This window comes from Caretta caretta, chromosome 1 (assembly GCF_965140235.1).
Source record: "Caretta caretta isolate rCarCar2 chromosome 1, rCarCar1.hap1, whole genome shotgun sequence".
Taxonomy (NCBI): domain Eukaryota; kingdom Metazoa; phylum Chordata; order Testudines; family Cheloniidae; genus Caretta; species Caretta caretta.
This window is the reverse complement of record NC_134206.1, coordinates 350,168,887-350,238,233: the sequence shown is the minus strand read 5'-3', so window position 1 is coordinate 350,238,233 and position 69,347 is coordinate 350,168,887. Positions and strand designations below refer to the sequence as shown.

General features: G+C 58.8%; 1 protein-coding gene across 1 annotated transcript; it reads left to right on the top strand.

The window, feature by feature from the left end:
• The first annotated feature begins 21,231 nt into the window (after nt 1-21,231).
• On the top strand, nt 21,232-61,600 carry LOC142070959 (cadherin-related family member 5-like). Its single transcript, XM_075125017.1, has 15 exons — nt 21,232-21,292; nt 21,838-21,978; nt 22,940-23,154; nt 24,252-24,311; nt 24,835-24,927; nt 25,294-25,380; nt 26,085-26,195; nt 33,541-33,711; nt 34,727-34,817; nt 38,577-38,683; nt 38,797-38,997; nt 40,277-40,408; nt 43,712-43,790; nt 44,453-44,646; nt 59,416-61,600. Exons 2-15 carry the CDS (start codon nt 21,915-21,917, stop codon nt 60,316-60,318), a joined length of 2,508 nt encoding a protein of 835 aa, XP_074981118.1. The 5' UTR covers nt 21,232-21,292; nt 21,838-21,914; the 3' UTR covers nt 60,319-61,600.
• The last annotated feature ends 7,747 nt before the right edge of the window (nt 61,601-69,347 follow it).

The following is a 69,347-nucleotide window of genomic DNA, read 5'->3' as shown; positions in this document are numbered from 1 at the left end:
GAGGGCCAGATGGAGTGGGGGAGAAATCCCCCTCCCCACGATAAACATGGCTAAACCCCACTTGTGGGGGGGGGGAGGGGAAGGCAGCTGGCATTGGCCGCTGTCAGAGCCAGGCCTCCAGGCTCGGGGGGCCCTGTGGCCATATGGCCTCTCCTAGGCCAGCCGAGGAAGCTGCTGACATCCAAAAGGGCCATGGGGATTTCCGAGCTCAGCCGGGGTGGGGAATGTCAGGGTGTGAGCACAGCTGGGTGGGAGTCCTGCCATTCCAGCTGGCATCCGGGGGCCGTCTTGCCCAAGCGACATGATCTCCCCCTGCCTGGGGCCATCCCCCACTGCCATAGCCCAGGGCTGTCAGCCCGGTCCCAGTGACGCAGGGCCCAGGGAGGCTGACCTGCCAGTGAGCTCGCTGAGGTGGGCAAGCCATCTGCTACCTCCCTGTAGTGGGGACAATGCCAGCCACTGGCAGGAGAGAGCGTCCCACCTGCCAGCCGCTTTTCCTGGTCACGGGGCAGTTGTGGTCCGGGGTGATGCGGGTGGAGCTGGGCACCAGGACTCCTGGGTTCTTCTCCTAGCTCTCTGCTTGCACTATGCCAGGTGATCTTCCGCATATCACTTAGGCTGGCATTTTCCAACTTGGGGGCTAGGCAGCTAAATTAGGGGGCTGATTTCCGGAGGCGCTTAACGTCTCTGTGCCTCAGTTTCCCCGTCGATCACCAACTAACCGGGCTGCAGTGGTGCCCAGAATTGGGACCTCAGGGCGTTGGGTGTTGCACAAACATCAAACAGGAGATGGACCAGTTCTTTTGTTCCTGTCCCTTCCCGGGCCGGCCTCCTCCGTGCCTCACCCCTCGCACTGGCGTTTGCACCTGTGCAATGGGAGCTTGAAACACCTCCAGATCACCAGGGCGGCACCGTGCTGGTGCAAATGACTGCATTTGGCCACCTCGCTGACGCTGGAGCCCGGCTCTCCTGCGCCGTGATGCTGCGTCACAAAGGGTACAGGAGGGTTTGGTTCCTTCCCAGATCAGCTGGCTCCTCGGAAAATGGGCCAGTGGAGTTAGGGTTGGATTGTGAACTCTTTGGAGTGGGGACTGGCTTTTTGTTCTGGGTTTGTACAGCTCCTGGCACCGCAAGGGCCTGGTCCAGTTTCTGGGGGGTGAGCAGGGCAGGGCAATTTTGAGAGATCCACCCGTGTGGTCCCCTCCTTTCTTCTGGCCGTCAGAGGTTTTGTCTCGCCCCGAGCATGGGGCTGCGTCTGACCATCTTGGCTAACGGCCGTTGATGGACCTGTCCTGTTATCTAATTCTGTTCTGAACCCATCACAACATCCCCTGGCAATGAGTTCCACAGGTTAGCTCTGCGTAGTGCAAACAAGTATTTCCTCTAGTTCGTATTCAACCTGCGGCCTGTGAATTTCCTGGGATGAGCCCAGGTTTTTGTATGGGGTGGGGGGAAGGAAACTAACACGACTTCGTGATGCAAAGAATAATAATCGAGCTGGGCACTATTCAAATGTGAGGCCCTGGAGAGTTTACAGTTCAGGGGATCATAAGACCTTTGAGCTGGTTTCTTGTCGAGCCACTGGCCTGGGTTTGAGTCAAGGCGGCTCTCGTCACAGGCCTGTGATGAGCGGAGAAGAATCTTCCTGATTCTTGGCTCCACGGCAGGAAACAGGGTCATGGGCGTTAGAGGTGGCCAGCAGGGCAGCCGGGCGGGCGTTATATGGCTGCTGCTTTGGAGGTGGGCCAGGTGGGTGAGGGGGGCCTGGGGCAGACCAGCCTCTGGGAGCTGGCCTCTGTGTCAGGAGCCCGGCGGGAGCGGAGCAGAGAAGACACGGAGCATGCTAGGAAAGGTGCCCAGGAGAGGGTGACCCCAGGTAGATGTCGGTTGTGATCTCGTGCACCCAGTGGTTCTGCTCTGGGGGCCTCAGATCCCCAGGCACCAAATCGGGCCAGTCCCTCCCCTGGGCACAGTGCCCGGCTCTGGCACCGGCAGCTGCCATGCTAAAGCAGGGGGTTCCCTAGGGACTGGCCTTGCAGGGACTGGGCCTGGCTAGCTGGCCGGGAAGCCCTAGTGCCCACTGGGCACTGTATGAGCCAATGCTAAGTGAGCGGCCATGGCAGAGCTGCCAGGGTGTTCTGTCCTGGGGCCGGAGGGCGGCTCCTGGGCTGTCAGGCCCGTGGCCCGTCCCCTCTTGCACAAGGACCCGGGGGCATTGTGTGTTGGTCCGTGGATGGGGTGCGGCTCAGGGGCATCGGCCGGGGATCCAAGCGAGCCCTTCACTGCAGACCCCGGTGCCCCATTCCACCCGCTACCCACAGCCACCGTGGGGCAGGCTGCCATCAGCTCCTGTGCCCCCTGCCAGGTGCCAGGCGCTTGTCTGGGTGAGAGGGGGAGCTGCTGCGTGGGACAGCTGCCCCCAGGCCCCATCTGCTTGCCCAGCCCAGCACCAGTGCTGAATGTGTCCGGGGGGGGAGGGAAGGGGGGCGCATTCCCCTCAGCCAGCCCTGAGACAGGCTGCTGGAGTGGGTGCTGCGTCCCCTGCTCGTAGCTCATACACATGGAGGATAATGGTCTACTACTGCGGCCACTTTCTGGAGCTCCTCCTGTGGTAGCAGCCAGTGCTGAAGGGCCCCAGCTCAAAGCCTGTTGACAACTCCTGCCATTTGGTTCCCCTCTTCACCAGGCTGGCTCCGCATGGGGTGGGGAGGGCGGAGTGGAGCCAAGGTGAATGGGAAGGACCCCTCTCTGCCAGCCCAGCCAGCTGGGTCCCTCCCTTCTCCCTCCTGATTGACTTTTGGCCCTGCTGCTGAGTCAGTGGCCATTCCCCGGGTGCAGCCCCCCCCCCCGCCCGGGGTGCAGTCAGAAGTGGGGGTTGAGGGAGTGAGGTGCCCATGCTCAGCAGTGGCTCATCCTTAGCATGTCCCCAGCACCGTCTGGGCCTGGCCCGTAGAGACCCTACATGCCAGAGGGCACTTGGCCCCCTCAGGGACGCTCAGTCCCTCGCAGGATTGGGCCCTGCCTCTGTCCAGGCTTCCAACCCCCAAACTGCCCTGGGATCTCCCACGCAGCCCCATGCCCTCTGGAGGTCACCCTGGCACCGGGGCTGATCCCCCTCGCAGGGTATCAAAGCCCGTACAAGGGTAACTGAATACACTCAAGCGCCTCACCCAGTGCCCTCGGCCCGAGTGATGCCCTGGGCCGCTCCTGGCAGGGCGTGTGGGGTGAGACCCCAGGCCTGGCCCCCCTGGCTGGGCCCAGCGGGTTCCCTAGCAGACAGCTCTCGAGCAGAGCATCCAGCACTCCTACTTCCCCACCTGCCGCTTTCGGTCCCCGGGAAGTGGGAGCTGGGGGGACAGGATTGAAAGCCCCGGCACCAAGCTTCTGGGGCCCTTGGGGAGCAGCGGAGGGGCTGAGCCATCAGGCCAGGGTTATAGTCTGCATCAGCACACAGAACTGGTCTCCCCTGGCCAGCCACAGCCCATGCCTGGCTTGTGAGCCCAGCCCTGGTGCCCAGGCTGACACACGGAGCAGCCAGCTACATACATGGGTGGAGAAAGGAGACCTAGGAGAGGCCCCTGATCCAAGCAAACCACTTGGGAGAGACTAATGTGGCCCAAGGAGGGCCCTGAGCCAGGTGGGGGCAGGAGAAGAGGGGTGGATTCTGATGCCACTCTTGAGTCAACAGTGTAACACTTGCAAAAAAAAGTGAACATCATTCTGGGATGTATTAGCAGGAGTGTTGTAAGCAAGACCCGAGCAGTAATTCTTCCCCTCTACTCTGCGCTGATTAGGCCTTAACTGGAGTATTGTGTCCAATTCTGGGTGCCACATTTCAGGAAGGATGTGGACAAATTGGAGAAAGTCCAGAGAAGAGCAACCAAAACGATTAAAGGCCTAGAAAACATGACATCTGAGGGGAGATTGAAAAAACTGGGTTTGTTTAGTCTGGAGAAGAGCAGACTGAGAGGGGACAAGAGAACAGTTTTCAAGTACATAAAAGGTTGTTACCAGGAGGAGGGAGAAAAATTGTTCTTAATCTCTGAGGACAGGACAAGAAGCAATGGGCTTAAATTGCAGCCAGGGAGGTTTAGGTTGGACATTGGGAAAAACTTCCTGACTGTCAGGGGGATTAAGCACTGGGATAAATTGCCTAGAGAGTATTGGAGATTTTTAAGAGCAGGTTGGACAAACACCTGTCAGGGACGGTCTAGATAATACTTAGTTCTGCCCTGGGTGCAGGGGACTGGACTAGATGACCTCTCGTGGTCCCTGCCAGTCCTGTGACTGTATGAAGTACAGAATGGGGGATAACTAGCTTGGCAGCAGGGCTGCTGAGCAGGATCTGGGAGTTGTGGTGGATCAACGGAAATCAGCAATGTGATGCTGTTGCCCAAAAAGCATATGCAATGTTAAGGCTGCACAAACAGAGGCAGAGCATGCCGGTCATGGGAGGTGAAAGTACCGCTCCTCAGCTGGAGGACTGGGTCCGGTTTGGTCACCAATGGGTAGAAAGGATGCAGAGAAACTGGAAAGGACTGACAGGTGGGCGGCAGAGACGATGAAAGGGATGGAATGCAAAGGCAGAAGGAACTGGCTATGTTTGTTTGGAAAAGAGGAGACTCGGGGGGGGGGGGGGGGGGGGCATGGCAGTGGCCTTGAAAGGCTGCCACAAAAAAGACGGAGGAAAGTTGTTCCCTCTTGCCGCAGAGGGCAGGACAAGGGGCGATGGGTGCAACTGCAGCCCGGCAGATTTAGCCGACATCTCAGGAAACCCTTCCCAACGGTGAGAACAGTAGGACACTGGGACAGACACCTCGGGAGGGTGTGGAAGCTCCTTCACGGGATGTTTTCGAGAGGAGGCTGAGCAGCCATCTGTCTGGGACGGTTTAGACCCAACAAATCCTGTGTCCTGGCAGGGGGGTCAAACTAGATGCCCCGTGCGATCCCTCCGAACCCTCTGGTTCTAGGAGTCTATGCAATGGGGCGACGCGGCCGGTGTGAGTGGGGTGGGGCCATGCCACGCTGCCCTTGCAAGCCACTGGCCTCTCCGGGGCTTTGTGTGAGGGATCCTGACCAGTACCTTCCATCTTGCCTTTTCCCCCAGCTGAGCCTGGCAGCCTGGCGGCAGGGGGCAGCAATGGGGCTGGCGCCAGGGTGAGTGGACCCATATTCAGCTGAGCCTCAGGACTCCCCTGGGCTTGGGGAGGGGCCTGGCACAGACCCCCGGGTGATGGGATCCTCACTGGGGGGATCTGGGGCTGGAGGGCAGGGTCGGGGCTCCGTTCTCCCCCCCCACACCTCCCATCCTAGCCCTTGTCCTCGCAGCTGGGGCTCCTTGAGCCTCACCAGGCCAGAGGGGGCGCTGTTGAGTGACACGAGGGTCTCAGCCCAGCCCCGGAGGGCAGGAAGGGTCTGACCTGACAATAACCCCAAGGCCGGCGGGCTGGTCCGCAGGGGGATTCCAGCCCCTGGGCAGTGAGCCAGGGCAGGCATTGACCCTAGGACACCCATATGGGAGCATGGGGTGGGTTTGGGGTTCGAAAGCCGCTCTCCAGGGTGGCACAGCCATGTCGCTGCTTGGACCCGCCCCACCTCTGGTTTGTAGGACAGAGCCCTAGGGGAAGATGGCCAAGCAGTGCGTGCTGAAGTGGGGCTGGGGGGGCACGCCGTGATGGGTCACAGCCTAGCTGGATCCTTGGGGGGCTGGCAAGCTGGGCATGGCCCGGCTCCTGGGGCTCCGTGGCAGGGGGGATCTTCGGCCAGTTCCCAGGGGAGTTAGAAGCGAGCCGCAGGGAGGGAGCGCCCCCCCCGAGGCTCAGGGTTGGGGCACGGGTGTGACGCTGCTCCAGGCTTTCCCAGCAGAGTCCGTGTGCTTCCCTGCAGATCTCACAGGCCAGGCATGAAGCCTGGGAGAGTGGGTCTCCGGGGGTCTGGGACAGCGGCTGAACGGACGGAGCAGGCAGCCTGGGAAATCCATGTTGTAGATGATGCCGGTTGCTCTGTTCATTCAGCCGCTCTCCCTGATCCCTCCTGCTCGCTAATCTCTCTAGGTCCCATCTGGGCCATTTCCTACTTCCCTGACATCTACAGCTCCGAGAGATTTGAGAGACGGGCACTGGCGGGTGGGGGGGGCTTTGAAGGAAGCGGGTCCAGCACCCCTGGTACTGGCCAGTTCTGAGGGTGGGGCAGCACTGATAAAGTGCCAGGCTGTCCATAGAGAGGGGGCATGGGAGCATGGGGGCGGGGGGCAGTGGGGACCTGAAGGGAGGGAACGAAGGACTCTAGTCCCAGGCTTCTCGTCCCAGTCCCCAGGTGCCGGGAGCTCGTCTCTCTCTCTCTCCCACCATGGACTTGCTGCATGCATACAGCGAGAGCACAGTGAGGATGTCCCCCCACACTCCCCATGTGGTTTCACCTCCCCAGCGCCAACCCAGTGGAGCCGGGCCCTTGGAAAGCGTCCCCCGGTGCTGGCATTTGGGATGCTGGCGGATTGATTCTGCCAGGTTTCTGTTTGGAATGCGTTCGGTTCCCAGCCTGAGACGAGAGCTCGGCACAAGAGCGGCCTGGCCTTCTGCAGTGTGGGGGGTGGGGTCTGCTGTCTGCTGGGACACGGTTAACCCGCAGAACTCACTGCCACATGATTTTATGGAGGCAAGACGTGACAAAGAGACTTAGACACAGACCTGAACTGGGAGAGCACCCGCCATTAAAGCCTGTGGAATACAGGTGACAAAGGCCATCAATCGTCATGCTCCAGGGCACGACTGCTTTGCAGCGGGGGGTCAGGAAGAACTCCCCACCCCTGAGGAATCACAGGGACTCGGGGAGCTGTCACGCCTTCATCTGCTGCAATCAGTGCTGGCCACCGCTGGGGACAGTGTAACAACCCCAACCCTGGGGTCGTCAGTGGGCCTTGAGTCGTTTAGCTCCACCACGCAGGCCTCGCTACTTCCTTAGCTGGCAGCAGCAGCAGGCTGTTATCCTCTGTGCGGACCAGCCACCAGAGGGGGGTGTGACTACGCTAGGCAGCTGTGGAACAACGGGATGCTGGTCTAGATGGCCCCCTGGTCTTTGCCACGGCGGCAAATTCACGTGTCTCTGCCAAGCTGCAGAGCTGGAAGTGGGGTTGGTTGATCCGTGTTCGCCTGCCCTGTGCTGACGATCCTGCTGTTGCAGGCAGCGCTGATGGAGGGGAGAGCGCCCCCTACTGAGCCCCTGCCCTGCTCCCGGCAGCACAGCGCCCCCTAGTGCCACTCTAGGGCATTGGGGTCAGCACCGACCTAGAGGGGAGAGCGCCCCTTACTGAGTCCCCACCCCGCTTCCTGCAGCACAGCGCCCCCTAGGGCATTGGGGTCAGCACTGACTGAGAGGGGAGAGGGCCCCCATTGAGTCCATCACCCCACACCCTGCAGCCCAGCGCCCCCTAGTGCCAGTCTGGGACACTGAGGGCAGCACTGACTGGGGGAATGGCAGGGGTCGCCATACTACATTGCGCAGCCCCCGGCTCTGGCTCGGAGGTCTTCAGGCTCTGGACTAGCCAGGCCCATCCTGGCTTCGCCTGTCCCTGAGAGCTCTGACAAGCCGACAGCTCAGGGTGGGGTGCCGGCCGGCCAAGCACGCCGGAGCTCTGCGTTTAACAGCGTCCTGCCGTACCTATGCATCAGCCCCTCCGCGAATCCAGCCAGCCAAACACCCACACCGGGCCGGCTCCAGGGGGCAACGATCAGGGAATCGGCCAGGGCGACCCCACAGCCAGCGTGTCCGAGAGACCCGGTGCCCCCTGAAGGCAGACGCTTCCCAAGGCGCATGAAGCGCTCCCTGAAAGCAGGGCTGGAGGAGGCGGGGTCGGGAGGGACGTTGGGGGCACGGATTGGAGCGACGGCCTGTGTAATTCCTAGCCTCCTTCTCTCCGAGAGAGGGTTTTATCCCGCGCTCATCACCGCAGTATCTGAGCGTTTTGCAACGCGGCTCCGTCCCAGGTCGGTGGGTCTCTCAGCTGCGGCCCAGAGGGAGACTTGCGTGAAGTGGCTTGTTTTGGTAGGGTTGTTGTTGGTAAATACACCTGTTGCTGGGTTGTTATATTAGAGAAGGCTGGTCAAAGGAATGCACCTGGCACTTGGAGCAGGAGTGGTGGAAGCACCCTAAAAGTGTGGGGAGGGGCCCCACAGGTGTCTGAACCGTGACCCCCCCCGCTGCACCGCCCCCCTAAACCCCCACCCTTCCACCACCTCTTCCCCCAAGTCCCGCCCCGCACTCAATCCTCTCTGCTTCCTCCCCCCATCGCTCGCCCTTATGGATGGTAAAAAGCAGAGGGGCCATGGCCCCTTGGTCCCCCCCTCTTCTGGCGCCCTTGACTTGGAGCAGAAAGTAGTGACATTTGTGGCTGTCCCTATTTCCCGGGGGAGTTCATGCCAGTCTCAGACCACCTTCAGAGAAGATTCTGTCTCCTGCACAGACTAGCTTTGCTCCTATTGTTGAAAGTTCACTGGGTCATAGGAGTGAAGATTTCCACCACAGTTATATGGAGTGCTTTGAAGATAAAGATCAAGGCCTTGAAATTAATGTGTATATTCTATGGGAAGCCAGGGTGGGGAGTGGAAGATAGGTGAGCACATCACACCTAGGTGTGAGTTCCTGAGGCGATGAATGGCAGAATTCTGTACTGGTTGGACCTTCCAAAGCGCTGAAGTGTTCGTGCCCGGGTAAATCGCATTGCTGTCGTCCAGCGGAGAGGTGGCGAAGGCAGGAATAACTGAGGCCAGGTCTTCATCTTCCAGAATGGGACAGAGTCTCCCAGCCAAGCGGAGAGAGCAGAAAGCATTCCTTGCGACCATTGCGATGGGAGAGCTCAGCATCAGCGAGGAATCCAAGAGTCCTTCTAGACTAGGAATGGAACTGACCAATTGTGGATGTGAACCTTCAGTCGAAGGAGACTTCACCGTGGCCGCAAATTCCTCCAAAGACTTTCCCTGTCCACCAGCATCACCTCTGTTGTGCTCGGGTTCAGCTTCAGCTGGCTGCTCTTCATCCCAGAGCTGATCTCATCCAAGCACTGGGCCGTCCTGGCGGAGGGTGGTGTGGTGGGATGCGGTCAAGCATAGGCAGAGCTGTGTGTCTTTGGCATGCTGCAGGCACTTGAGTCCATGTCGTCTGGCCCGTTCACCCGGTGGTTGCATGTAGATGTTGAAAAGGGCCGGAGAGAGAGAATGGACCCTGGTGGAGCCCCACAAGCGAGGGGGCTGGGGGGGAGGGGCAGTTTCCCATCACTGTTCCTTTGGGGCGTCCCTCCCGGAAGGACTCAAACCATTTCAGCGCCTTCCCCTGGACCCTGCCACCTCTCGGGTGAACCAGCGGAAGCTCCTGGAACGCTGCAGAGAGGCCCAGGGGGCTGAGAACGGATGGTTGCCCCTCTCCCCACTGACCGGAGGAGCTCAGCCAGCAGGGCTAGGAAACCAGTTCCAGTTCCGTGTCTGGGCCCGAAGCCAGGTGGTGCCGGGTCCCGCCTGCTGGCTGCAGTTAGAGGAGCCTGGAGCTGGCCTTTGGCTGGCTTCTCTCTGAGCTTGCCCAGGAACGGGAGGTCTGACGCCGGGAGAGCTGGCCAGGCCTGACGTGCCCAGGGTGGGTTTCTCCAGCGTGGGTCGCCCCAGTGCATGCGTGAAGGACGGAGGGCGGATTCCCTCCCTGAACGAGGAGCTCGCTGGTTCGCTCAGGGATGGTGCCGGGTGTCCCTCTATTCCCATCCCCAAGTACTGTCCCCTGTAACCTTCCCAAACGATGGGGTTCCCAGCCTTTCTCCAGGGGAGAGGATCCGCCAGCCCCAGAGCCGGAGCTGTGCCCCCCCAGTCCTCCTCTGACCCGGTGCAGCCCGGTTGCCCCTCCCCAGCCCTAGAGCCAGGCAGCGAGCGCAGTTACATTTAAACCCTAACCGAAAGCCAGCGGCAGCAGGGCAGAGAAGGGGCTAATACGAGCTCTCAGTGTGGCCGCTGTGGGAGGTGGCAGTGTGGGGTGTGACTCCTCCACGCCCAGCCTGGGGACATCTCGCCTGGAACGCAGCCAAATCCTGGGGGCGGGGCTCAGGCCGAGCTCCCCCGGGTCTCAGCAGCTGCCCTTGGACCAGGGATAAGGACGGCGTTGCCGCTGGGTGATGAGCATGTCATAAATGGGGAGGGAGAGAAAGTACCGAGCAGAGCCGCCGGGGCAGCACCAGGCATAGGGACCTACAAGGGAAATTCAGATGTTGTAGGGACCAGCGGGGGTAACACAGTAGAGGGCGCTGTGCCGCAGGGAGCAGGGCAGGGGGCTCAGCAGGAGGCGCTCTCCCCTGGCAGTCAGTGCTGGCCCCAATGCCCTAGTGAAGCACTAGGGGGCGCTGTGCCGCAGAGAGCAGGGTGAGGTGCTCAATGGGGCGCTCTCCCCTGGCAGCCAGTGCTGCCCCAAATGTGGTGCTAGGATGTTGGGATTTTTTTCCGAATTAGGCATAAACTCAAGGACGGGCCCAGTCCTGGGATGACTGATCTCATTATGTTAATTTGCAAGTTGGGTTGTTAGTCTCCCTGCTCTGGCCACGTTCCAGCCTGGGCAATTCCATTGCACCTTCCCAAATCCCCTGGAGGCTTCAAGCTGGATGTTGCGGTCGTCTTCTCTCCCCGTCTGCCACTGCTCTGTAGTTGGCATGCACCGGCTTTCGTTCATGTGCGATTATCTCGCCTCCTTTCAGTAAAATGGCTTTCTACTGGCTGACCACAAAGGGGGTTCCCCCTCTGTGATGGCTCAGGGGTCTGCATGTTTGTATGCAGCCATGGTTGCTGCTCTCTTTTAAACAGCTGCCACGTTCCACTGCAGAGGTGGCTGCTTTCCAGTGGTGGGTGAAGTGACTCTTGAATAGGATCTAAAATTGGCACAACTGAATTTCAGTAGGTGGCGCCACAGAGCAGAAGGTGGGAGGTTGGCGGGTTATGCTGTGTTTGTTTCATGTAGTCATGGGAACTGAAAGTGATTTGGGCCCGAGTTCCCTCTCTCTGGGCCAGATCCTCAGCTGCTGTAAATGGGTGGAGTCAGTTTGTAGATTTGAGGCATCACTAAACCAGGCAGCGTTTTCTCTGCCCCTGAGCTAGAGTACAAGGTGGAGTCGCTGTGACTTGACATCTGACTCGAGCTTGAGAGCTTCAGCCGCCCGGCTAGAGGTTACAGGCAGGCTGCGGCAGTGGGTGGGTGAGGGTCTGTGGTCTACCATGTACAGGAGCTCAGATGGGATGAGCCGGTCCCTTCTGGTCTTAGTCTGGGACCGAAAGAGCATGCACTGGGAAAGGGGACTGGCCAGAGGCCAGAGCGAGTGTGCAGAGGGTCTAAAGCAGCTGGGGTTTGGGACTGGAGAAATGCAAGAAGCTGGGACTGGGATAACGTGGGCTGGGTTGAGTCCCACTGAGCCTGCAGGACCAGAGACCAGCCCCTTTGAGACTCGGGCTGGAGTTACTTGCTGGAGCCGCCCACATGCCAGCCAGATCCAGGAGCTGGGGTGCCCCAGGCAGTATTCCCCCGGGAATTGAAATTAGGGGGGTGTTTGAATGTACAGGAGGGTGAGGGCTGAGGGGTGAGACCGTAAGGGTAAAGGGGGGCTGTATGGCACCATAGGAAAAACTGAAAAATATTTCACGGCCATTTGATTAAATTTAACTTGTGTTTTAAAATCACCACACAAATTAGAGTTGGCTACTCCGGCCTTCTTTGAAGCACGACATCTACATCCCTCTTGGTTCCTTGTTGTAATTTTGCACAACTGCTAATGAACTTCTCGAATGCAATGCGTTCATCGTTGGTGGCTTCTCGTGTGTCCGGTACTTCCAGCCCTTCCACTGATATGCTCATTAGTACATTCACATGATCTGGCAGAAGGCGACTTCTTTCAGAGCACAAAATTCTAGTCAATGAGGCAAAAGAACGCTCAGCTGTAGCTGTTGGGAGTAGCAAGAGATGAATTCCTACTTCTTTCATCCCAGGAAACAGAGCACAAAGATCGTGTCGAGCCTCTAGTGATGACAACAAAAAGTTTAAGTCCAATCTTCTTCCTTCATCATATGACATTCCACTCTGTGTTCAAGTTTTCTATTCTGTCTAATCTGCCCCATTGCTCGTAGCACCTCACTCCACTCAACTGCCGGTGCTTTAGAAGACAGGCATCTGTAAAAGCTATGCAGAGATTGAGTAGATTCCAGCAGTTGCTGTTGTAGATTTGTAAGAATCAAGTCGTGTACTTTTTCAGTGAGCTTAACACATACTTCTGGTCCTCTTCACTTAAGGGGTCGATATAAATGCCTTCATTAGTCAACTTCTGGACTGAAGTCTTTGCTTCTTCCAGTGCGTTTTCAATGGGTAGCTCTCTGATTGATCCAGATGTAGCTTCTATTGCTGGCCAGAGATCGACTACTGTTGTAGCAGATGCCTGGATAGCGTTGTTTGATGACCCAAGTGGTTTCCACAGTAGACTTACAAGAGAGAGAATCTTCTCTGCAAAAGCAGTTCCACCAGCCTCACGACTTAGATCCGTCCCATCTTGGTAGATACTTTCCAAAGCCAGTAATAAGAGTGGCAGGAATTTTCAAACTGCCATGGATCGCTCATAGAAAGCCAGAGGGCTTTCCTAGCTTGGACTAATTTGAACTTCAATCCCAGCATATCTTCTGTTTTTTCCAAGACATACAGGGTTTTTTAAAAAAAAAAAAAAGGAGGACTTGTGGCACCTTAGAGACTAACCAATTTATTTGAGCATGAGCTTTCGTGAGCTACAGCTCACTTAGAATCATAGAATATCAGGGTTGGAAGGGACCCCAGAAGGTCATCTAGTCCAACCCCCTGCTCAAAGCAGGACCAATCCCCAATTAAATCATCCCAGCCAGGGCTTTGTCAAGCCTGACCTTAAAAACTTCTAAGGAAGGAGATTCTACCACCTCCCTAGGTAACGCATTCCAGCGTTTCACCACCCTCCTAGTGAAAAAGTTTTTCCTAATATCCAACCTAAACCTCCCCCACTGCAACTTGAGACCATTACTCCTTGTCCTGTCCTCTTCTACCACTGAGAATAGTCTAGAACCATCCTTTCTGGAACCACCTCTCAGGTAGTTGAAAGTAGCTATCAAATCCCCCCTCATTCTTCTCTTCTGCAGACTAAACAATCCCAGTTCCCTCAGCCTCTCCTCAGAAGTCACGTGTTCCAGACCCCTAATCATTTTTGTTGCCCTTCGCTGGACTCTCTCCAATTTATCCACATCCTTCTTGTAGTGTGGGGCCCAAAACTGGACACAGTACTCCAGATGAGGCCTCACCAATGTCGAATAGAGGGGAACGATCACGTCCCTCGATCTGCTCGCTATGCCCCTACTTATACATCCCAAAATGCCATTGGCCTTCTTGGCAACAAGGGCACACTGCTGACTCATATCCATCTTCTCGTCCACTGTCACCCCTAGGTCCTTTTCCGCAGAACTGCTGCCTAGCCATTCGGTCCCTAGTCTGTAGCTGTGCATTGGGTTCTTCCGTCCTAAGTGCAGGACCCTGCAATTATCCTTATTGAACCTCATCAGATTTCTTTTGGCCCAATCCTCCAATTTGTCTAGGTCCCTCTGTATCCTATCCCTGCCCTCCAGCGTATCTACCACTCCTCCCAGTTTAGTATCATATGCAAATTTGCTGAGAGTGCAATCCACACCATCCTCCAGATCATTTATGAAGATATTGAACAAAACCGGCCCCAGGACCAACCCCTGGGACACTCCACTTGACACTGGCTGCCAACTAGATATGGATGCACTTCATCAGATGCATACTATGGAAAGTGTAGAAGATCTTTTTATATACACACATATATACCTCCTCGCACCCCACGCTCCTGCTGGTAATAGCTTATCTAAAGTGATCACTCTCCTTACAATGTGTATGATAATCAAGTTGGGCCATTTCCAGCACAAATCCAGGTTTTCTCACCTGTATTTGTTTTTTTTAGACTCTTGATGAAAAAAGAGTATAACGAAGACCTTAAATTTATGGCTTTTCTAATGTCTTTTGAAGATCCTGCAGTTCTTACTAGTGCTAGTTGAATAGATCATAGAATCATAGAAGTGTGGGACTGGAAAGGACCTCCAGCCCCCTGCACTCAGGGCAGGACTAAATATTATCTAGACCATCCCTGACAGGTGTTTGTCTAACCTGCTCTTAAAAATCCCTAACGATGGAGATTCCACAACCTCCCTGGGCAATTTATTCCAGTGCTTAACCACTCTGGCAGTCAGGAAGTTTTTCTTAATGTGTCCAACCTAAACCGCCCTGGCTGCAATTTAAGTTCATTGCTTCCTGTCCTGTCCTCAGAGGTTCACAAGAGCAATTTTTCTTCCTCCTTCTTGTAACAACTTTATGTACTTGAAGACTGTTATGTCCCCTCTGAGTTTTCTCTTCTCCAGACTAAACAAACCCTCACAGGTCATGTGTCGTAGGCCTTGAATAATTTTTGTTGCTCTTCTCTGGACTCTCGCCAATCTGTCCACATCCTTCCTGAAATGTGGCACCCAGAGCTGGACACAATACTCCAGTTGAGGCCTATCCAGCGCAGAGTAGAGCAGAAGAATTACTTCTTGTGTCTTGCTTACAACACTCCTGCGAATACATCCCAGAATTATATTTTCTTTTTTTGTAACACTGTTACACTGTTGACTCATATTTCACTTGTGATCCACTATGACCCCCCAGATTCCTTTCCACGGTACTCCTTCCTAGGCTCTCATTTCCTAGTTTGTATGTGTGCAACTGATTGTTCCTTCCTAAGTGGAGTACTTTGCATTTGTCCTTATTTAATTTCGTCCTATTTACTTCAGGCCATTTCTCCAGTTTGCCCAGATCATTTTGAATTTTAATCCTATCCTCCAAAGCACTTGCAACCCCTCCCAGCTTGGTGTCGTCCGCAGACATTATAAGTCTACTCTCTATGCCAGTATCTAAATCATTGATGAAGATATTGAACAGAAACGGACCCAGAACAGACCCCTGAAGGACCCCACTCTATATGTCCTTCCAGGTTCACTGTGAATCACTGATAACTACTCTCTGGGAACAGTTTTCCAACCAATTCTGTACCCATCTTATAGTAGCTCCATCTAGGTTGTATTTCCCTCGTTTGTTTATGAGAAGGTCATGCGAGACAGTATCAAAAGCCTTTCTAAAGTCAAGATATACCACATCTACCGCTTCTCCCCTATCCACAAGACTTGTTCCCCTGTTAAAGAAAACTATCAGGTTGGTTTGACACGATTTTTTCTTGGCAAATCCATGTTGTTACTTATCACCTTATTATCTTCTAGGTGTTTGCAAATTAATTGCTTAATTCTTTGCTCCATTATCTTTCTGGGTACTAAAGTTAAGATGGCCTCTGCGGTGCGTACAGGAGTGATTAGGGTTACACTTTCCACTGCATGTATCCGATGAAGTGGGTTTTAGCCCACGAAAGCTTATGCTCAAATAAATTTGTTAGTCTCTAAGGTGCCACAAGTCCTCCTGTTCGTTTTGCGGATACAGACTAACACGGCTGATACTCTGAAACTTTTCTCTGAGAAAGCTTGTGCTCCACCATGTCTTCCAGAGACGTTTGCAGCTCCATGAAATGCACAAGCAGCCATTGGTATGGGGTCCAATTTACAAGCATTTAACTCTTCTAAGATGCAGGTTGTCACAGATGCAGCCAACGTGTCTTCCATAACCTGCACATCTAGAAATGCATCTACTGGCCTATCACTGACATCAAGATAACGTACGCAGTGACTCTAGACTGTTCTCAATGGTATCAGATGACAGAACGAGGAGTAATGGTCTCAAGCTGCAGTGGGGGAGGTTTAGATTGGATATTAGGAAAAACTTTTTCACTAAGAGGGTGGTGAAACACTGGAATGCGTTACCTAGGGAGGTGGTAGAATCTCCTTCCTTAGAGGTTTTTAAGGTCAGGCTTGACAAAGCCCTGGCTGGGATGATTTAACTGGGAATTGGTCCTGCTTCGAGCAGGGGGTTGGACTAGATGACCTTCTGGGGTCCCTTCCAACCCTTATATTCTATGATTCTAATGCTTGACGCCCATTTGCATGGGTGCATTCGTCAGCCATGTATGCAATTTTTTGAATGTGGTGAGAGAGTTCTTCACTTTTTCAACTGCTGAGTCGTTCACTGTTGCTCTGCACGCTTCTACCAGTCAGTGGCTTGCAGAAAGATAGTGAGGATTTGTCGGTCTGGTTTGGAACCAGTGCCAACTTCAGGGTTAACAAGTGACAATGCATGTAACATTGACCTCCAGCTCGTAGTGCGTGATATCTCTTGCTTAAATAGAAAGTCTGATGTGACGGCCATGTTTGTTCGCATGAACTGTGTTGGTTCTCCAGCATTCTTAACAGCCTCATTAAGTACGTCTAAAACGGGCTTTGACAGTGACTGGCTTACAGGGCATTCTGCATGTCTACCCAGTCCAGAGGCCTGGTGTTTTGCAGCCTCTTCACACAGTTTGTCCGCATTGGCTTTGCTGATCAGTCTAGCAAACCAAGCTCCTCCACTTTTACCAGCGGGAAGTTTTCCTTCTTCCTAAGCTTTTTGGCCAGAGATGTACCAGGAGCTATCTTTTGTGACGTCCATAAATGGGAAAAGTTTGACCGACAAACACTGCGAACTGCCTTTAGGTTGTGGAGACCCTGTTTCGTCAGTAGGTCACTGTATTTGTGCGTTGGGCAGTTTGGGTGTAAATACACCATTTGAACTTTCAGATGAGGGGTTGGTATATTCTTGGTTCTTGGTTGGAGGGGTGAGGGTGGAGTTCAAGGGGGGGTGCAGGGAAATCGCTGGTCCCAGGGGAGATCCCTGGCCTGGGCCTTTCCAGTCACTAACCAACGGGGAGAGGCTGTTTGCTTACCTGTGCACATGGTCCGCAGCGTAGGAGATGGGCCCAGGCTGGCGGCAGCTGAGCCAGGCTGGGCAGGGGCGTTGGGATGGGTGTCTCTTCTGGCACGGGGCAGGGGCGAGAGGTTGGCCAGGCCTGGGGGAGCGGAGAGACTGCTGGTCTGAGCATGAGGGACGGCATGTGCGAGCCAGCAGCTGGGGGGTGATTGAGGAGCCTCTCTCCTTCCCCTCACAACACAGCGCCGGCCCCGTCACCCCCAGCCTCCCGCTGCTGAGGCTGCGTGTGTGATAACCCTGGACTGAGCTGAGGGAGGAACTCCGTTAGCTGGCAGCGGCAGTGAGCTCTTATCCTCCCATGGCCCAGCCGCTAGGGGAGGAGATGGTGCACCCGGGCCTACTGCAGGTTCCACGTGAAGGCTGCTAGTGCGGCAGGGGCAGCAGGAGGTGCTGGAGCTAGCAGCATCAGCCTGAGCAGTTCTTGCCCTTTTGCCCCCTCTCCCACATCCTGCAGGGAGCGGCTTCCCCTGCGGGGCGAAGGCCACAGCCTGGCAGCGATGCCCCCTGCAGCGTGGTAGCCAGGTCTGAGGGCAGGGAACGGCATGGAGCAGATTCCCGGGCTGCCAGGGACCCAGCAGGCCTGGCCAAGCGGCTGGCAGGGACGTGCAGTGTGTCAGCAGCAGCCAGGCTGGGGGCCACAGGCCTGCCCTCCCCCTCCGCCCCCGCACGTGGCTCGCTAATCGCGGCTCCGCTCGGCCAGCACCTCGGCTTCAGCCGCCTCGCAAAGCACAGGATGATCCCAATTAGAAAGCGCCCAGGGCACAGGGCCAATTGGATCATTCAATTGGCTGAACGGTCTCACACCTCGATTTAGAGTGGAGAGACATTGTCTGCCGGGCACGGGAAGGTTCCCGCAGGTGCTTGCAGGGGGGCGGGTTCCTGTGGGGGTAGGTTCCCACAGGGGTAGGTTCCTGTCCGGGGGAAGGGCAGGTACCTGTGGGAGTAGGTTTCCATCCTTCTGGGGGTAGGTTCCACAGGGGGTAGGTTCCCACAGGGGTAGGTTCCCATGGGGGCAGGTTCTCACAGGCAGGTTCCTAGGGGGCATGTTCCTGCTGGTTCCCAGGGGGCAGGTTCCATTGGGGGCGGGTTCCCAAGGGGGCAGGTTCTTGGGGGGGGTGGTGGTACCCTTGGGGGTAGGTTCCCACAGGTGCAGGTTCCCACAGGGGCAGGTTCGCACGGGCGCTTCCAGGTTTCAGGTTCCCACGGGGGCAGGTTCCAGGGGGGCAGGTTCCTGTGGGGGCACGGAGCATGTTCCCGCAGGCTTTTCTATGGGGGCAGGTTCCCACGGGGTCAGGTTCCCAGAGGCAGGTTCTCCTGGACGCTTCATGGGGGGCAGATTCACGGGGTCAGGCGTGGGCCTTTCCAGGGGGCAAGTTCCCAGGGGGCAGGTTCCCAGGGGGCAGCTCCCATGGGTTCCACTGCCTCTACTCTGGCAGGAGAGGAAAGGATTGTTCCTGAGCTGCCCCAGTGCACCCAGGTGCCAGGCACAGCACTGTGGCCATTGAAGCTGGAGGGCCCACGGCGGGGAGAGAGCCATGCCGCTGCCTGAAGCACCGACCTGCATTCATACAAATATAAGAACGGCCAGACTGGGCCAGACCAAAGGTCCATCCAGCCCAGTGTCCTGTCTGCCGACAGTGGCCAATGCCAGGTGCCCCAGAGGGAATGAACAGAACAGGGAATCAGCAAGTGATTCATCTCCCATCACCCATTCCCAGCTTCTGGCAAACAGAGGCGAGGGACACCATCCCTGCTCATCCTGGCTAATAGCCATCAATGGACCTACCCTCCATGAATTTATCCAGTTCTTTTTTTAACCCTGTTATAGTCTTGGCCTTCACAACATCCTCTGGCAAGGAGTTCCACAGGTTGACTGAGTTGTGTGAAGTAATACTTCCTTTTGTTTGTTTTAAACCTGCTGTCTATTAATTTCATTTGGTGACCCCTGGTTCTTGTGTTATGAAAAGGAGTAAATAACACTCCCTTATTTACTTTCTCCACACCAGTCATGATTTTATAGCCCTCACTCATATCGCCCCTTAGTCGTCTCTTTTTCTAGCTGAAAAGTCCCAGTCTTATTAATCTCTCTTCATACGGAAGCTGTTTCAGACCCCTAATCATTTTTGTTGCCCTTCTCTGCACCTTTTCCAATTCCAATCGATCTTTTCTGCGATGGGGCGACCACATCTGCACGCAGGATTCAAGATGTGGGCGAACCATGGATTTATAGAGAGGCAACATGATATTTTCTTTCTTATTCCCTATCCCTTTCTTAATGATTCCCAACACTGTGTTCGCTTTTTTGACAGCTGCTGCCCATTGAGTGGATGTTTTCAGAGAACTAGCCACAGTGACTCCAAGATCTTTCTGGAGTGGTAACAGCTAATTTAGACTGCATCATTTTGCATGTATAGTTGGGATTATATTTTCCAATGTGCATTTCTTTGCATCAACATTGACTTTCCTCTGCCATTTTGTTGCCCGGTCACCCACATTTTTTGAGATCTCTTTGTAGCTAGCTTTGGACTTAACTATCTTGAGCAGTTTAGTATCATCTGCAAACTTTGCCACCTCACTGTTTACCCCTTTTTCCAGATCATTTAAGAATGTGTTGAACAGTTCCTGGCTCTGCCGATGGCTCACTGGGTGACCTCAGGCAAGTCATTTCCCCTCACTCTGCCTCAGTTTCCCCAGCTGGGCTAATCACACAGGTCTGGGCAGGGCCTGCAGCCCTCTGGGATGGGTGTGGCTGGGGTGAGTCCCGGGGCTAAGATACAGGTGCAAGGTGGCTGCAGTCTGAACAGTCACTTGGAAGATCGTGGCACGTCAAAGTGCCCCCGCCGTCCTTTTCCTGCTGCTGGGGCTGGACCCCAGGACCTAGATTCAAGCCCCTCTCCCTTGAGCTGCAGAAGCGAGGTCACTAGCCGAGACAAGGTAGCAGGCTGTTACCCGACATGCCCACCTGTACCCGCCAGGCCCCTGTGGGGTGCATGGCCCCCCAGCATGGACAAGGGGAACTTAGTGGGTGAGGGTCAGCCTGGGGTAAGCGGGTGCAGATCTCCCCCTCCCCCTGCTCTGCATGTGGCCTTGTGTGTTCAAACAGACCCGCTGCAGGGGAGTGTGGCTGGTGGCGGGTGCAGGGAGGGGCAGGTGTGGGCAGGTGATCAGGGGCTAGGAGATGGGCATTCCCCAGATGAAGGGGGGGCTAAGAGCCACCAGGGCTCTGGGGTGCGGGGGGGTGAGGACTGGTGAGTGTGGCCGGTGCCATTGCTCTGACACACATGTGTGTGTAGCTGGCAGGGGCACAAGCCGCAGGCATAAGGGACAGGTGGTGGGCCAGGTACTGGGAGGGGCGACCCGGCGTTCCTGGCACACTCCGGCGTGGCCCTGTCTGAGACGGTGACAGGAAAACCCTGAAGGGGGGGAATAAATACACCCACCCCAGCCTGGCACATGAAGGACCTTTGGGTCCAGCAGTGCCCGCAGAGGCTGCTGTGGGTGCCAGGGGCTGGCAGAGTGAGTAGGACTCTCACTGCTCCTGGAAGACCACCAGGGCCAGCCCTGCCCCCAGCCACTTGGCTGCCTGAGAATAGCACCACGGGTGGATCCAGGTGCTGCTTGCAAGGGAGTGGAGCCCCTTGATCCCTGTCCATCTGCAGGAGCCAGGAGCAGGTGGGGCTGGCTCTGGGCATGGGGGGTCCGTGAGCCCCAGTCATTGTTTGGTGGTGAGCAGAGAGGTGGGGGGTGCAGGTGGGACCACGCTAGGCTGGGATCGTGTCAGTTCTCCTGAGCGCGGCAGGCTGGGGTGTGATTGGTCCTTTGCTGGATGGCCACTAAGTGAAACAAGCCCCGTGTCGGGTGACGCACTAGGGGTCACGCCACTCCCGAGTCCGCACTGACCCCAGCGCCCCAGCGTGGCTGCGGGGGGCGCTCTGCTGAAGGGAGGTGCCCTCTTTCCACTGCACCATACCCCCGGCCATGGGCATTCCTGGGTATAAAGATCTGGGACATTTTTTTAGCAAGAGTTGGGGGGAAGCCCCAGTGTCCTGTCCAGATGCCAACCCAGCTAATTAAATTCCACCTAAATAAAATCCTGGTGGCTTAAACTGGGGCTGGTTCCTGGCACAAAGAGATTGAAGTGGTGCTGTCCACTGCCAGGCAGCTGCTTCTCCCTCTCCAGAGGTGGCTGCATGGCTGTGGTGGGGGAACTGACTTTATCCCAATGTGACAATGAATATGTCTCTGCATTTCTCTAGCCCCTTCCCGTGCAGGATCTCAAAACGCTGAGACATAAGACTCGCAAAGCTCCTGCCAGGTGGGTCAGTAGCGCTATCCCCATGTATACAGGTGGGGAAACTGAGGCACAGTGAGGGGGAAGGGGCTTGCTCAAGTGAGTCAGTGGCAGAGACAGGAATAGAGCCCGGGGGCTCGGACTCCCAGTCCTGCGTGGAGCTAGATGTGTGATGTGCTTGTGTGGACGTGTTCACCCTGTGACCCAGCTGGTGGACCCACAGCGTCTGTCTGTGTCCGGCAGCCTCAGCGCAGAATCTCCCTGCAGCGGCATCCCGGCCTGCCTGTGCCATGCAGGTGCCCCGGCTAACAGTCCAGGGGGGTGAGCTGGGTGCTGGGGCCGGGAGTTTGAATCTGCCTGGACACCAGTTAGCTGGCATAGGGTACAGCAGGGGAACTTACACGGGCAGAGTAGCTGGTTCCTGAACAGGGTTTGAAGTACGTTAGCTGGTACCCAGGGGAGGGGGGCAGCTCGGGTCGGAGGGATCACTGGAGCGTCAGCCAGGCCTGGGCCTGTGGGGCTGGGGATGTCCACATACTGATGGGGTCTCTTGTCTTTTACCCCTCCAGGGGACTGGCCCCCAGCCGCCTCCCCGCCCCAGCTCTGTGTGTCAGGACAGAGCGCCTGGGCACTGGGGCGGTGAACTATGCCTCCGCCCACCTGTGGAGTTCTCCTCCTGGCCATCAGCATGTCCTTCCACCTCACCACAGGTAGGCTGGCCTTTGGGGCAGGGCTGAGATGCCAGGAGAGGGGCCCCCCGCCAACCACCCTCTCCGGGATAAGCCATGCTGTATTGCCAGCGGGGGCACAGCTGCCAGGCCAGGCTCCGCCCCGGGACATGAGCGGGTCGTGCCAACAATCGGCCCCCCGATCTGCTGCCAAGGATTCCACAGCTTTCTACAACGCCCTCCTTTTTGCTCTCCCGCACACGGGCAACTCGCTCGTACCCGGCATGTGCCACCTCCCCGTGTCCCTCGCCTCCTCTCGGGTGCCTGCCAGGGCATGGCGAGGGAGGCAGCTAATGGAGAGAAGTCCCTGTTCCCTAGGGAGGGAGGGGCACTGGCCCCCGAAAAGGGGACTCGGCCAGAGTGTGGTACCATTTGGCCAGAGACGGGTGGCACACCAGCATGGGGCTGAGTCCTGGCCAGAGAAGGCAAGGAGCTCCCTGCTGCCTTCCAGTGAGTCTGGCCCGCACCAGCCAAGCCGGGCTGCTGGACGCGCTGGCTGGCGCGATGTGGATTGGCACCATATGGACGTCCTGGGGGCTCGGGGACCGGCTGAAGGCCGATTGCTCTTTGCTGGGGACCCTGGCAGCTCCGCACCACAGATATCAGGTGGGCTGCAGACCCCTCCCTGAGGCCTGACCCCTCTGCCCTCGCCCAGGCCTAGGGACCCAAGTGGCTGGAATTTGCCATCAGAACCAGCCGGTCCCTGCAGAGGGCGATTCGGGCCCGCAAAGCCCGTGGCACAAGGAGTCCGTCCCACTTCCCCTGCAGGCTGCCCCATCCTCCATGGACCCCCACGCCCTTCCCTGCATTAACGCCCGCCCCACCGCCGGGCAGGGAGCTGCAGCCCCTTCCCCACGGCCAGGAGCTGGGCCGGCCCCCTCCCGCCCCTTTGCCAGGCTGGGCTGGGCACCGCAGGCTCTGACCCGCTCTCCCCCACGCCCAGCTGTGGCCGACCAGTGCAGCGGGGGCAGCAACATCTTCACGGAGCTGCAGGAGAACAGCCCCCACGGCACCTTTGTGGCCAACCTGACGGTCTTCGGGGAGCCCGAGAGCGGCAGCCTCCAGCTGGGACTCCGTGGCACCGACGCCGGGTGGTTCTACCTGGAGGGGAAAACCGTGCGGCTGAGCGTCTCGCCAGGGGCGTCGCTGGACAGAGAGGTGGGGGGGCGCTGCTGCTGCTGGTGACTCTTCTCCCATAGCTGCCCCCTCCAGGGGAGACCCCCCAACCCCCTGCAGGATCCTCCCGGTGGCATCTGCTCCTCCTGGGAGGGCTAGCCCCGGGGAGGGTACTGCCAATCCAGCGGGGCTCAGCGTGGCCGCATGCCCTTTCGGCTCCTCTGGTGGAGCCGCTGGTACCACCAGCCCCCGGGGGTGCCCGTCCAGAGGGGGGCACCACGTTGGGCTGCCAGCTGCTGAACCCCAGGGATTGCCTGAGCCCAGGTGCCACAGGGCCCCTTGCCCTCGCTGAAGATGGCTCTCGGCTAGCGCTCCCCCTCCGATGGTGCGACCGCCCCCCGCCTGCCCCGTGGGGTGGCGAGAGCTGTGCCGAGCTGGCTTGTGACAGCACCCCCAACACCAAAGTGGTCACCCCTCCTGGCCTGGGGAGCCCCAGCCCCAATGCTCCTGCCACCATGGCCCTGGCAAGATGCCCTCAGGCTGATCCTCCTCCAAGGCATGTCTCTGTTTGGCCTGGGCCCTGCCAGGCAGGATGGCTGCTGGGGCAGTGCCCAGGAGCTCAAAGGGCTCCTGGGGGGCACAGAGACAACCAGCCGCTGGGCTGGCCCCCTGGGCACTGGCCTCGCCCCGGGGACTCCGGGTTCATGCCCCAGCTCAGGAACATATCGGGGGGGAGGGGGCCCTGCAGCATGCCTGGGAATGGGAACATAACAGCTCCACTTCAGGAATGGGGCAGAGCTGGGGTGGCACCATCCCCGCCAGGGTGTCCCGCGGCCTGTCCCTGGGCTGCCTGTGCCCGGGGCGTCCACCGCCTGGGCCTGGAGTGGTGATGCCCCCACCCGACTGTCCCTCCGCCTGTGCCTAGACCAGCTGACGGGCTCGGCCCCAGCTGCCCCAGACGGCTGGCTCGTGCCCTCTGGGCCTGTGCGGAGCTGTGGCTGGTGCCGGGGACTTGTGGGTGCCCCCGGCTCGGCAGGGCGGTGAGCAGCCTCCGGCCGTGGGGGGGGCAGGGTGTGCGGGGTGGGCGGGGGCAGCTGGCGCATGGTTTCTAAGGTCCCTGCACCTCCTGTGTCTTGCAGGCCCTGGAGTCCCCTGTCCTGATGGTGGCCCTCACCTGCTCAGAGGACGGCTTCTCTCCGGTACGGACTCCCCCCAGCGGGGGCGGGGGGCAGCCAAGGGGACAGGGCACTAGCCTGGGACTCGGGAGACCCGGCTTCACGTCCCCGCTCTACAGCAGACACCATAGGGTGGCCCCTGGGCAAGTCACTCAGCCTGGCTGTGCCTCAGTTCCCATCTGCCCTGCCTGCCAGGCATGTGTGAGGCTCACGGGTTATGGGAACGGGGTCAGATCGACAGGCCAACGCTGCTGCCAGTGGGCTCCTCCAGCCCAGCCTCTGCCAGCAGGGGGCGCTGTGCGGAGTGGGGCAAGAGCTCTGGCTGTGGGGGGAGCTCCCGGCTGCTCCAGTCCCAGCCTCTCCCAGCAGGGGGTGCTGTGTGGAGCAGGGCAGGAGCACTGGCTGGGGTTCCCCGATGGCACATACAGGGTTCTGGCTATGGGGCTTTACCCTCTGAGGTGCGTCCGTCTCTCGGCACCTTGGAAGCCATCTGTCCCCTGCGGGGCCTTGGCACCCATCTCCCGGGCCCTGGGCCCTCTCCCCCCAGGTCGAGTACAGGATCATCGTCCAGGTGCTGAATGAGAACGACAACAAACCCCGGTTCCTGGAGGACTCTGTCCTGGCCCAGAACATCAGTGAGGTACAGGGCGGGGGGCCCGGGTGGGATTCCTGCCCGTCCCAGCCTGGGGGAGAGCTGGGCCTCGGGTCCTGCGTTCCCAGGCCAGTCCCTGAGCATTGGGGCCAGGGCAGGGGAGGGATGGAGCCGCTCAGTCTAAGGGCCCAGAGCCAAGGGGGATGGGCTGGTGGGGGCATGGGGAGGAGGGCTGGGCAGGAGGGGAGGAGTGGTCACGAAAGTGGTGACCGGGTGGCATGGACTTGCCTGCAGGGGGTTGGGCAGGTGTGGGGTACAGCCGGGAGGCAGGCTGGCCAAGCCCAGCCCCTCCAGCATGGTGCCCCATTGAGCTGGTGCTCTGGGGCCCCTAACCCAGCGCTGCCCCCTCTGCAGCTGGCAGCGGTGCACTCGGTGGTGTTCGCCACCCGGGCGGAGGACAAGGATGGAGACACCCTCATGTATGTGATTGACAGCACCTCGGTAAGTCCCGCCCCCTCGCCCCGGCACGGGGAAAAGGGGTGTCATGGCAGCCAAGCCGGCGATGAGCGGCGTGCACGGAGATGCAATACCCATTCTTCGGCACTAGGGGGAGCCAGGCAGTGGGGCAGCTCTGGCTTCACAGGGGGCAGCATGGGGCACCTCTACGCACCAGGCAGCCCCTCTGGCCCCCGAAGAAGGGGCAGGCACCTGGCCCTCCTGGCGCGTCCCCAGCAGGGGCTGGATCAGCCAAGCCAGCGCCCTCCCAGGCCAGCACTGGCCCCTTGGGGGACTGCACTGGCCTCCCTGGGCTGATCCAGCTCTGCGCACAGCGGGCACGGACACCGGGACGCTCCCTTCCTGAAGGTCACGCGGTGGCTCTGCCCTCACCCCGTGGCCAGGCCAGAGGAGCTGGGCTGAGCCGGCCTGAGCGGCCCCTGGAGTGGGCGTGGATTATCCAGGGGCGCGAGGACGCCAGACTGGGGGCGTAGGCGGGCAGGGATCAGGGCTGCATGTGTCATGCGGAGGGGGAGGATGTGCAGGGCTGGGGGAAGTGGCGTTCGGGGTGGGCAGGGATCCCTGCATGATCCCGTGTGGCTGTCTGACCTTGTCTGCTGACCAAGAGGCGGGCGGCAGCATGCCAGCCTGACTCAGGGGCTCCGTTCCTCCGGCCGGGCACTCAGTGTCATCCCCGCTTTGCCACCCAGGCCGATGGCAAATACTTCCGGATCGACCTGCCCAACAGTGGGAAGATCGTGCTGGCCAAAGCGCTGGATTTCGAGACCAAGCACCACCTGGAGTTCGTGGTCCACACCGTGGTAAGGGGGTGCCGTGGGGAAGGGTGGGCGGCTCTGGATCCCTGAGGCTTCGCTCTTGCCCATTCCCCCAGGCAGAGGCCCCACTCCCTCTGCCCATGTGGGCTGGCATCATGGCCTGTCATCGTGGTATCTGGGGGCACGTCACATGTTCTCTCCTCTCTCAGAGCCAGAGGGGACCAGCCCAGGGGGCAGCCTGCCAAGGGACTATACCCAGGTGACCCTGGCCAAAGAGGTGGGGTTTGGCCTAGAGATGCGAAGGCCCAGGCTCAACGTTGGCTTTTCCATAGTCAGTGCTGTGGGACTCATCTGTGGAACTCCCTGCTGCAGTGGATTGTTGGGTTGTACTGAGGACTGGGTAAGCCCATGTCCAAAGCATTCTAGATGTACCCCTGAAAGCAGGCCAATCAGCTCTCCTGCTTCAGGGCACCACTGGACTGGCAAGAGGTTCACAAGGAGTTCCCAGCTGCTTCTGACCCTTGCCCCCTGGGCAGAATGCTGCTCAGTCCGTGCTGTTATTAGGGGAGTTTCCCCCTCCTCAAAGCATCGTGCATTGGTTGCTGCTGAAGCCCCGACACCAGGCTCAATGGGCCTTCAGTCTGAGCTGGGGTGCCAGGGAGAGGGGGATACCGGGCTAGATGAGCTGTTGGTTTAGGAACATAGGAATTGCTAGACAGGGTCAGATTGGGGTCTATTGAATCCAGTCTCCTGTCTCGGAGTGGTCAGTAGCAGCTGATCCGGAGGAAGGCGCAGGGACCCTGCAGTGACAGTGAAGGGACAAGATACCCGATGCCCCCTCCGATCCCCCGGTAGTGAGAGGCTGGTTAAGGCCCATCCACAACCATTTAACTCCTCATGGTTACCACTCTGGATGTTCAAATTACCCCTCGAAATGTCTAGTCCCTGTTAATCCTGCTCAGCCATGGGCCTCCATGACCTCTTGTGGTGGTGAGTTCCACAGGCCGACCTGGAGGTGTGTGTCCGTGTGCACGTTGCTTCTATTGCTAGAAAACGTGCCCCTTTCAGTGGGATTGCCCGTCCTCTTGCTCTTGTATTATCATGAGCGGGTCAGTAGCAGCGCCCCATCTCCCTGGTCTGCCCCATTCCTTGTGAACCCCTCCATCCCATCTAAGGTAATGGTGCCAGTCTCTTTGCGCCCTCCTCCTACGACCCCTCTCTGGGCAGCTCTCTCGGGATGGGGCCTCTGCAAATCTCTGTGGGGTGCCAGCCCGCTTTCTCCGTCCCGTCTGGGTCTCCTTCTGTCCCCATTTCCTTCCTCTCTATCTCGGGGTCTTTGGGGTCTTGGCTTGGCTCTAGTCTGCCCCATTTCTTCCTTCTCCAGGCCTTTGCTCCCGAGCTGTTTGGTTCTCCGGCGTTTCTCCCCTTCCTTAAAGGAAAAGGCGCCAAATTCTGGCAAAGATCGGGGCGATGTCCTGGCCACCCCAAACCCTTCCACCTAAACAGGCTCCACATTTCCAGAGGCACCTCAGCCACTGGGCAGATTTCCCTTTCCTCAAAATACAGGTTATCTTCACTTCCCCGCCCCGGCACCATCCATCAGGGTTTCACCCAGTCTCTGCTAAGCGATGAGCGCCCCGCGGCAGGGGCCAGCAGGCCTCCTTTGTCTCCCCCCAGCTCTCATGGGGACTGGGGGCTTTCTTTGAACTGCTTCCCAAAGGTTTTCCCTCACGCGCTGAATTTGGCAAGAGTCCAGTCCATCCGGGGCAGCTCCCTCAGGTGGCCTGTGGCCCCACACTGATCGCAAATCATTGGACGGCCCGTGGGCAGGGTCTCCTTCCTCTCCTGTCTCTCCTGCCGCCTTATAACTGGCGCTTCTCTGCCTTTCCTCCCTGGGCCATGTCCTGTAAATGGCCATGTTGTTGTACCAGGGTCACCAGCCTCCGGGAACTCCTCTGGGAGTTTAACCACTGCTTCCAGGTAGGCACCTCCGCACCTGGGCCCTAGGGACATCGGGGAGGCCCTGCAACAGCTGATCTGTGATCTCCCCAAGTCCTGGGTCCTCTGGCCTCAGCCACCCAGCGGCCCAATCCTGTAACTTTTGTGCCCGGGCCCTTGGTCGCGTCCCCTCCGACCACCTCGCTTCTGGAAACTCCTGCCTGGATCGTTCTGCCGCCAGACCCAGCCTGTCCAAACCGGCTGCAATTAGAGTATCCTCATCCACGGCTTATTCGTTGCTCAGTGCCAGAATAGCAGCTTGAGTTCTCTGGAGAGGTGTGGAGGGCCCAGCCCCTCTTTTCCCAGCCTGCTCCCGAAGCCCCCTCTCAAACGTTCACCCCAAAGCTCCAGGGTCATCCGCTTGGCCCACTTTCCCTGCCCCATGCTCACCTCCCGGTCATCGCTCCCAGGCGGGGGACCTGCTGGCTTCGCCAAGCACTGTTCCTGCGTCTGCAAGGGATGGCTGTAGGTCCCTTGTTGGGCTGCTGGCCTGGTGGAGAGGGCCTGTCTCTCCACGCGTTGAAACTCTTGGAGGCTTTTTTCCGGTAACTCCTTTTGCTGCTCCATCACCCAGCTCGGGCGTCCCTTTACGCTGCTCGGGTCACTGGGCCTCCTTGTTGGCTCCCCTCTCCGGGCCTTTGCCTACACCGGAGTGGGAAATCCCAGCCAAGCCCCCCAGGGTCCCAGCACACTCCCCACCCCGGGCATCTCTGTGCAAGCAGCCCTCACGCGCGCGTCCCGAAGTTCACCACCCTGTGGGCTCTGTAGTGTCTTATGCAGCTGTGAGTCCCAGCACCGTCCGGCTTTTCCCAAGCTTCAGTGCCCCCCCAAAGAGAGAGTGTGGGGAGACCCAAGGCTTCTTTATTGACCTTCCTTCCAGCCCCCCCTTTCGGTCTGCCATTTAACCATCTCCTCGTTAGCTGGCTAACCACCCAGTCCTAATTAATTATCTCCCAATTTGGCCCATGCTTCGGAAGTGCAGAGCAGTGAGCCAACCCTCGGCTATCCCCGCGCGCTCTAAAAGCTACCTAGGCCGCTCTAACACAGTGCTGCTCGACACGGGACACTGAGATCAGTGTGTGGGAAGGTGTGAGACAGAGAGAATAGGGTCTTTGTCTGTGTGCGTGTGTGTGAGAGAGAGAGAGAGAGAGATTGGTACATGTGAGTGTGATAGACCCACAGATCAGTGAGACACACATATACAAATCGGTGTGTGTGTGAGAGAGAGGCATAGAGAAATCAGTGTGAAGTGTGAGTGTGAGAGATGCACAGAGATCAGTGTGTGATGTGTATGGGTGTGAGAAAGAGGCAAGTGTGTGAGTGTGATAAACAAAGAGATCAGCGTGTGACAGAGATCTGTGGGGTTTATGACAGAGATCAGCGTGTAGCAGAGATCTGGGGTGGGTGTGACTGAGATCAGCATGTGATAGAGAGCTGTGGGGTGTGTGACAGATCGATGTGTGACAGAGATTTGGGGGGGGGGGGTGACCGAGATCAGCATGTGACAGAGATCTGTGGGATGTGTGACAGAGATCAGCGTGTGACAGAGATCTGTGGGGTGTGTGACGGAGATCAGCATGTGATGGAGATTTGGGGTGGGCGTGACAGAGATCAGCGTGTGACAGAGATTTGTGGGGTGTGTGACGGAGATCAGCATGTGATGGAGATTTGGAGTGGGTGTGACAGAGATCTGTGGGGTGTGTGACGGAGATCAGCATGTGATGGAGATTTGGGGTGGGTGTGACAGAGATCTGTGGGGTGTGTGATGGAGATCAGCATGTGATGGAGATTTGGGGTGGGTGTGACAGAGATCTGTGGGGTGTGTGACGGAGATCAGCATGTGATGGAGATTTGGGGTGGGTGTGACAGAGATCTGTGGGGTGTGTGACGGAGATCAGCATGTGATGGAGATTTGGGGTGGGCGTGACAGAGATCAGCGTGTGACAGAGATCTGTGGGGTGTGTGACGGAGATCAGCATGTGATGGAGATTTGGGGTGGGTGTGACAGAGATCTGTGGGGTGTGTGACGGAGATCAGCATGTGATGGAGATTTGGGGTGGGTGTGACAGAGATCTGTGGGGTGTGTGACGGAGATCAGCATGTGATGGAGATTTGGGGTGGGCATGACAGAGATCAGCGTGTGACAGAGATCTGTGGAGTGTGTGACCGAGATCCATGTGTGACAGAGATCAGTATGCGAGTGTGAGACACACAGATCAGTGGGTGTGTGGTTTCCATTCCCCATTGTTGCCAGTTTCCCAACTTGCCCTGCCGGGCTCTGTCCCTGCCCGGTTCAAGTTCTCTGTTTCTCCTGCCTCTGTAGCAGATCCTGTGCCTCACTAAGCCAGTCTTCCCCTGGCTAATTGGGAGCGACGTGATCTTGTCAGCTCCCCTTTCAATGCGAATGTCCTAAATCCCCGTTTTTAATTTCCCTAATAGGTCTAAAACTGAGCGGCACCTTGCTGCTGGCCTGCCCCCTTCCAGCGCCACCCCTGCTCCACGCCGCCGGCCCCTTCCATTGATGATGGGTTGGGGAGCAGGCTGGGGTTTTAGGGACTGCCGGCTCCCTTTCCTGGTCCATGCCCTGTGTGTGCCCCTGCCCCTGTGGCTGTGCCCCCCCTCAGAGCATCCCCTGCCTCCGGCACCTCACGCCCTGCTCCGTGCTGGGGATTTCTAGCTGCTCTCCAGATGGTAGGAAACGCAGCAGTGTCTGCTTAGCAGACCAAGCATTAGGCTACCAGAGCTTGCATCCCATCCCTTGGTTAGTTTCATCAGCAGGCCTCGCTTCCACCCATGCAGCCCCCATCGACTTCAGGGCAAGCAGCAAAAGGAAACCCTCATGGGACTGGTGGTTTCTTTTGCTCCTTCACGATGTAGGCTGCGTGGGCCTCCCGCTTGCATTTCACCCTTGCTACACCAGGAGCAGGAAGTCGTGTCTGCCCGGTGTTGGGGGAGGGGATCAGCTCTTTAACAAAGAGAGTTTTTGCCTGACTGTTTGTCGGGCATTTGAGTTAAACAGGTGCTCAAGAGAACAACGTTGTTAAATAGGCTTCATGAAAAAAGGCCTTTCCCTCCATTCATCAGGTGTCTCTTCTGTCCTAACCTGCCAGATCCCCAGTCATCCACAGAGTCTCCCAGGGGCTGGATGCTGCAGTGTAAAAACCCAAGCGGCATGCCCCCCAGCAGAAAGAAACAAAACAAAGGGCATGGGCAGGGAGGCCTCGGGGTGCACCGGGGAAGAACGTGGCCCCCACAGTGCATCAGAAAAGACAGGCAGCTCATGTGAAGGGCCAGTGGCTTATTCCGAGTATGGAGCCCCCAGTGGCCCAGCTAATCCACCAAGCAGCCTGTTAGGGCAGCAGACCTGGTAAAAGGATCGTGAGTTTGGGACAGTCCTGGAAGGCAATAGGCAGTGCCGAGATCCCAGGGTATTTTCCCACCTGTGTCCCCTGCTTGATCCACACTCAGCCCTGTCCTGCCTCTGGATCCATGCAGATGATTTCCCTATGCGCCGCATGAGGGGCAGTGGTGAGCTGGAGCCGGTTCGCACGGGTTCGCTAGAACCAGTTGTTAAATTTAGAAGCCCTTTTAGAACCGGTTGTTCCGCGAGGGAGAACCGCTTCTAAAAGGGCGTCTAAATTTAACTGGCCAAGAGCGGTGCCTTAGGTGCTGACTCCACGGGTGCTCCAGCCCTGGAGCACCCATGGGGAAAATTTGGTGGGTGTAGAGCGCCCACCGGCACCTCCCCGCCCCACCCCCGGCCCCAGCTCAGTTCCGCTCCGCCTCCGGCTCCTCCCCTGAACGCACTGCGTTCAGGGGAGGAGGAGGAGCGGAGGTGAGCTGGGGCCGGGCGCGGGGTGGGGAGCTGCCGGTGGGTGCTCTGCACCCACCAAATTTTCCCCTTGGGTGCTCCAGCCCTGGAGCACCCAGGGAGTCGGCATCTAAGGCTCCACTTTGATGTGATCAGTGGGGGGAGCAGTCACTCCCCCTTCCCCCCCCAGCTACGCTCCTCCGCCCCTAGGAGCCAGAGGGACCTGCCAGATGCTTCCTGGGAGCTGCCCCAGGTAAGCACCTCCGGGACTCCCCACCTCGCCCCCTGGCTGGTCCCTCTGGCTCTTAAGGGTGGGGTGGGCACCCACTATGGTGGCCCACGAGACCCTCCTGCCCGGTTCTGGGGGCAGTCAGGGGACAGGGGAGGGGGGTGGATGGGATAGGGGTCCTGGGGGGAGCGTCAAGGAATGCGGGGGGGTTGGATGGGGCAGGAGTCCCGGGGGTCGGGAGTGGGCAACGACCACCTTGTGGGGTGAGGAGGGAACCCGTTGTTAAGATTTTGGCAGCTCATCACTGATGAGGGGTACAGTGCTGACTGCCCCAGTGTGGACTCGGAGAGGGCTTGGGGGTGACCTGGGGTCCCTGCTGCCTGAGCTACACTGTCTGAGGCTTTGGACAAGACTTCTCCATAGCTGAGCTCTTCGGGCTTTACAAACACCTGGACTTTTGTGGGGGACAGTGCCATGCACCCCACACTGCTTGGGAATCTCCATGTGCCTGCTGCAGGAGAGCAGGCTGGGACAGTTTAATGATGTCCCCAGAGTCGGTGCTGGCCACACCCATGATTTTATGGTGGGTCTTTGAGCGTTCTGGGCATTTCTTAAAGCCCCAGCTCCTGGAGTCCTGTGAAGCCAGGAGCATCACAGGTCCCATGGAACAGAAAAGGGGAGTTTCTACCCCAGATGGTTAAGGATGGGAAACTAGAACACATGACCCCAGAATGCTCGGAAGCCAGAAGGCGAAGAAACGGGCCCGGAATTGATGATTTCTAAAATCTGATTTTGAATGCTCGCGGTCACGGTAACTCCATCTGGGATGGAGAGGCAGCTATGGGCAGGCCAGGATCCCCACATTCAGGCAGCATCAGCAATAACCGTCCTACCAGCATCCCCGTGACTAAGTGGAGCTGGCCATCACTGTTTCTGTTCTTCCCCAGCAGGAGGCACCCTGCTTCCTGACACCAGCCACTCTGGCTGCTGTATCACAGCCCAGCCTCCGCTCGTGTCCATGAGAAGGGACTTTCACTGGGGCAGGGCTATCGATTCTGCCAGTTGTGGATGTGGGCCCGAGGGACAGACAGGCTGACTGGGTAGATGGAGAGATGCTGTGGATGGGCAGACAGACAAATACTAAAGCTAGATCCGGCTGAGGGATGGGTAGAGAGAAGCTGTAGGGGGAGATTCTGGGCTAGGATGGGCCGATGGAGCAGGCAACACCCTGGACTGGGCCAGGTTTTGGCCCCCTGGCAGCCGGGGACCCTATTGATAGCCAGGCAGGTCAGACGGCCCCGGGAGGCAGCTAGACCGGGCTGATTGGCTGTCGTGGTTTGCTCCCCTCCCAGGAGATGAACACCAAGGAGAGGTACAACTCTTCCGCCAGGATCCGCATCAACGTGCTGGATGGGGATGACCAGTACCCCCAGTTCCTGCCGTGCAACTTCCTGTCGCACGATGGTGCCAACGTGTGCATCAGCCCCATCTACACGGCAAACGTCACCGAGCAGGAGGTCAAGGTAGGCACCGGGGGACTGGCCCAGCATGGGGGGTGGGGTGGGGGATGGAGCCTCCGGTGCTGCGGGGCAGAACCTTTCCTACAGCCCCTGCCACCAGGTCTGCTGAGGCCAGCTGTGCCCTTGAGAGCGGGACTAGGACATGCCAGCATCGGAGCAAGGTGGACGGTCCAGGCCATCTCCACGGGGCGTGGGGCATGCTGGGAGGACAGCCATACATGGCCTGGGGGGTGGGGGGGCTGTTTCGCTCCCAGCTCAGGGCACGGCCTCACCTGCTGTCACGGAGTCCCTGGGCGATGCTCTGGAACTGCTCCCCATGAAGCCGGTCAGGACTCTGGGGCAGTCGCCTTTCCGTGAGCAGCCTGTCTGCAGGACACACAGCTCACATGGCTTCCACCTCCCTGGGTCTGACCTCAGAGCATTCAGCCTCCTCTGCCCCTCTGTGCGCTTCTCCCAGCGAGTCCGCTCAGGCGGGGCTCCTGGGGAAGCCAGAGGGTCCTGCCCCCCAACTTCGCAGTCAGACGGGACTCTCAGCCAGCCAGTAAAACAGAAGGTTTATTAGACGACAGGAACATGGTCTAACACAGAGCTTGTAGGTGCAGAGAACAGGACCCCTCAGCTGGGTCCATTTTGGGGGGCAGTGAGCCAGACAACCACGTCTGCCCTTCACTCCACATCCCAGCCAGCCCCAAACTGAAACTCCCTCCAGCCCCTCCTACTCTGGGCTTTGTTCCTTTCCTGGGCCAGGTGGTCACCTGATTCCTTTGTTCTCCAACCCTTCAGCTCTCACCTTGCGGGGGGGGGGGGAAGGGCCCAGGCCATCAGTTGTCAGGAAACAGGGTGTTGGCCATTCTCTGTGTCCAGACCCCTGCACACACCTGCCCTCTAGGGCTCTGCAATGATCATACACCCTTACCCCTTAACTGCATAGGGGAAACTGAGGCACCCCCACAATATTCGGAGGAAACAGTAAGAACAGTCCCACTTCGTCACACCTGCCTTTCTGGGTCTCCTCCAGGTGGGCCCTTTGCACCTCGTCCCCAGCTCGGTCTACGCAGAAGATGGGGACAGGGAGCTGAAGGCAGCCATTACCTACGCCATCCTTGCAGGTATGGGGGTGCTGTGGGGACCCTGGGACGCACACCTGTGCTGCCGGCACCAGAAGCACCCTCAGTGGGGAGCTCCGCGTGGAGAGCTAACGGAGCTCCTCCCTTTGCTGTAGCTATCCCTGAGCTGCACGTAGAGCTTCAGGGTGGGGCGAACCAGCAGAGCACCGTGCCCATGGACAGGGACAGGAAGACACACACGCACAGACATGCACACATGCATGTTCTCTGTGACACATCAGGGCACAATCCAGACAACGAGTAGCTGTGTCACCCCTGCCCTCTAACCTGGGGTGCTCTTTACACCGCTTTGCTGCTGTGGCCTCCAGTCCTGCACTGCTCACGAACAGCCTCCCGCATGCAAATCACTCCCAGCGACGTCTGTGTGTGATCAGCAGCCAGCCACAGCCCGGCTCTTACCAGCCTGGGTTCTCCTGCAGGGTGACCCAACACACCCGCAGTCCTCAGATTTCCCCCAGAAATGTACATCCAGTCCTGCCTGGCCCCCTCCTGGGCAGTCCAAGTTGAAATAAAGTTCGTCATTGAATTAATAAAAATGATATGCATGTGTCCTGTTCCCCCAGACTCTTCAATTCAAACACACTGGATGAGATCAAACAAGTTTATTAGCTACAAAGAGAGATTTTCAGGGAGAACATAAAAACGAGACATGAGGCATAAAATAAGAAATAAGGCATGAGGCATAAAAGCCAGAAATGGTTCCAAGAAAAATAAAGATAAAACACAACTGGAGCCGGACTTAACAAACTCTGTGAAATTCACAGCAAGGTTTTCTCACCGCATGCGTTAGCAGATTACTAGCCAATCTCTTCGGTCAGGACCCCTCCCCCCATCTAACAGTGCTCCCTCTGCCCTTCAGATGACATGGATGTAGTGGGCACAGAGAAAGAGAGGGGTATTCTTGGGGTGTCTCCCCCTTTTTTTTATAGTCCTTCCCCCATTTGAGAAGCTTCTCCAGCTGGGAGCCTGGCGACAGGCTGTCTGGGTGGACAAGATCCCCAAGCTGTTTCTTTGCTAACATGTAGATTTTCTGCGAAAGGAATGGCCCATCAGCCTTGTTTACACCTGCTGAGGCATGAGCTTGCCCTTTGTCTCTAAGGAACTGGTTTGGCCATTCTCCAGATATGGCACATGTGTTAGTAACACCACACAGTGGAACCTTATAACTTCAATGTTGCCACACACATTTTACCGGGACAATAATGATCAGCAACTTATGAGTTTTCAAACGATACCGCACAAGGCATACTTTGTACCAAGCTTATTACAGCTGTGTGCAAGGGGTGAGTTCAGGGGTACAGTCAGACGCACAGTATGTCACAGACATGCACACACAGAGACATGTACTCACATGCCATGTGCACAGGCCTGCATGCACACACACGTGTGCAGATCTGCACAAATGCCCACAAACACGCACACAGCGACTCTGGCAGGAAATTAAACAGCTGGGCAGGAAGGGGCTAAGCGCAGGTGACAGCAGATGGAAACGTGGGGATGGCAGGGACTGTCGGCCATTAACCCCGGCCTGGATCACCCAGCCAGGCTGCACGGCTCTAAGGAGCGGGCTGAGCCTGGCTGGCTCCTTCCCCCCGACCCCCATTGCTGAGTGCATGGAAGCCCCAGTGAAGCCAAACCCTGCAGAATGGAGGCCAGCTAGATTCTCCTCCCTCCCCTTCCCCGGCCACTCCCTGCCTCCCGCAGCTCCTGCCACAATCCCCAGCTTCCCCTCCCCATCTCCCCCGTACTCTGCTCCACGGGCTTCCTGGCTCTGCTGGGCCTAGGCCTCGTTATCGGGGGTGGGAGAGTTGGATAGAGGGGAGGTGGGGGAGGAACATGCCCCAGCCCAACCCAGTCACCCCACTGAAGGAAACTTCCCACACTAGTGCCCCCACCTGTCCCTGCAGATCCCCAGGAAACAGCCTCAGCCTGTTCCTGGGGCTTTTCCAGTCGGCAGCTGGCCAGCTGGCTAAGGGTTAATTCAGCCCATTTGCCTAGGTCACTGTGGCACATGCCACCTGGAAGATTGGCTACTGTTGGGAACCCTCTGTAGCACGTTAAGGGGCAGCCGTTCCCCTGGGCTTCCTGGCTTCAGTGGGGTTGGCCTCATGTGGGGGGCCCCAGATTCTGGGGTAGCCTGGAAATGCCACCTCTCATTGCAGCGGGGCTGTGTGTGGACAGTCAGCACGGCTCCCCATGTGTCATTGGTCCTATCGCGCTAATGGTGAATCGGGATTCTCCTTTAACATAACCAGTAGGGTCCAGGGCTCTTAGGGGCGAGAGGAGCCAAGCGTTGTGCTCACTGTCGCTTTGAGAAGACACCCTCGTGGGGTCCCTGGAGCCTGCATGGCTGTGTCCCCAACGGGTCTCTGGCTCTGGGCAGCACGCCGGGTTCTTCCTCTGTCAGGGCATCGTCCCAGAGCTGGATGCTGAGTTAGTATCTGTGTCATACCAGGATCCCCGAGCACAACAGAAACCTGAGTGCCAGCTTCAACCAGTGGGCAGTGGGTCCTGAAAATGCCCCTGAGTCTTGGTAAGCCGGGGAGGCCAAGATGCTGGCCGATCGGTGCACTAGAGAGGGATGGATGGATAGAGATTCCCAGCATGCACTGCAGCCCACTCTCCACTTCCGCATTCAGCTGCCTTGCTGAGGGTGACACACGGTGGCTCTGGATGGCACCTGTGTCCCATGGCTCTGGGTGGCACCCTGTGGCTCTGGGTGGCACCTGTGTCCTGTGGCTCTGTGTGGCACCCTGTGGCTCTGGGTGGCACCTGTGTCCCATGGCTCTGGGTGGCACCCTGTGGCTCTGGGTGGCACCTGTGTCCTGTAGCTCCTTGTGGCAGCCTGTGGCTCTGCGTGGCACCCTATGGATCTGGATGGCACCTGTGTCCCATGGCTCTGGGTGGCACCCTGTGGCTCTGGGTGGCACCTGTGTCCCATGGCTCTGGGTGGCATCCTGTGGCTCTGGGTGGCACCTGTGTCCTGTGGCTCTGTGTGTCACTCTGTGGCTCTGGGTGGCACCTGTGTCCCGTGGCTCTGGGTGGCACCCTGTGGCTCTGGGTGGCACCTGTGTCCCGTGGCTCTGGGTGGCACCCTGTGGCTCTGGGTGGCACCTGTGTCCTGTAGCTCCTTGTGGCAGCCTGTGGCTCTGCGTGGCACCCTATGGCTCTGGGTGGCACCTGTGTCCCATGGCTCTGGGTGGCACCCTGTGGCTCTGGGTGGCACCTGTGTCCCGTGGCTCTGGGTGGCACCCTGTGGCTCTGGGTGGCACCTGTGTCCCGTGGCTCTGGGTGGCACCCTGTGGCTCTGGGTGGCACCTGTGTCCCGTGGCTCTGCGTGGCACCCTGTGGCTCTGGGTGGCACCTGTGTCCTATAGCTCTGTATGGCAGCCTGTGGCTCTGCGTGGCACCCTGTGGCTCTGGGTGGCACCTGTGTCCTATAGCTCTGTATGGCAGCCTGTGGCTCTGCGTGGCACCCTGTGGCTCTGGGTGGCACCTGTGTCCTATAGCTCTGTATGGCAGCCTGTGGCTCTGCGTGGCACCCTGTGGCTCTGGGTGGCACCTGTGTCCCGTGGCTCTGCGTGGCAGCCTGTGGCTATGGGTTGTATTCATACCCTGTGGCTCTGGGCAGCCCCTGTGGCTCTAGGAAGCCAGGGTGCCCGGTGCACAGCACCCGTCTTGGGAGCATGCCGGGATCCAGAGCTGCCCCCTTCCTCGACCTCGTCTCCTCTCCCCACTCAGGGACAGACCACGGCAGGTTCCACATAGACAATGTGACGGGCGCCATCACCATGCTGCGGCCCGCGGAGAGCCAGAGCCACACACCCACGTTCAGCCTCAGCGTCATGGTAGGTCGGGCTGGGGCCGGGCTCTGGGTTCGGGCGCCCACGGGGGCCTGAACGGGACAGTCTGGTCCTGAGACCTCAGCCTGCCCACCCCACCCACTCTGTGCCCTCTCTAGGCCGCGCAGGTGAACGACGCCAACAAGTACGTGGTGACGGAGGTGCGGGTGAGGGTCCTGGCCGCCAATGTGCACCCGCCTCGCTTCAGCCAGCCCCACTACCAGGCCTTTGTGCGGGAGGAGCCTGGCCTGGCCGCGCTGGTGCTGACGTACAGCGGCCGGGTGCTGACGCTGCAGGCCGCCGACGCCGACTTCCCCGACGTGAGTCACACCAAGGCAGCCGCATCTACCCGCCCTCTCTCTCCTGCCCAGGGCCCGTGCCGCCTGCCCCTCTCCCCTGCCCACCGCCTGTGCCCCCGCCCTGCCCAGGGCCCGTGTCGTCCGCCCCCTCTCCCCTGCCCACAGCCTGTGCCCCCTGCCCCCTCCCCTCCCTGGCCAAAGCCCATGCCCTCTGCCCCCTCCCTGCCCTGCCCATGTCCCCTGACCCCTCCCAACCCTGCCTCTGGCTCTCCCCGCCCTGCCCATGGTCCATGCCCCCTGCCCCCTCTCCCCTGCCCACAGCCTGTGCCCCCTGCCCCTCCCCGCCCTGCCCAGGAACCATGTCCTCTGCCCCCTCCCCGCCCTGGCCAAAGCCTGTGCCCTCTGCCCCTGCCCTGCCCATGTCCCCTGACCGCTCCCCACCCTGCCCATGGCCTGTGCCCCCTGACCCCTGCCCTGCCCATGGCCCGTGCCCTTTGCCCCTTCCCCACGATGCCCAGGTCTGTGCCCTTTGGCTCTCCCCGCCCTGCCCAGGGCCCATGCCCCCTGCCCACTCCCTGCCCTGCCCAGGTCTGTGCCCTCTGCTCACCCCCCCGCCAGGTGGTGATGCCCACTTGGGCACGTGCTCTAAGGGACCACTATCTATGGAGAACACCGGCCAGGCGTCCCCCTGCAGCTGCCTGTGCCTGACTCTTCGGCCAGGGCCCCAGCTGGCGTCCGTCTGCTCCGTGGCAGTCAGTGGCGCTGCTCCACATTTCACAGTCGAGGAGCCGACCCAGTCGGTGGCCCTGGGCGTCCGGCCGGCGGCTGCAGCCTGGTGCTGGCTGGCTGGGCGTGGGCAGCGCTTGGCGAGCAGCCGTTCCGCCGGCATCGTGCAGTGCCGGGAGGGCAGCAGTGCCGGTGCGTCTCTGTCCAGCGTGGGGCTAGGAAGCTCCCGACCCTCCGGGTGCAGGAATCTGGCCTGCTAAACCCGGGGCTCCACAGGGCTGGGGGGCTGTTCCATGGGTGGGAAGGGGGCAGACTCGGCCCCCCCGAGAGAAGGAATGAGGAGAGGTGAGACTGGCCGCATGGCTCCCACTGGGGGATGGGGAGCAGAGTCCGTCTCACGGTCCCGTCCCCCCTCCCGAATCTGGGCCTGCTTGGCCACCCCACCCCTGTGAGATCCCGGTGCTGGGACCTGCTCCCGCAGGGTCCCTGGGGGCACCCCTCGCCCAGCCCTGGGGGCCGCCCATCCGTCCTCCCTCCCGCCGCATTCACCCTGCCATCCCGTGTGCGGCTCCAGGGCTTCAACCCGAAGGTCCAGTACAGCCTGACGCCCCAGTCCAACCACACCCAGCTCTTCCAGATCACGCCGAGCGGGCTCCTCGTGGCCCGAGCCGACCGGCTCCGTGCCCTCCAGCGCTACTTCCTGCAGGTAAGAGCGGAGCCGCCGTGGCCCCAGGCTGCGCCCGCCCTTCCTGGGCACCCGGGAGCCAACAGACCGTCTCAGACGTCTCTGCTTGGGGAAGGGGGGCCATCCTGCCAGCAGATCCCCTACTGCCCCAGCAGCAGGGAGCCCTGGGGCGCGGGGCCTGGAGACTTCTCTGCCTTCTCTGGACACTGACTGGCTCCGGCCAGGGCTGCATCTGCACGGCTCCTCGTGGGTTCCTTGGGGGCCTGCAGGGCCCGCTGGCTCCTTGCTCTGTGAGGCTATAGGCCCCTGCTGCTGAGGTCCTGAGCTGCTCATGACATCGCTGTCCTTGCCACGGCAAGTGGGCGTGACGGCACAAGCGGTACCTGCGGGCAGAGATCTCCGGAGCGAAACCAGGTCCTGGGAGCTCTGCCTGAGGATGGGCTGCAGGACGCATCCCAGGGACCGTTCCCACGTGACGCCCCCCAAGCCCTGTGCTGGCACGCGGCTTTGTGATGGAATCAGAGAATGGCGGGTTGGAAGGGACCTCGAGCAGCCCTGTCCAGCCTCCTGCACTGAGACAGGATCAAGTCAGCCTAGACCAGCCCTGAGAGGTGTTTCTCCAACCTGTTCTTGAAAACCTCAAGTGTCGGGGATTTCACAACCTCCCTTGGAAGCCGATTCCCTACCCTTCCAGTAAGGAAGGTTTTCCTAATATCGAACCTAGATCTCCCTTGCTGCAGATTAAGCCCATTACTGCTTGTTCTGTCTTTAGTGGACATGGAGAACAACTGATCCCCATCCTCTTTCATAGAATCATAGAATATCAGGGTTGGAAGCGACCTCAGGAGGTATCTAGTCCAACCCCCTGCTCAAAGCAGGACCAATCCCCAACTAAATCATCCCAGCCAGGGCTTTGTCAAGCCTGACCTTAAAAACTTCTAAGGAAGGAGATTCTTTATAACGGTCCAACTCCTGGGGGAATTCTGCACCAAAAAGTTTTAAATTGTGTGCCAAAAAGTTTAAAATTCTGCAAAATTCTGCACATTTTATTTGTCAAAATACCACAGTATAATCATGCCAGTTTCAATTATTTTGGTAATTTATTTCAAAATACCTGTCAGCAAGTATGTTTGTAACAATACAGACAACGAAAAAGATTCAGGAAATGTTTTTTTTGACAAAGAGATTCATTACTGGGCATATGAATACAGAACTCAGAGTAATTCTCTTAATCTACAATACAGAACCATATTTACCTGCCCCTGTCAGAAGCAGTGCAAAGGCTTGGGGAAGTCAGGGGTAATGGAGGAGCTGAGGGAAAGGGAAGTAATTGCTGGGAGCCTGGAGGTGAAGCTGAAGGATTGTTGGTTGTGGGTGGGAGAAGTATGGAACTATTGGGAGGGTGGGGGCGGAAGGATTGTTAGGGAGTGGGAAAGCCTCCCCCATGCAGACCCTGGTTGGCCCCAGCCTCTCCCATTCAGTCAGACACATCTGCCCCTGTTCCCATGTGTTCCTGAACCCCCACTCAGCCAACCCCTGTCCCCATGTATCCCTGCACCGCCACTCCCGTACCCCTGATCCCATGTGGCCCTGCACCCCCACTCCCATTCAGCCCCTGGCTCAATGCTATTACCCTATTAGCTCTATGCCCCTGCCCCATTCTGTCCCCCACTAGTCCTTCTGAACCCCAATTTGTGTGATCCCTCCAGCAGCCATGTGTGCCCCATGCTGTCCATCCCTCCCCCATATCCTGTGCCTTCTCACCTCGCTCCCTGGGGAAGGCAGCCTCTCTCCCTCTCTGGCTGGCTGCTCCGGCCCGTGAGCCAGTTGCCTTCTCTTCTGGTGCCACAGCAGCCCCTGGTGGATGAAAGGTATAATTGCAGTGCCTCTCTGGCACAATCTGTTTTCGGGGGGGGGGGGGAACTAAATCTGCGTGGGACATAAATTCTGTGCGTGTGCAGTGGCACAGAATTCCCCCAGGAACAATCATATTGAAAGACTGTTCTCAGGTCTTCTCTCAGTCTGCCGTTCTCAAGATTAACCATGCCCAGCTTTTTTCACCTTTCCTCACAGGTCAGGTTTTTTAAACCTTTTAGCATTTTTGTTGCCCTCCTCTGGACTCTCTTCCATTTGTCCACATCTGTCCTAAAGTGTGGCACCCAGACCTGGACGGGGTACTTAGCTGAGATCTCACCAATGCAGAGGAGAGAGAGACAATCACCTCCTGTGTCTTACATACAACACTCCCGTAACACACCCCAAAATGAATTAGCCTTTTTTTTGCAACTGCGTCACGTTTGGCTCATATTCAGTGTGTGATCCATTGTCACCCCCTGCTCCTTTTCAGCAGTGCTATTACCTAACCAGTTATTCCCGTTTGTAGTTGTGCTTTTGCGTTTCCATCCTAAGTGAAGTACTTTGCACTTGTCTTTATTGAATTTCATCTTGTTGACTTCAGACCAGTTCTCCAATTTGTCAAGCTCATTTTGAATTCTAATCCTGTCCTCCAAAGTGCTTGCAACCCCTCCCAGCTGGGTGTCATCTGCAAATTTTATAAGCATCCTCTTCACTCCATTATCCAAGTCATTAATGAAAATATTGGACCCAGGACAGACCCCTGAAGAATCCCACTAGTTACATCCGCTCATTCTGACAGTCAACCATTGATAAATGCTCTCTGAGTACAATTTTTCAACCAGTTGTGTACCCACCTTATAGTAATTTCATCTAGACCACATTTCCCTAGTGTGCTGATGAGAAAGTCTCAAAGGACAGTGCCAAAAGCCTTACTACAATCAAGATATATCATGTCTACTGCTTCCCCCATCCACACAGGGAGAAGTGGTAGATGTGATAAATTGTCCTCGTTTTATACATGGGGAAACGGAGGGACAAACTGCCCAGGGTTATACAGTGAGTCGGCAGCAGAGGTGAGAACAGAATCCAGGAGTCCCGACTCTCTGTTCACGCCCACTCTAAACACTAGACCCCACTTCCCTCACACCAATGATAATAGAACCCAGGAGTCCTGACTCTCTGCCCCCACCTGCTCTAACCCCACCAGATCCTACTCCCTTCTCAGAAATGGGAACAAACAAGAAGTCCTGGCTCCCAGCCCCCCTGCTCTAACCACTAGACCATGCTGCCTCCTTTGCTGTATAAACCCAAGGTATGATTTACCCTGGAACAGAAGCTTTAAGTCTCCAAGGAGCCCTGTGGAGGCCTCACCTTGTGGACGTGTGGCTGTGAGGGCCTGTTCCCAGGTGCCTGGCTCCTCGAGGCTCTCTCAGCGCCGGCGATACTGAGCACTGCTTCCCTGCCTAGGTCATCGCGCGAGACGAGGAGTCAGGGGAGACCACCAACACGACGGTCAACGTGGAGGTGCTGCGGCCGGGCCAGGCAGGTACGGAGCCGGCAGGACGCCCCGTGGGCTGGGTCTGTCTCCGGGGATGCAGCCAGCTGAGGCCAGGCAGCCGAAGCTCTGGGGATGTGGTCTGGTCCCGGGGCGGCGGGTAGAAGAGGCCAGGGGAGGCGATGCCTCCCCAAACAGCCGGCCGGACGCCTTTGGAGCGCTCTCCAACCCAAGGCCCCGCTCCCACTAGTCCTCTTCCCCCCAAGGCCCTGCCCTCCCTCTGCCTCTCCCCACCCCCGCTCTGCCCACATGGGGGCCCCGCAGGAGAGGGTGGGGCCTGGGGGAGGGGGCAAAGAGGCGCTAGCAGTGGGTGGGGGGAACCTTGGGAGAAAGGGCAAGGCTGGGGGGCCAAGTGGGGCTGGGGGTGGAGCATGGGTGGAGCTTCGGGGGGAGGAGTCTGAGCGGGGGCAGGCCTTGGGGCGGGACCATGGTCCGGATGCGCCCAGCCTCCCCAAATGGAGGAGTCACGCGCCTCCCATGGTCTGGTCCATGGGGACCTGGGTGGCCCCATCAGCACTGACCCATGCATCCCCAGAGGAGATCACCGGGGAGCTTCCTTTGGCATGCACAGCGCGCTTGGGCCGCGTCCAGAGGCTGAGCTCCGCCGGTCACCCAGACGCTCCCTGAACGGGTCCCTGCCCTTCCCCCCACAGCCCCCGTGGACCCTTCCGAAGCCGGGCAGAGCCAGGGCTCGCTGGACGTGGGGATCCTCGCTGGCAGCCTGGGGGCACTGCTCCTGCTCACCGCCGCCATCCTCGTCCTCATCATGCACGCCATGAAGAAGAGGCAGCAGCATCAGCAGGCCCTGGAGAGGGCCTCCCTGGCCATCGAGAAGCACCCCAACGTGGTAAGGCCCCCCGGAGCATGTTCCCTTGCCCCCACCCCTGCTGGCTTTGCAGGCACGGGGGGGGCACTGGGCTGCCAGGCACCCTGGCCCAGCCCCGCTGGGCGCTCTCACCACGGCAGGGGGTAGGTTCAGTTGGGTTGGGCTTCTCCCCGGGATCCCAGGCCGGCGTGTGCCCAGGCTCACCCGGGCTGCCTTGTCCACGTGGACAAGGGGTGTTCCCTGGTGCGGCTGAGGGTGACTTTCGGAAGCCTGCCCCATGGAGAGTGCTCTGTGCGGGAGGAATTCCCCCCCGGGCAGGGGGGGCAGCGCCAGGGCTATTCACCGGCTGACGTATGGAGGGCCCCCCCATGCGGGACTGGAGATAGCCCAGCTGTTCCCAAGTGGGAGATGGTGGGGGGCCTTTCAGTGATGGGCCCTGTCTACTGAAGCCTCTTGGCTGTCCAGGGCACACGTCCGCCAGCCTGATGCCCAGAGTGCCCCATACTTTGTTGCTTACATCAGGGCCCCCCGGATCCAGAGCTACCCTCTGGGAGATCCTGCCCCGGCAGGCTGGGGTGTGTAGGAGGGGCGATCGGTTCAGCAGAGGATGGTCCGTGGCAGCTGGAGAACCCCTGGCCAGCAGGATGGGTGGGGTCCAGCCGCTGTGGTTTCCCCACCCAGGTTTCCTCCTGAGGCCATGGTAGGAGGGTGCAGGGGTAGGCCTGTTGCTCTCCCAAACAGCTCCTCCCCCAGGCTGGGCAGCAGGAGACCCTGGTCCTGGAAGGAGAAAGGGATGTGCCCCTCCCCTAGCTGGGTTCCTGTCTCCTACCCCCAGCGGCTGGGAGTCGGGAGCCGGCTGGAGGAATGCCATGGCGAGCAGGTACCCCGTGTTGGGGGTGCCACGCCCGTGGCCAGTAGCAGCTTGTTGTGTTGTGTGCCCAGCCCAGGGGGGCACCAGGCCCAGTGCTGCGTCTCACCCTCTGCCTCGAGGGGACTGGAGGTGATTAACTGAGCAACGCTCCGGGCAGGGGTCTAACGGTGGGCACCTAAGGCTGAACCCCGGTCTTCGTTACGGGGCAGTTTTAACCCCTTGCTGCAGGAGTCCTGAGCCTGGCGCCCAGGGCCAGGCAGGGACAGGAGAGGGAAGCAGGTGCTGGGTGTCCGTCCCTTGTTTAGGCTCTGTGTTGGACAGACATGCCCCTGGGACCTCCCCGGTACCGCTGAGCACAGGGCAGTGTGAGAAGGGGGACGGGATGGGGGCACTCACAGCTTGTCTACTTGAATACTTCGGGTACGTCGCCATGGCATTGTGAACCCCGGGCTGGGGCACCCGGACTTGTGAACTCCCTGTGTCCAAGCCCATGCTTGAGTTTCCACACTGCAGTGTGAACCTGGGGTAACAACAGCCGCAGCCGGGTCTCACGGCCGTGCCAACGCGTCCACACTGCAGTGTGAACCTGGGGTAACAACAGCCTGTCGCGGAGTGTGGGGGAGTCCAGGCCCTGCACCCCTCTTCCTGGGATCCACTGAGACTCTCAGCCAGCCAGTAAAACAGAAGGTTTATTGGACAACAGGAACACAGTCCACAACAGAGCTTGTGGGTACAACCAGGACCCCTCAATCACGTCCTTCTGGGGGAGCAGGGAGCTTAGACCCCAGCCCTGGGGTTCCCTGTGTTCCTCTCCCCAGCCTCCAAACTGCCAACTAACCCCACCCAGCCGGTTCCCTGCTGCAGCCTCTGTTCACATTCCCGGGCAGAGGTGTTACCTCCCCCTCCCCCTCCTGGCTCAGGTGACAGGCTCTCAGGTCTCCCATCCCCAGGGCACATTCCCAGGTCAACACTCCCCCCTCCCTGCTGAGTCACTTCGTCACATCTCTCCCCCCTTCGAGACTGAACTGAGCGGGGTCACTGTGACCAGTGACCTGGGGAAGTTCGGGGCCCCCTCTCCGGGACAGCGCATCCGCTATCAGGTTGGCACTTCCCTTCACGTGGACCACGTCCATGTCGTAATCCTGCAGGAGCAGGCTCCATCTCAGGAGCTTGGCGTTGGCTCCTTTCATCTGGTGCAGCCAGGTCAGGGGAGAGTGGTCGGTGTAGACGGTGAAGTGTCGCCCGAAGAGATAGGGCTCTAGTTTCTTGAGGGCCCACACCATGGCCAGGCACTCCTTCTCGATGGCCGCGTAGTGTTGCTCCCGGGGTAGCAACTTCTTGCTCAGGTACACGATGGGGTGTCTCTCCCCCTTTTCATCCTCCTGCATTAACACCGCCCCCAGTCCCGTGTCGGAGGCGTCGGTGAACACCACAAAGGCCTTGTCAAAGTCCGGGTTCGCCAGAACTGGGCCACTGACCAGAGCCTCCTTCAGCGCCCGGAAAGCCACCTGGCACTGCTCGGTCCAGACCACCTTGTCTGGCTTCCCCTTCTTGCATAGCTCAGTGATGGGGGTGGCTATGGCGCTAAAGTGGGGCACAAATCTTCGGTAGTATCCTGCCATCCCAATAAAGGCTTGGACCTGCTTTTTGGTGTGGGGAGCGGGCCAGTCTCTGATCACCTCCACCTTGGCTGGTTCCGGCTTTAGGCGGCCGCTCCCCACCCGATGGCCCAGGTAAGACACTTCCGCCATCCCCACCTTGCACTTCTCCGCTTTTACAGTCAGCCCAGCCCCCTGGAGTCGGTCCAGCACTTGTCTAACCTGGGACACGTGGTCCTCCCAGGTCTGGCTAAAGACACAGATGTCATCAATATACGTTACGGCAAAACTCTCCATCCCCCTCAGGAGCTGGTCCACCAGGCGCTGGAAGGTGGCCGGCGCTCCCTTGAGGCCGAAAGGCAGGGTCAGGAACTCATAGAGCCCCAGAGGGGTGATAAAGGCCGATTTCAGTCGGGCATCTGCATCCAGCGGCACTTGCCAGTAGCCCTTTGTAAGGTCCATGGTGGTAAGGTACCGAGCTCCTCCCAGTTTGTCTAGGAGCTCGTCCGGCCTGGGCATGGGGTAGGCATCAGATACAGTGATGGCACTGAGCTTCCGATAGTCCACGCAGAACCGGACCGACCCGTCCTTTTTGGGGACCAGCACCACCGGCGAGGCCCAAGGGCTGGCAGATGGCTGGATCACCCCCAAAGCCAGCATGTCCCGGACCTCTCTTTCCAGGTCCTGAGCAGTTTTCCCTGTGACTCGGAAGGGGGAGCATCTTATCGGCGGGTGCGACCCTGTCTGCACCCGGTGGACAGTCAGATTAGTGCGTCCAGGCTGGTTGGAAAACAGCTGTCGGTACGGATGCAGCACCCCCCTGACCTCAGCTTGCTGGGCAGGGGTTAGCTGATCCGAGAGGGGGATTGTTTCCAGGGGGGAACCAGCTCTGGTCCCAGGGAATAGATCTACTAAAGGGTCATCTCCCTGCTCTTCCCACTGTCCACACACGGCCAACACCACATTCCCCCTGGCATAATATGGCTTCATCATATTCACATGGTACACCCGGCGGTGGTGCGCCCGGTTCGACAGCTCCACCACATAGTTTACCTCATTGAGCTGCTTGACGACCTTGAAAGGGCCCTCCCAGGCGGCCTGTAGTTTGTTCTTTCTCACAGGGATGAGAACCATCACCGGATCCCCGGTGGCGTAGGCACGGGCCCTTGCCGTGCGGTCATACCAGACCTTCTGCTTCTTCTGGGCTCTGGCCAGATTCTCCCTGGCCAGGCCCATGAGTTCAGCCAGTCTCTCTCGGAAGATCAGGACATACTCCACCACTGACTCTCCATCGGGAGTGGCCTTCCCCTCCCACTCGTCTCTCATCAGGTCCAGGGGGCCCCTCACCCTCCTTCCATATAACAGTTCGAAAGGCGAAAATCCGGTAGACTCCTGGGGCACCTCCCTGTACGCGAACAGCAGGTGAGGTAAGTACTTGTCCCAATCCTGCGGGTGCTGGTTCATAAAGGTTTTCAGCATCATCTTTAGCGTCCCGTTAAACCTCTCCACCAGCCCGTTGGACTGGGGGTGATAAGCTGAGGCCCAGTCGTGCCGGACCCCACATTTCTCCCACAAGCACCGGAGCAGGGCCGACATGAAGTTGGAGCCTTGGTCTGTCAAGACTTCCTTGGGGAACCCCACTCGGCTGAAAATGGTCAGGAGCGCATCGGCCACGGTGTCTGCTTCAATGGAAGCTAAGGGCACTGCCTCGGGGTAGCGGGTGGCAAAATCTACCACCACCAGAATGTATTTCTTCCCCGACCGGGTCGTCCTGCTGAGAGGCCCCACGATGTCCATGGCCACCTTCTGGAAAGGCTCCTCTATGATGGGCAAAGGTCTCAAAGCCGCTTTCCCCTTGTCCCGGGCCTTCCCCACCCTCTGACAGGGGTCACAGGATCGGCAATACTGCCGGACCGTGGTAAAGACCCCGGGCCAGTAAAAGTTCTGTAGCAACCTCTGCCGGGTGCGCCGGATTCCCTGGTGCCCTGCGAGGGGGATGTCATGGGCCAGGGACAGGAGCTTGCGGCGATACTTCTGGGGGACCACCAGCTGCCTCCTGATCCCACAGGACTCTACTTCCCTCGTGGGAGCCCATTCTCGGTACAGGAACCCCTTCTCCCACAGGAACCTCTCCTGGCAGCCTCTCCTCATGGTCCGTACCACCCTGAGGTCGGCCAGGTCCCTGAGCTTCCGCAAGGAGGGATCTTTCCTCAACTCGGCCTGGAACTCAGCGGCTGGGGAAGGGATGGGGACCGGTTCCCCCTCAGTGGCCAGGTCTGAGGCCTCAGCCTCTCTGAGCCGTGCCCCTCGGCCCTCCCTTCCCACCAGGGTAGGGTCCTGCGCCTCCGGTGCGGTACCCTCCCCGAGGTCAGGGAGCAGTGGCCCTCGCCGGCTCTGGCTACGGGTCACAACCAGGGCGGTCTGGGGCTTGCTTGGCCAGTCCTCTAGGTCTCCCCCCATCAAAACTTCAGTGGGCAAATGGTGGTGTACCCCCACATCCTTGGGGCCCTCCTTGGCCCCCCATTTCAGGTGTACCCTTGCCACGGGCACCTTAAATGGGGTCCCGCCCACCCCTGTCAGGGTCAGGTAGGTGTTGGGCACCACCCGATCTGGGGCCACCACCTCGGGCCGGGCCAGCGTCACCTCCGCGCCCGTATCCCAGTATCCATTGACCTTCCTCCCATCCACCTCCAGGGGAACAAGGCACTCTCTCCGGAGGGACAGCCCCGCGCCCACCCTGTAAACTGAGCGCCCTGAGTCCAGAGCCTCCAGCCCTCTGGTGGAGCTGGCCTGGGGTACTCTTCCCTCCTGAGCAGGTGGTAAACTGGTAGGCCCCCTTTCCTGGGTCGTCTGCCCCTCGTCCAGCTGGGTCCCTACCCAATTAACCCTGGGTAGGTTGGGTCTGCTCAGTTTGTCCCTGAGCCCAGGGCGCTGGGACCGTATGTGGCCTCTCTGGCCACAGTGATAGCAGCTCAGGTCACGTTGGTCCCCTCGAGCGGGTCGGAGGGGCCCGACGCCAGGCGTTCCCCTTGGGAGGGGGTTCTCCCTATTTCCCCGCTGGGAGGCCCCCTGGTGACTCTCTCTCTGCATCGGGGGGGGCCTGTTCTTTTGGGACTCCTCCCGGCTACCCCCTGACCGACTGTTCACAAACTCGTTGGCCAGCTGCCCTGCGTGCTGGGGGTTCTCGAGCTTTTTGTCCACCAACCACAGCCTCAGGTCGGAAGGGCACTGTTCATACAGTTGCTCCAGTACAATTAGGTCAAGCAGGTCCTCTTTAGCTCGGGCCCCAGCTGTCCACTTGCGGGCATACCCCTGCATCCGGTTGGCCAGTTGTAGGTAGGTGACCTCAGGCGTTTTACGCTGACTCCGGAACCTTCTCCGGTACATCTCGGGGGTCAGCCCAAACTCACGGAGCAGGGCCTGTTTGAACAATTCATAGTCCCCTGCCTCCGGCCCTGTCATCCGGCTGTACACCTCCACGGCTTTGGGGTCCAGTAAGGGGGTGAGAAACTGGAGCCTGTCTGCAGGGTCAACCCTGTGCAGCTCACAGGCATTCTCAAAGGCCGTCAGGAAGCTATCTATGTCCTCCCCCTCCTTCCGCTGGGCCCGGAAGCACTTATCAAAGTTCCTTGCAGTCTTGGGTCCCCCCTCATTCACCACAGCCGGGGCCCCACTGCTCTTCAGCCTGGCCAGCTCCAGTTCATGCTGTCTTTGTTTCTCCTTCTCCTGACGTTCCCTCTCCTTCTCCTGACGCTCCCTCTCCTTCTCCTGACGCTCCCGCTCCTTCTCCTGACGCTCATGTTGACGTTGTTTCTCCTTCTCCTCCTGCTCATGTTGACGTTGTTTCTCCTCATGTTGACGTTGTTTTTCATGATCCTCCAGCTCCCTCATTTTCATCTCCCTCTCCCATTCCAGCCACCTCCGCTCCAGGGATGGGGAGCTCCGCCGGGAGGATCCCCTGCTGGGTGCTGGGGTCAGGGTGCCCTCGGTATTCGCTGGGCTTCCCCCAACCCCTCCCCCAGGCATAGGTAGGAAGGGTCTCGGGATGTCCTCGGCAGCAGTCTGACCCCTCCCAGCCCGGTCAGGCCCCGGGGCCCACGCTGCGTCTGCCGGGAGGCTCCCCTCAGGGACAGGGATCGGGTCATCCAAGCGATCCCTCTCCTCCAACTGGGCAATCAGTTGTTCCTTGGTGGACCTCCCGATGCGCAGCCCCCTCTGCCTGCACAGCTCCACCAGGTCACTCTTAAGGCGTTTAGCGTACATCTCCCTGCTGGCCACTCGCAGGCCGGGCAGCTTCCCACGGTTTCCAGGAAAAGCCCTTAGTGTGCCAGTCCTTCTTGAGGTCACCACCTCTTTGCCAGGGTCGAGCTGCAGACTCCTCCGCCCCTGGGACCGCTCGCTGCAATCCCCCGGGGGACCCTGTTACTGCAAAAGTCTTTCTCTCTGGTCACACATTCCCAGGGGTTAGCCGCCCCCCGAAACCGTCTCTCTCTGAATCTTCAGCACGCCTGGTCCCCGTCAATTCCCCTTCGTTTTACTGTTCCCCAGTCACTTACTGCAGGAAGCGCCGTTCACGGGGTGCAGTAGATCCCACCGCTGCCACCAGTTGTCGCGGAGTGTGGGGGAGTCCAGGCCCTGCACCCCTCTTCCTGGGATCCACTGAGACTCTCAGCCAGCCAGTAAAACAGAAGGTTTATTGGACAACAGGAACACAGTCCACAACAGAGCTTGTGGGTACAACCAGGACCCCTCAATCACGTCCTTCTGGGGGAGCAGGGAGCTTAGACCCCAGCCCTGGGGTTCCCTGTGTTCCTCTCCCCAGCCTCCCAAACTGCCAACTAACCCCACCCAGCAGGTTCCCTGCTGCAGCCTCTGTTCACATTCCTGGGCAGAGGTGTTACCTCCCCCTCCCCCTCCTGGCTCAGGTGACAGGCTCTCAGGTCTCCCATCCCCAGGGCACATTCCCAGGTCAACACTCCCCCCTCCCTGCTGAGTCACTTCGTCACACAGCCGCAGCCGGGTCTCACGGCCGTGCCAACGCGTCCACACTGCAGAGTGAACCTGGGGTAACAACAGCCGCAGCCGGGTCTCACGGCCGTGCCAACGCGTCCACACTGCAGTGTGAACCTGGGGTAACAACAGCCGCAGCCGGGTCTCACGGCCGTGCCAACGCGTCCACACTGCAGTGTGAACCTGGGGTAAGAACAGCCGCAGCCGGGTCTCACGGCCGTGCCAACGCGTCCACACTGCAGTGTGAACCTGGGGTAAGAACAGCCGCAGCCGGGTCTCACGGCCGTGCCAACGCGTCCACACTGCAGTGTGAACCTGGGCTCAGGGCCATCCTTAGGCATACGCCGCATACGCGGCTGCGTAGGGCACCCAAATGTTTGGGGCACCACCCTCACTGACTGCGGCACGGACTCCTCGCTGCTCCGGCCCCTCCCCCGTGCTGGGCTGGCAGGCTTCTGCCCCACCCAAGCCCCTGGCCCCTCCCCGCCACCCACTCACTCCTCGTGGCCGGCTGAGGGCCCCGGCTCGGGCGGGGCCTCACGGGGCCAGGAGCGAAAGTTTGCATGTGAGTGAGCAGGGGGAGCCGAGCTGAGCCTGGCCAGGCCGGGAACAGCGTCGGGGTGGGGGGGGATCAGCAGCAGACGCGGGGGGCTGGGAGGAGGGAGAGGCGCGCACACAACCAGGCTGGGGAGGAGGGAAAGTTAACAGGAAATAAAAGACGGGGGCGTTTGCTTTTCCTGCCCATTCACAACAGTCCAGTGGCAGCAGGAGGAAACTGACTCTATGCCAGCGGTTCTCAGACTTTTGTACGGGTGACCCCTTTCACGGAGCGCGCCTCTGAGCGCAACCCCCCCTTATAAACTGAACCACGTTTTTAAATATTTAACACCATTATAAATGCTGGAGGCAAAGCGCGGTTTGGGGTGGAGGCTGACAGCTCGCGACCCCCGAGGGGTCCCGACCCCCAGTTTGAGAACCCCCCCTGCACTAAACCCGTGGGAGAAGGGGGATGTACCTGGAGAAGAGAAGCAGCACGCAGGGCTGCAGAGTGCGGGGGAGGGAGCGAGCTCTTCGCTGGGGAGGAAGATGGACTCGGACTTGACGAGGCTGGAGGAGCTGAAAACTTGTATTTGGGGGAAAGGGCCATGGTTTTTTTCTTGTGGACCCAAGTACCTCCAGGGCTGCCTCTCAAGCTGGCGGCTTTGAACAAGGCAGAGCTCTAAGCAGTGCGGAGTTTAGCGAAAGGCCATTTGGGGGTTGATGGCCCAGAGCAGTGGCAGGAAAGGGCCTGGATGGGGGCTGGACTCAGCCATTGGTATCAGCTATTTCTTTTTTGTCATTCAAATGGATCTGGGGTCATGGCTGACATCCCAGCCGTCATGTACAACGCTTCCCTGTGGCCTTTGGACATGCACACAGAGACAACTCACTGCCTAGCAGGGGAGGGGGAAGGCTGCAGGCGATCTCCCACCTCCAGGCAGCCACCGGCCTATGCTTACCACTACCATGCTGGAGCCTCCCCACTGATTCATTGACATTTGCAGAATTTTGCAGAATTGTAAAATATTGTGCACAGAATTTAATTTTTTGGTGCTGAATTCCCTCGGGAATATGGGGCACTGGGCAGTTGGGGGGCGGCTGTGAGGGGGCGCTGGGCAGTGGGGGAGTGTCTGTGGGTGGGAGATAGCTGGGCATAGGGATCTGTGGTGAAGATCTCTGGGTGAGGGGCCACTGGGCATGGGGGTTGCTGGGCATAAGGGGGTGGTGGGTACTGGGCGGGGGGGCAGTGTGGTGGGGGAAGCTGGCAGCGCAGGGCTGGGTTTGGGGGTGCAGGTGGGAGGGAAGTGCAGGGGTTAGGGGTGAAGGCCGGACAATGAAACTGTTTTTAATAAAGTGCACGTGGCAAGTTTTCCAATACTGTCAGCTTATGGTTGTGTTGCTAAGAGCAAGTCGGGCATAGGGGCAGCAGCTTAATAATACTGCATAGGGCCCCATAAATCCTAAGGAGGGCCCTGCCTGGGCTTACAGTGACTGCACCTGGGCTCACAGCCGTGCCAGCATGTGGACGAGAAGCTGGATATGAGTCAGCAGTGTGCCCTTGTTGCCAAGAAGGCCAATGGCATTTTGGGATGTATAAGTAGGGGCATAGCGAGCAGATCGAGGGACGTGATCGTTCCCCTCTATTCGACATTGGTGAGGCCTCATCTGGAGTACTGTGTCCAGTTTTGGGCCCCACACTTCAAGAAGGATGTGGATAAATTGGAGAGAGTCCAGCGAAGGGCAACAAAAATGATTAGGGGTCTGGAACACATGAGTTATGAGGAGAGGCTGAGGGAGCTGGGATTGTTTAGCCTGCAGAAGAGAAGAATGAGGGGGGATTTGATAGCTGCTTTCAACTACCTGAAAGGGGGTTCCAAAGAGGATGGCTCTAGACTGTTCTCAATGATAGCAGATGACAGAATGAGGAGTAATGGTCTCAATTTGCAGTGGGGGAGGTTTAGATTGGATATTAGGAAAAACGTTTTCACTAGGAGGGTAGTGAAACACTGGAATGCGTTACCTAGGGAGGTGGTAGAATCTCCTTCCTTAGAGGTTTTTAAGGTCAGGCTTGACAAAGCCCTGGCTGGGATGATTTAACTGGGATTTGGTCCTGCTTTGAGCAGGGGGTTGGACTAGATGACCTTCTGGGGTCCCTTCCAACCCTTATATTCTATGATTCTATGTCCACACTGCAGTGTGAACCTGCGGTAACAACGGCTGCACCCGGGGCTCACAGCCGTGCATGCACATCCACGCTGTACTACACAGCCCTGCCTGGTGGCTGTGGCTTGAGCCGCGTCCACACTGCAGCATGACGGGACTTGGACGGGAATCGGGTTCTGTCCCACCCCTACGCCCCCCCGGGCCTGAGTGCTTGCTGATCCGAGTCAGGCTGATTTGTGTGTGGACGGAAGCGGGGCTTGGGCTCAAACCTGAGTCAGAGCCCAGGCTGAGCGTGCAGTCTAGACACATCCTTAGTGCGCGGCAAGCAGAGGCATGAATCTACCCCCCATTAGCCTGCCGTGCGCTGGTGTCTGACCCAGGTGCCACGCACTGCCCGTTCCACTGCCTCCCCACTGTGAAACGACCCGGGTGCGCTAGGGAACGGTTAGTGCACGGTGCCAGGGGCTCACTCACCACGCGGCAGGCTAGGCTCCCGCCCCGGCTCGCCACCAGCTGAGTGTTCGTGTGGACAAGCCCCCAGGCAACGGCTTAAGCTCCCAGCCGCAAGCCCGGGGGACGCCCCAAGCGCCTGGTGGAGCCGTGGGAGGAAGAGGAGAGCCACGGCCCTGGTGTAAACATGCGAGGGGCCTTGGAAAGGAATGGCCGTGAGACGAGGGGTGGGGGGCTACCAGCCGCTCCACAGCCAAGGGGTGAGGGGGGCGAGGGGTCGGGCTCAGCCCAGTGCTACGCGGCAGCCTGCCCTTTCGCTAGGTTTTTCTCCATAGGCGCCAAATTCACTTTTCTCTGGGTGTGCTCCCGCCCCGCTCCCCACCTCGAGGCCCTGCCCCCACTCTACCCCCTCTCCCCTGCGAGGCCCTGCCCCCATTCCACCCTCTCTCCCCCCAAGGCCCTGTCCCCACTCCACCCCCTCTCCCCCCCGAGGCCCTGCCCCCACTCCACCCCCTCTCCCCCCTGGGGCCCTGACCCCATTCCACCCCTGCTCCCCCCAAGATCCTGCCCTCACTCCACCCCCTCCCCCCCTGAGGCCCTGCCCCCATTCCACCCTCTCTCCCCCCGAGGCCCTGTCCCCACTCCACCCCCTCTCCCCCCCTGAGGCCCTGCCCCCACTCCACCCCCTCTCCCCCCTGGGGCCCTGCCCCCACTCCACCCCCGCTCCCCCCCAAGGCCCCACCTGCTCCCCTCCCCCAAGGCCCTGCCCTCGCTCCGCCTTTTCCTGCCCCCACTCTGCCCCCGCTCTGGGACCCCGCCCACCTGCCCCTTGCTGCTGGGGTCCCCAGTCAGCCATACGGCAGCGCCCCGGATTCGCTGATGGGGGGTGCTGCCAGATTAGCTGTGTCTGGGGGTGCTGGGCACCCACTATTTTTTTCCATGGGTGTTCCAGACCTAGAGCACCCACAGAGTCGGCACCTCTGCTTTTCGCTGTCCCTCTGTCCTGTTCTCCTGTTTCATTCCACTCAGTCCCTGTCCAGCCTCGCCCATAATCATCCTTGGCACAGCCTGGCCCCTCGCCCAGCTCTGGGGACCCCTCACCCCTGCCTCTCATCTGCTCCCCGCCTAACAGGGACACCCAGGAATGCCACTTCCTCCCCAAACCATATGGGCCTGCTCCTGCCCCACTGCAGGCCGGTCCGATGACCCGAACTGGGTCAGCTTGTTAGAGCAGATGGGGCTGGGAGCCAGCACTCCTGGGTTCTAGCCCCACCGCTGGGAGTGGGGTCGAATGGTTAGAGCAGGGGGTTGGAAGCCAGGACTCCGGGGTTCTATCCCAGCTCCCAGCATGGAAGGGGATACACTGCTTTGAACCCTGCTACTGACTCGCTGTACGACCCTTGGCCAAATCACAGCATGGCTTCGGGCCTCAGTTTCTTCACCTATGAAATGGGGCTAATTGCCCCCGGCTGCGCTGACCAGCCTTCCACACAAGAGAAAATGAGACAGTTCCCTTCCCCTGGCCCCCGATGAAGCCACCCGTGGACCCAGCATGCCAGGCAGAGGCCTTGGCGTGTGACGGCCGGTGTGTGTTGCTGTTTCACTGCGTTCTCACGCCTTGTGCTTCTCTCTTTCTCTCGCCCTCGGCTCGCCCTGCCGCCCGACAGAGCTTAAAGTGGTTCCAGCCGGTGAGTGCACAGCGGGGAGCATGGGCAGCGGGGGAACCCCTCCTAGCTCCCTGGCCCTGCCCCTTCCTCCTAAAGCCCGGGCCCCACCTCACCCCCTATGCCGCACTTGATCTGCTGTCGGAGCAGCCCCTGCCAAACCATCCTGGCCCTGGGGCCAGCTGGCTGGCCCGAGCTGCCGGCCTGATCCCCAGGCCAGCCTGAGATGCCAGCCAACCACAAATGCCCTGAGCCACTGGCCAGCCCGTGCCACCCCGGGCTGCCTACTGGCCTGGGCCCTGAGCTCCAGGCCGGCAACCTGAGCTGAGCCCCCAGTTTAGGGGAATAGGGGGAGCAAGGGTGGGGCCATGGCCTGGGTTAGGGGAGTCAGTTGCCCTGGGCTCGCAGACCCAGTGCAGTGTAGACGTCCCCTTAGAGCAGCCACTTAAATACTCGGTGCCTACAACGAGCTCTGGGGAGATCGTCCCTCAGACAGCCAGGCCATGGGCCTGGTCACCGACAGTGAGGACAGATGGCACAGGAGCCGAGCGTCTGGCACCCCCGGCTCCAAATGCAGCCAAGGTGCTCAGCACCTTTGAGTAACAGGCCCCCAGGTTTCCCCGGGGGCTGGGTGCCCACAATGCCCCTGGGTCTGGCTGTGGCTGCCGGCTGGTGCTGCCCTCGGGGAGCTGCTGTGTTTGGCGGTGACTCCTGGAGGGGCCCTGGTGGCTACGGAGCCCCTTGGAGGGACTGGCCGCTACTGGGCAGGAGGAGATGTGCTGTTCGCTCCCATGTGAATGCCCATCCCCCATGCTACCCCCTCCAGCATCCCCACCTCTGCCCTGGAGTCACCCCCACCCCAACCTCCTGCAGCCCCACTCTGCCCCCCCGCAAACCATCACATAGTGGAGGGGCTCCAGGGTGGGGTCAGAGCGGGGGTTGCAGCAGAGGCCTGCCCAGGCCCAACTGCTGGGAGAGGGGGCTGCTGAGGTTGGGGGGCGTGGAAGATGCCCTGAGGGCAGATGGGGGTACCCCGGGGAGGGGACGCATTAGTGCACAGTGGGGGAAGGGAAAGTGTTGTGGAGAGGAGGGGAGGGGGCAGGGGGATGGGGATTTTGAGGGGCTGGAGGGAGGGAGAGTTGGATTGATGGATGGGAGGGTAGACTGGGGGGGGCAATGGATGGACGTTGTATGCAAACACTGGGTAAGCCCCGGGGTTCTACGCTGACCCCTGCAGGCAGCCGTGCAGCTCACACCTTATGCAGCGCCCCACCCGGGCAGGCACAGTTGTGGGGTGCACGTGGGCTGGGGTCTCTACCCCTGGGGTGGGGGAAGCTGCCCTGACCCCGCCCTGCCAGAGGGGACCTGGCCCCAGCAGCATGCTTCCCAGCACCTCTGCCCTGGCACGGGCTGCCCGGGGACAGGACAGATCCCGGTCCAGCCCAAAGGAGCTGCCTGCTAGAAAGCCCCGGGCACGGCGAAAGGTCAGGGGGGTGAACTATTTCCAGCCTGGAGGCTGGGCCCCACTGGGTGCCTGGCGTGTATAGATGGTGTGTGAACGGTGAGGTGCCAGGCCCCATTCTGACCCTGCTCCCCCAAAGTAAATCGGGGTCGCACCGTGTCAATCAGAGCAGGTTCCCCCAGGCCCGGCTGGCAGCTCCGTCCTGCTGGGCCCGCAGATCAGAGCCAAGGGGCTGACGGCAGGCTGAGGCGGCTCAATGACGCGATGATTCCTGCCCCTCGGCTTGGGAGCCCGGCTCTGCTCCCACCGCAGCCGATGGGAGTTCTGCTGGTGACGCCTGTCGGAGCAGAGCGGGGCCGGCACTGAGTGTGGTGCAAAAATCCCACCCCCGGGGTGTCGAGGTCGCGCTCCCCCCGAGCCTAGCGTGAGTTCGGGGGCGTCTCCTGCGGGGGCAGGGCGTGCCATGCTGGACAAACCAGACGCGCCCTTCAGCTGGGCTTTAGAAACGCCTCGCTAGCCGTGACGGACTGGGCTGGTGAATTTCAGCTGTCTCTGTGCCCGGATGGCACCGTGTCTCCATGCCAGGGCTGGGAAGGAGCCCTCTTGAACTGTACCTGCTATTGGCCCCCTCCCATGTGGGGTGCGGCGGGACAGCCTGGATGTGGGGAGCTGCCCTGTGCAGACGCTAGGCCCACTTCGGTCCCCAGCCTGGGTGAGGCAGCTTTCGGCAGGGCTGGCATAAGCGGCTCGCCCGTGTCCAGGCCCCGACAGGCCAGACTCGAGATCTTTATTGTTGCTTAATTTATTGTCATTTTTAAGTCAATCGTTGAATTTTGCAGAATTGAACGTTGGGGTCTGACTCTGTTCCCAGCTGTGCCTGCGTCCCCCCCACCGCCCCGCGGCGAAGGCAGCTTGGGGGACGATCGCCCCCCGTTGCCCCCGCTGCCTTCCCAGCTAGCATCAGCGTGGGGGAGGGTTTTCCTTTGGCGCACCCGCACTGTCAGAGCCTGACCCTTTCCCTCCATCCCCCAGGTCAACGCCGGGAAGTCGGCCCCCCACCCCGGCAACATCTACTTTCAGAACGAAGGCTACAGCGACCTGGGAGACACAACGGCGGAGAGCTCCGGGGCCTGGGTGGCCCAGGCCACGCCGACGGGGAGGAGTGAGCCGGCACAGACCGGCAAAGCGAGCCCTCTGGCCAACTCCGTGGGGAAGGCCGACGGCTTGCCGGGAGCGCGGAGCGGGGCAGGGTTAGCGCCCGCGGAGAAGGGAAACGGTGCCGCGGCGACGCTCCCCAATGGGCAGACGCTCGACCCCTCAGGGTGTAAAGACGCCTGCCAGGAAGACCAGGCGCCACCCAGGAAGTGCAGCACCAGTGCAGAGCCCGGTGCCGAGGAGGGCACCGTGGAGACCCAGCCAGCGGGGGAGAAGGAGGAAGAGCCCCTGCCGCACGACCCTCAGCCGGGCAGCCAGGAAAAGCAGACAGAGGCTGGGGCGGGAAGCCAGGAGACGGAGGTGGGGCCGAGCAAGCCTTTGCAAGACAAGCCGCAAGCTGCTGCAGGCCAGGGGGAGGCAGGCTGGAGTGAACAGGAGCCGCTCCCCGCCAGCCAAGCCCTGCCTAACTGCACCGCCAGCGAAGGGGGCTCTCCGGCCGAGGGGGCCCCGGCAACTAGCCAGCGCACCGCTCCCCGCAGTGCCAGCTACACCGACGGCAGCAACACAGACGCCAGCCTCCAGCCTCCAGCCCCCAGCGGGCAGCACGAGCCCCCGCCCAAGCTGCCGGTGCTGGAGGAGGTGAGCGAGGAGACGCTGGAGGAGGATGGCCCCGATCCTGGAGCGCCCACGTCCCAAGACCCCCTGGCGCCCTTGCCCATCAGCGACGTCCGGATGCCGGTCACGTTGATGCAGCTCCTGGAGGATTCCATAGAGTGTTAACCCATCCGAGAGGGTGAGCGCCTTGGCCACACGGAGCCGAGCCCAACACAGAGACTGCGGCTGGCGACCGGAGCCAGCCCTCCTGTAATGCCTGGAGAAGGGTGGGGCACCGCCCTCCCCGTTCCACAGCTCTAGAGTAAAGCCCAGCGTCCCATACGGTACTGAGGCCCGGTGCAGAACAGGTTGGAGCTTCCTGTGTCTTTCCCCAAAGTCCCTGGCCACGGCGCACCCAGTGTGGCTACAAAGGAGCCTTTGGCCTTTCTGGTTTGTAAAGAGACGTTTTTAACGCGGGGCTGGGTGGGTGGATTGTGTGAGGCTCGCGATTCGCTGAGGGCTGCCATCTCTCCAAGATGGTCCTGGAGTCTCCGGGAATTAAAGATTAGTCTGTTGTGTGATGAAACCTCCAGGAATACAGCCAACCAAAACTGGCATCCCTAGATTTGCCCCTTCTGTGTCCAAACCGCCTGCCCGCTCCGCAAGCGGAAAAGACGGCGCCGGCCCAGCACGCCCAGGATCTGCCTGGGAGCTGAGATGCTGTTTGTGACAGCGAAACACCGGGCTCCTTCCGCCAACGAGCTGGGCCTGTCTCTGGGCCATGCGTGTAGAGCACCTAGCACCGTGGCACTGATCCCATATACCCAGAATCCCCCAAACCCATCCCACTCCTGTCACCAGAGTCAGCAACACTCACGCTGTTCAACTGAGAGGGCTCGGGGGCAAATCCTCACCCCCAGAGGAAGCTCCCGCTTTGGTCACGTAGTTTCAGAACTTCGATTCCTTTGGCAGCAAATGGCTGAAATCGAAAGAGACAAAGACTGCGAGCTCAGCGCCCGCTAAAAGGGTGCATGCTGGTGAGGTGCCCGGGGCCAGAAGTGCCGTGAACGCCCGCTGTTACCCTGTATCACTGTAAATACACCCTGCATTACACCCTGGCGACGGCTGGTTCTCTCCCATCTTCGCTTACTCGGCTATAGCCACATCTCCTCTTAGAGTGGCCCCGGTTGGTTTAGACTGGCTACAAAGGGCCGGCTTTCCCCTGCCCTCCCAAGGCTCCAAGGGGCCCGGGTCACACTGGTGGGGGGGAGAACAAAGCGAACCAAATCAAGAGTGGTGGCTCGGAAGCAAGTCAGCGGATGGTGAAGGGGAGCCGGGCTGGGGGTATTTGAAGACACTGCCCCAACCCCTAAAGATTTAAGATCTAAGCTACCCCACTGGTGGGCCATGGCGGCCCCAGCCCCGCTCGGAGCCCCCCTCCCGTAGCTGAAGCCTCAGCAGGCCTGCGTCTCTGGTGTGTATAAAACGCAGTGTCTGCCTCTGGTTTACTAATATTTTGAAATTAAACCTGTTTTGAAAAAACACAATTGGCTTTTTTTTCTCGTGTGGCACAATTAACATCATGCAGCACTGGCAGGAGCCCAGAGTTCTGCTCCTGCCTCTGCCGGGGACTTGGTGAGTGACCTTGGGCACATCCTGGCGCCCTGCCGTGCCTCGGTTTCCCCAGCTGTTACGAAACAGGGATAAAAACTTTAACCCACCTTTCTAAGGTGCTGCTGTGAAAGGCACCCAGGCAAGGGGTAGATTTATTATTATTATAGCATTAGCCCAAGAAGACTTTGAAGAAAGTTCCTGGCTGGACAAAACATCTTCACCTTTAAGCAGTGAGTTGCGGTTACTACCTTGTGGGTAATTAAGGTGATGGGGTGTGGAGAGTCACCTTAATTACCCACAAGGTAGTAACCGCAACAGGAGACCTAGGGCTTCTGTGTACAGGGCAGCCCTAGAGGAATCCAAACACCTGCCAGATGAGGGCCCATGGACAGGTCCAGTCTGTTCAGAGTGTTTTGCCCATCTGCCTGGTCTGACATCCCCTCAGCTCATTTCTCAGCGAGCAAAGCATCAGAGCCGCATGCCAGCAAACACCTTGCCGGGCGCCAGTGGCTGGGTAAGGCAGGTCCCAGGCACTGCCAAGGGCATTCAGCAGGGGCTGCAGGGTGCGGTCAGTCAGAGTACAATGGGTGTGTACTTCTCCACCACGGTTATAGGGGCTCTCTGCCTCAGTTTCCCTAGCTGGTCAATAGGATTGGCTCCCCAGCTGCTCTGGAAACTCCAATGCTCCTGGGGCAAATGACGGCCAGAGCAACAGGCACCCAGATGGGAGTCCAAACCTTCACCCCATGGATGTGTGGGCAGGGGCGGAGGTGAGCAGGGGCGGAGCTTCAGGTGCATGTGAGTTGGGGAAGGGGCTACTGGTGGGGGCTTCCTGGGAGAGTGGGGGAGAGCGGGGGATGGGCAGGATGGGGACGTGGAGTTGCGAGGGTGCCTGTGTCCATGGAGGGCTCTCCACAGGCCCCGGGGGGGTACTCTTTTGGGGAGGAGGTGGGCCAGCACGGGAGGGATGATTGAGGCTGCACCTCAACACCTGCATCAGCTTCGCTGACCTGGCAAAGGCTCCCCTGGAATGAGAAGATGCCCCCGGCTGTGCTCCTGCTGCTGCCATGGGTGCCCTGCCTTTACCCTGTCTCTCTGGCATCAGCACCCCTGCTCACGTGCCAGGTCCTAGGTCTCCCCTCGTCCAGGGGTGAGCCCCACGGCTCTGCAATGCAAGATGGGAGCCCCCAGGCTCCAGCCCCTCTGTGTCTCCCCGGGGCTCAGAGCTCAGCACCTGGCAGAGCAGTTGCCCCTTTGGGAGCGACGCAGCCAGCAGGGATTGGCACGACAAGCGGACACAGGAGTATCTTGTTCATCAAGTCCCGGCTCTGGAGGACATATTATGATTTTCTTTGATCTGGAACCATTTGTTTCCAATATATCTACTCGCTCCTCCGCGAGTCTCTGTTCTTCGTTAGATAAACGTCCTTGTTTTCACTCTCTCCAAACCTACACGTGGTGTGTCCAGCGGAGCGGGGAGCAGTGAATTCTGGGAGCGCCCAGCAGAGCAGAGGCTCGGGAGTGTCGTGTCCTGACGCAGGATATCGCGTCACATTACGGTGCCCCAGACTTAACCCTGCAGCTCGCAGAACACAGCATGTGGCTTCCGTACCCTTTGTGCCCTGAACTCCGGCCGCGTTTATACTAGCACTTATGTCAGCAAAACTTTTGTCGCTCAGGGGTGTGGAAAAACCAACGCCCTGAGCGCCATAAGTTTCACAGGCATAAGCGGTCATGTGAACAGCACTAAGTCGGTGGGAGATGCTCTCCTGCCAACGTAGCTGCAGCCACTCATTGAGCTGGTTTCATTATGTCGACGGGAGAACTCTCTCCCGTCGGCATAATGCGGCTACGCGAGGGCTCTTACAGTGTTGGAAGCTTGTCAGTGTAGACGTGGCCTCAGTCTCTAATAAATGCCTGAACCTGCACCGGATAATGAGACCCAGCTGCTATACTCAAAACTCGAAAAACCCCTGGCATGGATCACGGAATAAATTCTCCGTACCCACAAGAAGGAGCTGGAGTGTGCCCGTCGCTAACCTTAGGCCTGGAGAGAAGGACTTAGTTGGTTTTGGTCCTGCTTTGAGCAGGGGGTTGGACTAGATGACCTCCTGAGGTCTCTTCCAACCCTGATATTCTATGATTCTATGATTCTATGACTTATGGTGCCCGTGGCCAGGGGACTCAGGGAGCTGTCCTCCGGCGGCACAGACAAAGTTGCCTTGTGCCAAGGGCAAAGCGAGGCACCTCACACCCCTGGAGACCACCAGGAAGTGTCACAGTCTCCCCCGTGAGAGCGGCTGGGGCTGGAGTTCTTCATCCAGGTGTGATGGGGTACACTCCCCATGCTGCTTCAGTGAGGGCTGGAGTAGGCTGGGCAGGTCCAATCAGCCAATGAAGCAGCAGACGAAGGAGATAGATGCTGGGCGAAGAGCCTTGATTAAAGGGGGGAGGGTTAGCTCAGTGGTTTGAGCATTGGCCTGCTAAACCCAGGGTTGTGAGTTCAATCCTTGAGGGGGCCATTTAGGGATCTGGGCCAAAAATTGGGGATTAGTCCTGCTCGGAGTTGGACTAGATGACCTCCTGAGGTCCTTTCCAACCCTGATATTCTATGATTCTATGAAAGGGGAGCTCACCTGAGCTGAGGTGGGCTACGCTCATGTAAACACAGGAGGCTGGCAGCAGCAAAGGCGGCTGGGAGGAAGTTTGTGGTCACCCTCTGTTTAGTAGAGAAGGAAGGAGGGAACCTAAGGGAAGAGTAGGCCCCTGGGGGCCTGGACAGGAGGGAAGGGTGGACCCAGAAGAGAGCAGGTTGGAGAAGGGAGCCTGTGGGACACAGAGCAGGAAGCAACCCAGGGGGCAAGCAGCAAAGTTGGGGACTGAACAGACCTTGGCTGGGTGTTGTAAGGTCCCTGAGCTGGAGTACAGGGCAGGCCCGGGTTCTCCTACCTGCCCCTGGGGAAGTGACACTGGCGGGGCAGTGAGCTGGAAGACTTCCTGGGTCTGCAGGAGTGACAGGGTCAGGGCACTAGACATGAGGACTGCTGGACACCCCTTGAACAGAGGAGACTTTGAAGGACTATTCAAAGGGGGGAGCGTTGAGCAACCTGGCCGGAGGGCTGAGTCACTGAGAGGCAGCAGCAGCTCCTGGAGGAAGAGAGGGCTGCAGACCGAGAGCGGGAGTTGGCGTGTGACCGCAGGAAGGGGTGTTGACCTCACAGAGCTAATCCCCAGAATGGCCAGGCACCACCCTCACAGCATGTCAAGCAGCCCCACCCCACCATCAAGCTGTCTTCACGTTCCCAGCCGGTGTGGTAGACATCTGCTAGGTTGCCTTCAAGTGTTCCTCACAGCTAGTTTTCATTGTACTTTGGGCGTAAGCTCATTTGCCTCCAGAACAGATGATTGGCCTCTGTGGTGGAAGATCTGGGACAGAGCGGGAGCAGATGGTTTTGCTCACTGGGATTCTGGAGCTGCCGTGGGAGCTTCAGCCTAAATTCGTGTCTGCACAGGGAAGTCTTCTTGACCGTGTTCTTTATGTTATAATTATACAGGTATCACAAACCCAAAGACAGCTTCCGTCACTTGCCTTGTGAAACTCAGTGTCCATACTACCCTGAAATTAGTGCACAGCATTCTGGGCAGGTATCCAAGGTGGAATCTGTGGCCACTAGGCTCATTGCACAATGGGTCACATATTGCGATGAGTTAAGGGCCACCTTCTGGCATTCTGGGGCTTCTTCAAATTCTCCCCATTCCTTCCATGGGATCCCATAATCAGTCTGGTTTTCACTAGCCGGTCCCATTTTCAGCCTGTTTCAGTTTCAATACAAACGTTCAAAAATGGCTGTCAGGCCACACGGAGGAAGCCCGTCTGGGCAGCGTGATCCTGACAGTTGTTAATATAATCAAGGTGCTCCAGGTGGATGGGTGGCTTTGGAGTAGATGGGAGATTGCTGCCATCATGCTTCCAACGACGCCACATGGATACCGCTAGGGGAGGAGGATGAAACCTGGCAGCTGCTGCTGTGTGATACTTTCCTGAACCAGTGTCTCTGGGCGGAGCACGGATTATGGGCTTGGCCAACCAGCCCTACCTGGTGAGACAGAACAGCATGGGTGCAATGTCTGTCCTTTTGCAGTTGAGAAAGTTAAAAGCGTCTCTGTTTTCTGGGCTCTCAAGAGGCTGCAGGACAGGGGAAGGCTGGGGTGTTACTCATGAGCGCATGCAACAGGGTTCTCCAGCGAACCTGTTTGCTTCGTCATAAGCTCCGGCATCCTTCCTTGCTTGTCCCCTTTTTTTTTGTCCATTTGGTCCAGGCATTCCCTGGGAAACTGCTCAGAATGTTTCCGGCTCTTCACTCTCTTGTCCTGGCCCTGCTGCACGTGTACGGTCAGCATTACCGGGAGACTTGTTTTTGTAATTCTGCTGCTATTCCTTAGCTTGGATATGGCGCTGGGAAAATCCCAGAAGTGCCCCGCCTTCTGCGTGCTCTCTGCTGATCTTAACGTTCCAGCGACCACTGGAAGGATGGAATTGAAGGCACTTCTCTGCCCAGAACATCCAGGACCACCGGGAAGCAGGTGGCTATTGTGGATTTGGGGTCTGTACACTTGCCACAAGCTAGAGTTGCAAACCGTTGTGCTTGGACTTGTGCCAGCATTGAAACAGACATTTGATCAATATGACCCCCAGAGCAGCGGTGAGTGCCCAGTAACCAGACAGGCCAATCCAGACATGAAGCAATGCAGTGTGGGATAGCAGTGGGAGGACTGCTTGACGCCGTATAGTGAATTCCAAATGGGGACACATGCCCATGAGGCTGATGGTGGCATATCTCATTCCATAAGAGTTACGCTGCTTCCAAAGTGGTTTAATTATACGAGGATAAGATGCAAGGTAAAGTGGGGAAATGTCCCTTGTGTGGGGAGGGCAAAGCAGGTTATGCTGGAAAAACTAAAGTGCTACTAGAAACCTTCCCATGTCGAAAAGATCTTAAATCTCCTTATAAACATCCCAGAGATCCTCCCCGCAAAGCCAGTGTACACTGGGCCTAACATTCCTGACATTTTCTAAGAGACCAATCCAGGAGGAAAAACTCCTCACAAAAACCTTTCAGGCCTTCATTACACACCAGCCAAAAAGTAAAAGCCCAGCTTTTAACAAGCCCTTTGCTGGTCACCTCTAAGCAAGCACCAAGCCAGGTGGGTGGGGGCATCTCTCCATTGTCAGCACCTGGTGCCTCTGCATGGGCAGGTGGTGAGTTCGAGTCCCATGCTGTGCTCAGATCCACAGATGATATTGCATGCAGTATCAGAGGAGGTGCTGGCTCGAGCCCCCACCAGTAACCTGGGACAATTACACACCACCCCGGGCGCCTCTGAGAGGCAGTACTTCCTATCTCGCAGAGTCTGCGTGTAGGAAAGCCACTTTTCATGGAAGGAGGGAAGTCACCCGAAGTTAATGAGGGAAAATGCCACAAGCAGGATTCATAATCATAAACCTGTGAGCAGGACAGCGTGTGGGGGGCAGTCACCTGCTTCTCTACTGTGACCTCTGCAGGTCAGTCTCTTGAGGTTTGTGCCCAGCTCTTAGTAACTTTCAGCTCTCAGCGATTGTCATCTCCTAATGGGGGAATTTCAGAAACGCTGTCCCACAACAGGTGATTTCCGCTCTAGTGAGCACTTAATCAAACAAAGGACTCCTACTGGAGCCTACTTAGCTCTGTCTTTGAACAGTGGGGAGGGACAGGTTAAACCATGCTGGGGGCAGAGGCTCTGAGAGAGAGCCCACACCTCCTGGGTCCTCAATCAGGACAGGCAAAGCCCAGTTCTGCTGCCCTTTACTCATACACTAAAGATAGCAACATTGATAACAACTGTGACTCTCTGTGCCTCAAAGCAACACCCTGGCACCCCCATGTTCACCACTACCATGTAATTATGATATGTTTTGTACAAAGTATGCCTTGTAAAGTATCATTCTAAAAGTCTGGATTTGTTGAACATTAATACCCTGTTAGATTGTATGTGCTATCATTGTATGGGAAGTTATGAAGTTTTGCTATGTGTGTGTTACTGAAATATGTTCTGAAGTTGGAAACACCCACGACCAGCCTTTCAGGTACAACAATGAAGAAGCTAGACAGTGCTAATGACCCCATTAAAGGGAATCCACATGCCCAAAGACTATCTCAGGAATTGTTTACAATGGAGGCTTCCCAGAGGGAGCACGTAGGCAATGGAGGATGCTTGACAGGGGTGGGGGGACCCTCCATCATGAGCAAAGATCTTTCCAGAAAGCTGGAAGAAACTATAAAAGAGGGGAAGTGACACCATCACTTGGCCTCACTCCCCCTACAACACAGTACCCAAAAACATCAAAGGAACAAAGACTGAACTGGGGAAGGAGGTCCCAGGCAGGAAAGAAGAAAGTCCACCAAGCTTTCATGCTGGAGTGTGCTTTGGTCCAAAATTAGCCACTGTGCTACACAGGAGGCCTGTGATATCCGGGGTGGTGGCGGTGGGGGTCAGATTAGATGAGCTAATGGTTTCTTCTGGCCTTAAAGTCTAGAAATCTCTGAAAACCTGTGTGTGGCACATTGAGCAGCCTCTGATGTTTTCATGAGTGGCCTGCTTGATCCCCAGAGCGAGCAGTGAGTGAGTGGGGTGATACAGGGCGAGCAGCTCAAACATCCAAAGGGGCTGACCAGGGGCAGGACATTAGCCCTGCAGAGCAGGGGTGGGTGTGGCAGTGACATCACAAGGGCCTTTTGCAGCACCTCAGCTGATTGGTCAAAGGAGTTTGGGAGGTGGTGACCTCACAGAGAGTCCATGACAATGGCCAGGCAGGACAGGCTGCAGGACAGGGGTGACCTCAGAGACCCCCGGGGCTTTGCTGCCACGAGTCTCCTTCCCGGGGTCTCCCCTTGAGGACTGAGGGAGAATTCAGGTTCAGGTACGTGAGCGCGAGGAGGAGCCTCTTCGGAGTTTCCCCCTTTCCCACTGCTAATTTAGCTAGAAAACGGTTTGGAACCTGTTCATCCTGAGCCATCTGGTGCCGGCCAAATTCTGGGCACGGGAAACTCTAGGTTAAGGGGGGAGAATTTTTTCCCCACCTAGGCCTTTGTCCCTTAGAGTCACTGAGGACATTGCAGTTTGTATCTCTTCTGTTTTCCCTTTTCCCTGCTTCCCTCCCTCCACTGGCGAGGAGGGGGCTGCTCTCCTGCCCTCGTTGTGGGGGGCCCTCACAAAGCGATGGGACAGGAAGAGTGCTCGGACCCACTGGGGATCTGGGTCATCCTTTGGGCCAGGTGGTGAGAACCCTCAGCCTTCTGCCCTGCAGAGTTTCAACGCTGATTGGCTGAGCTGGGGGCTAAAGCTGGACTCTTTCTACTCCATCAGTTTACCTGACACCTTAGAGAGTCAAACATGCTGTAGGTCTCCTCCTGCAGCAACAGAACGAGCCTGTTCCCAAGAGCCCTTCCTTGCCGCTGAGTCCTGATGGCCTTTGATCAGGGCCAGGTGCCTGATAGACAATCATGTGCCCTACATGGGCTCTTTGCTTTTAAATTAGCTTCCCATACGTAGCCTGGGCCCAG

Bases quoted from the DNA above. Each gene is read 5' to 3' on its own strand.
- LOC142070959 (XM_075125017.1), top strand. From the start codon at position 21,915: ATGCCTCCGCCCACCTGTGGAGTTCTCCTCCTGGCCATCAGCATGTCC. The intron at 21,979-22,939 runs GTAGGCTGGCCT...CCCCACGCCCAG, and splicing joins GTCCTTCCACCTCACCACAG to CTGTGGCCGACCAGTGCAGC. The intron at 25,381-26,084 runs GTAAGTCCCGCC...TTTGCCACCCAG, and splicing joins ATGTGATTGACAGCACCTCG to GCCGATGGCAAATACTTCCG.